This window comes from Barbus barbus (genome assembly GCF_936440315.1).
Source record: "Barbus barbus genome assembly, chromosome: 15".
NCBI lineage: Eukaryota > Metazoa > Chordata > Actinopteri > Cypriniformes > Cyprinidae > Barbus > Barbus barbus.
This window is the reverse complement of record NC_136743.1, coordinates 10,785,347-10,835,952: the sequence shown is the minus strand read 5'-3', so window position 1 is coordinate 10,835,952 and position 50,606 is coordinate 10,785,347. Positions and strand designations below refer to the sequence as shown.

Genomic DNA, 50,606 nt, shown 5'->3' with positions numbered 1-50,606 from the left:
AAATGCAATCACTGCAACACATTACAAATTACAATTAATGAACCCAGGCAGAGTGGTGAGAGAGGGGTGACTATATGGTCCGTGGTAATGGGGAACAGCTGCGGGTGTAATGAGTGTAACAGGTGTGTGTAATGTGACAGGTGTACGTGATGTGGCAGGTGTACATGATGTGGCAGGTGTTCGTGATTACGTGAGGTGAGTCCGGGTGGAAGGGAGATGGTGACCTCTGGTGGCGACAGGGAGAAGCGCAGGGCCCGGACTCGTGACATGACCCCTCCTTTAAGGAATGGCTTCCAGACGTTCCACAAGACCCCCCCAAAAGTCCAGAGGGAGGTGGAACAGGGGGAGGGATGGTGGGCCAGGCCCGTGTAGTGGAAGGGAACCTGGGCCCTGAGGCAGCGCCGGCGGGATGGAGACCCAGGGCAGAACCGGCGGCCACCACCTCGGTGAGTGTGGAGCTGCCACCCTGGAGCGGGCAATGGTGGGCTCCACCGCTTCGGGGGGAACATCAGCGAACACCGCTCTCTCGGGGGCTTCGTGAGCGAACACCGCTCTCTCGGGGGCCTCGTGAGCAAGCACAGCTGTCTCGGGAGCCTCGCGAGCGAACACCGCTCTCTCGGGGGCTTCGTGAGGGAGCACAGCTGTCTCGGAAGGAACGTGAGCGAACACCGCTCTCTCGGGGGCTTCGTGAGCGAACACCATCGCCTCGGGAGGAACGTGAGCGAGCACAGCTGTCTCGGGAGGAACGTGAGCGAGCACAGCCGTCTCGGGAGCCTCGTGAGCGAGCACCGCTCTCTGGAGGGCTTCGTGAGCGAGCACAGCTGTCTCGGGAGGAACGTGGGCGAACACCATCGCCTCAGGAGCTTCGTGAGCGAGCACAGCCGTCTCGGGAGGAACGTGAGCGAGCACAGCTGTCTCGGGAGCCTCGTGAGCGAACACCGCTCTCTCGGGGGCTTCGTGAGCGAGCACAGCTGTCTCGGGAGGAACGTGAGTGAGCACAGCTGTCTCGGGAGGAACGTGAGTGAGCACAGCTGTCTCGGGAGGAACGTGAGCGAGCACAGCTGTCTCGGGAGGAACGTGAGCGAGCACAGCTGTCTCGGGAGCCTCGTGAGTGAGCACAGCTGTCTCGGGAGGAACGTGAGCGAGCACAGCGGTCTCGGGAGGAACGTGAGCGAGCACAGCTGTCTCGGGAGGAACGTGAGCGATCACAGCTGTCTCGGGAGGAACGTGAGCGGTCACCATCGCCTCGGGAGCTTCGTGAGCAAGCACAGCTGTCTCGGGAACCTCGTGAGCAAACACCGCTCTCTCGGGAGGAACGTGGGCGGGCACCATCGCCCCGGGAGCTTCGCGAGCGAGCACTGCCGTCCCGGGAGATATGTGAGCGAGCACAGCTGTCTCGGGAGCCTCGTGAGCGAGCACCGCTCTCTGGAGGGCTTCGTGAGCGAGCACAGCTGTCTCGGGAGGAACGTGGGCGAACACCATCGCCTCGGGAGCTTCGGGAGCGAGCACAGCTGTCTCGGGAGGAACGTGAGCGAGCACAGCTGTCTCGGGAGGAATGTGAGCAGCCAACGCCGCTCGCACCGACATCAGCGAGGGTTCCCGCACGCTGCACATCAGACCAGGACGCTCTGGAAGCGGGCGCGAGGCACTGGGCGCGGCCGTCCCCCGGATCGCCGCCTCAGGAGAACTGTGAACGGGCTCCGCCGCTAACTCCAACCTGAAGGCTGAGCCGCTCACCTGCAGAGCCAGGTTAATGTAGTCCTCCAGCGACTCCCCGGGGTCCCAGTATGGTACCAGGGACTTGAAGGGCTCAGCCAGGCCTCCCCAGAAGAAGACCATGAGGCAGGTCTTCTCCGTCGCCGACTGACGAGCTCCTCTAATGAAGTCCCTGGCATAATCCTCCATGCTCCGGTCTCCCTGGCGGATGTGGAGGCACCTCCCTGCTGGACCCATCTTGGCTGGGTTCATTCTGTCACGGGACGCCGTGAAAAGACGAGGTCAGGGTCCAATTGCAGGTAAGGTTCTTTAATCAAAACAAAAAAGGCCAACACGGCACAAAAAACAAAACAGAAAACGACTGGGATACCAAAACGGCAACGAGGTGCGTGTATCCCAGCCCAGAGCAAACACTCGAAATGCAATCACTGCAACACATTACAAATTACAATTAATGAACCCAGGCAGAGTGGTGAGAGAGGGGTGACTATATGGTCCGTGGTAATGGGGAACAGCTGCGGGTGTAATGAGTGTAACAGGTGTGTGTAATGTGACAGGTGTACGTGATGTGGCAGGTGTACATGATGTGGCAGGTGTTCGTGATTACGTGAGGTGAGTCCGGGTGGAAGGGAGATGGTGACCTCTGGTGGCGACAGGGAGAAGCGCAGGGCCCGGACTCGTGACATAATTAAATTACAGTTACTTATGAAAATGTTAAAGATTACTAAGGGGATTACATTTGATTTTTTTTCTCACACACACACACACACACACACACTCCACATACAGATTTAATTGATTTCTTTCATAAATTGCAGTGCTCTAAAATATGAAACACCAATGTTTCAGGAGTTTATAACATGCCTATTTGATTACTCTTTATTTCGTATATGGGTTTATGTAAATGCTTTTTTTTTTATGTTTTTTTTCAAAGGCTTTGTTAGATTCCAGTGTTTCCTGTCATAGCTATGTAAAGATTTGATTTCAAAAACAGTATCATAGCTATTAAACTATTTATTGTTGTGATTTTAAATATGTATTTATGTATCTCAAAGTAAGTCTGATTTTGTGGTGGCTATGCTTCAAAGGGGATATCGGATGCCCATTTTCCACAAGTTGGTATGATTCAGGGTCTTTTTGAAATGGCCTCAGTGGTCGTGTAAAACAACACCCTTTTTACCTTGTCAAAAACAGCTCCATTCTGTCACGGTCGGTGGTTGTAGTAATCGGCGCCCACACAAAGGATAACAAAAGGTAAATTTAATAGCATCAACACACATCAAACCATTTACAACTTAAGATCCGACAAACACAGAGGGAGAACTGAGGACTTATAAAGGGAGTGGAACAAACGAGGAAACAAGGTAATTAATAGAACACAGGTGATGAATATAACTAATTAACAAAACTGGGTCATGAACTAAAACAGGAAAAACCAAATATGGGCAGAAAGGAAACTAAACAGAAACAGATATATTACAGTATCTCCCCCTCCCGGAAGGTGCGTCCCGCACCGTAACAGTAACATCGGGGAGGGGGGGCGGGCGTCCTGGAGGCTGGAGCAGGACCAGGATAGGACAGGGGAGCCTCCAGGACGGATCAGGAGCCTTGGGAGACCATGGCAGGACTGGAGATTCGGGAGGCCATGGCGGATCTGGAGCCTTGGGAGGCCATGGCAGGACTGGGGATTCGGGAGACCATGGCGGATCCGGAGCCTTGGGAGGCCATGGCAGGACTGGAGATTCGGGAGACCATGGCGGATCCGGAGCCTTGGGAGGCCATGGCAGGCCTGGAGATTCGGGAGGCCATGGTGGATCTGGAGCCTTGGGAGGCCATGGCGGATCTGGAGCCTTGGGAGGCCATGGCAGGACTGGAGATTCGGGAGACCATGGCGGATCCGGAGCCTCGGGCGGTCTTGGCGGATCGGGATCCTCGGACGGCCATGGTGGATCGGGGTCCTCGGGAGGCCATGATGGATCTGGGTCCTTGGGTGGCCTTGGCGGATCGGGGTCCTCGGGCGGCCTTGGCGGATCGGGGTCCTCGGGCGGCCTTGGCGGATCGGAGTCCTCGGGCGGCCTTGGCGGATCGGGGTCCTTGGGCGGCCTTGGCGGATCGGGGTGCTCCGTGGCCTTGGCCCTTGGCCTGGCCACACAGACTGAGACTATATGGCCCCCCCCCAAAATTTCTTTGGGAAAGTTCCCCTCTGGGGGCCACATTGGAGGAGAGGGTTCTTGAGGGCGCTCTGGAGGAACGGACTCTTGGGGGCGCTCTGGAGGGGCGGACTCCTGGGGGCGCTCTGGAGGAGCGGGCACTAGAGGGCGCTCTGGAGGAGCGGGCACTTGAGGGCGCTCTGGAGGAGCGGGCACTTGAGGGCGCTCTGGAGGAGCGGGCACTTGAGGGCGCACGGGAGGCGCGGAGCTGGATAGAACCAGCGGAGACGAAGGAGCGCTGGACGGGACCAGCGTAGATGCAGGAGGGCGCTCTTGCAGCGCGGACTCCTGAGGGCGCTCTTGCAGCGCAGACACTTGAGGGCGCTCTTGCAGCGCAGACACTTGAGGGCGCACGGGAGGCGCGAAGCTGGATAGAACCAGCGGAGACGAAGGAGAGCTGGACGGGACCAGCGGAGACGCAGGAGGGCGCTCTTGCAGCGCGGACTCTTGAGGGCGCTCTTGCAGCGCGGACACTTGAGGGCGCTCTTGCAGCGCGGACACTTGAGGGCGCTCTTGCAGCGCGGACACTTGAGGGCGCTCTTGCAGCGCAGATTCAAAGGGGCGCTCTTGTAGCGCGGACATTAGAGGGCGCTCTGGAGGCGCGGGGCTGGACGGGACCAGCGGGAACTCAGGTGGGCTGGACGGGACCAGCGGGAACTCAGGTGGGCTGGACGGGACCAGCGGGAACTCAGGTGGGCTGGACGGGACCAGCGGGAACTCAGGTGGGCTGGACGGGACCAGCGGGAACTCAGGACGGCTGGACGGGACCAGCGGGAACTCAGGACGGCTGGACGGGACCAGCGGGAACTCAGGACGGCTGGACGGGACCAGCGGGAACTCAGGTGGGCTGGACGGGACCAGCGGGAACTCAGGACGGCTGGACGGGACCAGCGGGAACTCAGGACGGCTGGACGGGACCAGCGGGAACTCAGGACGGCTGGACGGGACCAGCGGGAACTCAGGACGGCTGGACGGGACCAGCGGGAACTCAGGACGGCTGGACGGGACCAGCGGGAACTCAGGTGGGCACTTGCGAGGTGCCGGAATTGGTGGGCTCAGACGAGGAGCAGGCACAGGAAGGCACTGGCGAGGAGCTGGCACTGGAGGGCGCCGGCGAGGAGCAGGTACTGGATGGCACTGGCGAGGAGCAGGCACTGGATGGCACTGGCGAGGAGCAGGCACCGGATGGCGCTGGTGAGGAGCAGGCTCTGGATGGTACTGACGAGGAGCAGGCACTGGAGGGAATGACATGCCCTCAAACTCAATTAAAATCCCCACCGGCACCTGTTTTTCCCCCCTCGGTGGTTCTGGGGAACCGTTATTGGCGGCGGAATCCCTTTTCCCCGCGGACGGCGCAACGTTCATCGCCCCTCGCGGCGGAATCCTCCTCGCCGCGGGCGGAACATTCATCGCCGTGTACGGCGGGATCCTCTTCGTTGCCGACGGCGCAACGTTCATCGCCCCTTGCGGCGGAATCCTCCTCGCCGCGGGCGGAACATTCCTCGCCGTCTCAGGCGGAGCGAATTTCATTGGGGCGGTGGGTAAGGGTGTGCGGCGAATGGCGACCCGTTCTCCCCAAAACGGGTGGCCAGGGTAAGCCGCTACAGGCAGCCCGACATCCCTCGCAGCACGGGCAGGGGCGAGCCGCGAACGGCGGCGTGAACCCCCGCAAACGACGGGCACAAGCTCCAGCATCCTGAGCAGATCTCGTTTTCTTTTGCGGTCGGATCTTCTGTCACGGTCGGTGGTTGTAGTAATCGGCGCCCACACAAAGGATAACAAAAGGTAAATTTAATAGCATCAACACACATCAAACCATTTACAACTTAAGATCCGACAAACACAGAGGGAGAACTGAGGACTTATAAAGGGAGTGGAACAAACGAGGAAACAAGGTAATTAATAGAACACAGGTGATGAATATAACTAATTAACAAAACTGGGTCATGAACTAAAACAGGAAAAACCAAATATGGGCAGAAAGGAAACTAAACAGAAACAGATATATTACACATTCACAGCGACTCATTTCGGTGCATAATAATGAGTTCTGCTCACCCCGCCCCTCTCTTCCATGGAAGAGCAAAGGTGATTAGCAAATAATCATTAAAAAATATATGAGTGTGAAAGTAAGTAAGTGTGAGACTTACTACTTCTGGAGGTGCATCTGGATCATGAACAATGGGTACTGATCCATCCTTGAGTTTTAACTTTTTAACAAAACCTGCCTTGAATTGTCCCTCGTTCAGAAAGCAAAGGAGTAAAATGATTTGTGCACACAAACGAATTTAGGTGTATTCGTTGGCGCATTACCATCAAAATCAAAGGCTAATCCACTGCGTCCTCAGTGGCTCTGATGTTTGGAGAAAATTAGGACTCTTATATTCTCCTACATCTAACAACAAAGCACCTGCATTGCTTACAAGACAATGTTGTCGCTACAGCTTCTCAAGCACGTAGAAAATGACGTACAACTGGCTGAGGGCGGAAATATGCTAATACGGGACAGCAGGGCCGGCGCCAAGGGGGGGGCACTCGTGGGCCGTGCCCCCCCAAACGAGTTACTGTGCCCCACCACTTTCCATCCTGCTTCCTCCTTGCTGAACGCGATCGATTTTGAAAGCGAAAGTACAGCGCACATAACATAGATCCTCCCTTCCACAACCAACCCAATTATAATATATATAATATTCCCATATAAATAAAATACCTGTTTGCAATTTCATTTACACCGTCATTGTTAGTTGTATTATCAAATTTGTGTTTTTCTTTTCATATGTCTTATGTTGTCTAAGGATACATTTTGTTGCTTTACTTGAAATGATCAACTTTGTGACACTGTTGTATGCACTGTTGAGGTCATGAGTGTTGACATTGCACAGAGCCTTTTTCAATAGATTAAACTTAAGAAATCAGCTTAGAATTACTTTAATTGCACGTTGTAGGATTAATAAAGTTGTTAAACTTAAACTTATTTACTTGTTCCATAGTCTTATCATTCATATCTTGTTTTCCATTCATATAAAAACCATGTTACTTGTACCTTTCAGAACCCAAACAAACATTTCATGGACTGGAGTCCTTCCAATGCTGTCCGGTAATTAGATCAATATCCGCTGTACACGCTGATGTCGGAAATGCCTGTAAAGTGCAGCGGCAGAAATCCCATTAAGGCATGACGTTCAAACTAATAAGGGGCATGTCCTTTATCTCCGAATAGCCTCCACCCCACGTGTTCTGAGTAAAAGTAGTACAGCCATAAAAAGCTGGCAAAACTAAAGAACATCCTTTTTCCATGTGAGCTAGAAGGACAAATTGACAGCATTTTAATGTATTTGACTCACTCTTCTGAACTGCTCCTCTCCCTTATATGGTATAATTATTGTTTTGTTTTTTTTTATCTAGAGGAGTATCTTATATAAGTCGGAGCTTTAATGTTTTTTCTGTCAAGCCCACTTTAGAGTTTAGAGCTATTACAACAAATTTGGAGGAAATTGTGACAAATTGTGCTCTATTAAAATTATATGAACTGTCATAACGCAGTAATACATTTTTTCAAGATTCTCTAGTTTTGCTATATAGGTATTACATACTAATAACTCTTTAAACTGATTACATGCATCTGGTTTGATTAAATAAACTATGTTTTAGGTTATGTTTAATATCACTTTAAACTATTTAAAACTAATTGGAGCTGTGGTCTAGTGGTTAGTGAATAGGTTCCAGATGTTCAGCTGCTCATATAGATTTGAGCCAGCGACATATTCCCTACGCATTCTTCCCCATAGCCATGTCATACTTTAATTATTCTTGCAGTGTAACCTTTTTTTTTTTTTTTAAATAAACTCTTTTAAACTCGTTTTGAAACTGACCCCCACTCTGACCTTGGCCTCTTATTCTAGGATTAGTGCTTCACCATCTTTCCACAGCCAATGGCCTCCAGACTCTGACTAGGTAATTTTAATACCCTTATTCCTTTTAATCGCCTCTGACTGCGCCATTATGTAGGCAGTGGTTTGGATCTATACTTGATTGCTTAATCTGTTGTTAGAAAAGGTTTACACAGAAAGGCTCTCGCAACGCTTCCTGCCCACACAGGTCTTAGCATGGATGAGAACCGGAGCAGCTCAAGGCCGGCATCTTCCCAATACCATTCCCCTCCGGTGAGCCCCTTGAGAAACATGGTGGAATATTTCAAGAAACTTATCAAGAATTCAATATCTCCAAAGTTTCGTTTATGGGTAAAGAACTACTGCAAAAGGAATGGCTTGCTCACCTTATCAGTGTTAGCAGTGATGTCGGGTTGTGCGGTGGGATTCACGTTAAGAAGCTTGAACTTGTCAACACAGGTAATGTGGAACATAAAGCTTCAAATTTGGTATTGAAAAATCTGTTTTGATTGCCAACATCAGCAGTGGAATGACTAATTTTGAATAGATTTTTTGGGACAAAAAAATGCATTTGTTTTTTCTCATTAGAACAGAGAGGTTAAAAGGTTGCTCAAATTTAAATTGTGTGTGGCTTATAAAAATGAATGAGTTATTCAAAACAAGACAAACTCTATTGGCATGTTGATTTGCTCAGACAATTATTTAGACTCATCACTAAATACTGAAAAAGCTGAGTTTACAGTAATGCACTTACAATGAAAATCTATAGCATAAAGCAGTGCACCAGGACAAATACACACTGGAGCCACAAAACCATTATTCATGTCTAGTATGATAAAATAAAAATCACTTATCAACATGGTGTGTGCAATATTATGTCCAATTTTTCACAATATATCAATAGTAAAAAAAAATACTATAAAAACTGTTTACATAAAATATATAAAATACATCAGAAATTCAAAACCAGAAGTCTAATTGTCAAGAAAAGTAGTGCAGTTGCTGACGATATATAAAACAATGTAACAACATTTTGTTAAGAAGAATTTATATAAGGGCTTAGTAAGTCAACTGACGTAAGTCTCCAGGGATTTTACAGAAATAGTAAATATCGAAAGTAATTCTAGTAGAGTTTAAATGTTTTACAAATCACTAAAAGCCATGTTTTTTCTTTTCCTTCAGGCAAAAATCTACTTTTCTTTTCCTGGAGAACTTCTAATGAGAATGCTGAAAATGTTGATTCTTCCTCTCATCACATCCAGGTAAATACACACCATGTCATTGCTTTTTAGTTCTTCACTTTCATTCAAGATTTCAGCATTCCTGAGACCAAATATATGGGCTGTATTTGACATTTTTGAAAGAAAAACAAAAACAAACCAACAAAACACCAACAACAACGTCTTTCATTAGGAAAAAAAAGGTTCCATCATGATAAATGCTTCCAAGTTTTAAACCTTTTCAATGAATAGTTTGTTATAGAAGGTAAATAGTCTAAAATTTAAAAAACAAAAAACACTATAGGTGAGAGTTACTTGAAACATTTTACAAATTATGGAGATGAATTGCAGTCAGCCTCTATTAAAATTAAAAATAAATGTGTCTGCAATGCATTTAGGGCAGGCAGTTATATGTGAGATATTTGATGTGATATTTATATTAATTTTATGATTGAAATGCCAACACTTTCCTTACAGTTTAATGTCTGGCTTGTCTGCAATGGACACCAAGGCCAGTGGACGTCTGGGCCTCCTTACCATCACATACTACCTGTGGACTACCTTCATTGCTGTAATTGTAGGGATTATTCTGGTACTGATCATTCATCCTGGAACCGGCACTGAAAAAGAGGGACATAAAGCCTCAGGAGGGCCAGTGATGACATCTGCTGATGCCCTGCTTGACTTGATCAGGTAACTTCACAATAATAACAGAACCTGCCTCTCGGTTTTTGGCAGAAACAGTATAAGGGGGAGGAGACAGACCACTAGTAAAAATATAAACAGGATATGGTTGCTGTAGGAAAGGAAGTCCCGCCCTTCAGTTAAAACAGTCAATCAGCTTATTGGTATAAGTTGCGGCTTTGTTACTCAAAAAAATGCTGGGTTAAAGGGTTACTCCACCCCAAAATGACAATTTTGTCATTAATCACTTACCCCCATGTCGTTCCAAATCCATAAAAGCTTCGTTTGTCTTCGGAACATAATTTAAGATATTTTAAATGAAAACCGGGAGCCTCGTGACTGTTCCATTGACTGCCAAGTAATTACCACTGTCAAAGGCACAGAAAAGTATGAAAAGCATCGTCAGGATAATCCATCTGCCATCAGTGGTTCAATCTGAATTTTATGAAGCGACAATACTTTTTGTATGCAGAGAAAATAAAAATAACGACTTTTTCCCAACAACTCGTCTTCTCCATTGATATACGTCTATGGTCTTCTGGACTTGGTTGAAGTGTGGTGTTTGAAAAGAATTTAGAAAAAATGTTAAAAAACGTTCCTTTCCGCCTCACTAAGGACAAAGAGTATAGAAGCCCAAGAGGTGAAACTCTATAGAACGCTCCATAGCAACAGTTGCGCCCATGACATGACTGTGCCGCCGCCATTTTGGACTGAAAACTACACAAAAACACCGTAGAATAATAGGAGCCAGTCGCGCTTGACCAACTTACAATAACACATTTAAAGTATATATATATATATATATCATACTATTAAGATTATAGATAGGTCCCCTCCCCTAATTGACTAAACTGCTTCATACTGCTTACTGTTTGCCAAGTAAAAAGATGAAATTACTGCAAACCCTTTACTTACTCATATCTATGTTCTATCTTACATTTTCCTTGTTAAATATCAGCTGCTTTGTTTAAAAAAACGTACATTAAAGCTGAAATACAGCCTGAACGATGACAACAATAACGTAGCTACAATCAGTAGACTAGTGTTTATTTTACAGACTTTGCTTTTTTTTTTTTTTTTTTACAAAACCTTTTGCTCTCTAGAAACCAGTTTCAGTTGAAAATATGTGTTGAAAATAAGTGTTAACATTATAAACACTAAATTAATACCATCATATGAAATTAAATTAATGACAGAAAGAATTGGACAATAAATATATAACAGGAATAACATCTTGACAGTAAAGTGTTTTTGTAGTATTATCTTATACTGTCCCTTAAAGGAAGACAAAAAAAAAAAAAGTTTTGATGTTAAAAAAACACTAGACTAAAAACAGTTAAAAATAGCAGGAGGTGCATAAGATAGCGGTACGTCCCACTTCAAAACACAATATACACTTTTGTGAATAATTACCTGTCAGGGTCTTTGAGAAAATGATAAAAGGCATGTTTTTACTGTCACACTGATAGTTTTTACAGTGGATTGCCCAACATTGTGTTCTTTTATTCCACTTTGACCTCTCTTTCGTTGTTATTCTGTCTATTTCTGTATATTTGTAACGTTGTCCAGTTGGAATTTTCACCCCAAAATGGCGGCCGCGCTACCCAGGGGCTGTTACCCAAAAACCATCAGAGTTTCGCCTCTTGGTCTTCTATACTCTTTGCTAAGGACGACTAATGATGAAAGTTTTGTCCTTTTCTGCTTAAACAGAGTATGGTTGAAGCGTGGTGTTGGACAAACTGTCTTTGCCATTATCATTATTTCTTTAAAGTCAATGTGAAACCAAAATAGATAATGCCTTAATTTCGTTCCTTATGTTTTATACTTGATCTTATTGAGATTCATGCTTGTTTTCTTAATGTTAAATCAGAATGTAACAACTTGCACATCCTTGCTCATGTCTTCCTTTCCAACCACACTTAGGCAGAAAATATAGTGTTAAAGACAAACAGCTGTTTAGACATTGCTTCAGCAAACTAGTATTAACAATGTGGTATACAATCAGTTCCCCTTGGATAAAAAATTAAGTTCTGCCCTGCATTATTTCTCAGTGAATATCCTGTTTCACTACGTTAAATGTTTTATGTCATTCAAAAAAAAAAAAACTGTAAGCAATTAATTTCAATTTTATTGATCAATCTGTCTTGAACTTACATAACCACTTTCGAGCAGCAGTCAAGGCTTAAGCTTCCCTTTTGCTCTATCTATCCTGTCACTGGACAGAAGGATTGGAATTAGGTATATTTAGAAAGCCACCCAAGAGGATGTGAATGACATGGCTTTTCCCAAGTGCGAAAGATGCTCCTGAGCTCCGAACCAGATTTAATTGGATTGTAGTACAGTAGAATTGGTACTTTATAAATACAGCATTAGCCGATAGCCTCTGTCCTCCAAGTCTTCGGGCTGAGATAAATCACACTAGCTTTGTGACAGCCTTGTACAATACTCAAATCAAGTGATTCTAAAACAAACAACGTGTAATTTTTGGCATGCGTTGGCCTCAGAAAACAGTCTAATAGTATATACTCAGGACGACTAACCTTTTTACTAAAAGGTCCATGATTGTGAGTAGTTTTAAATCTGTGGCCTTATGTATGACAGATTTTGTGTGTTTTTCCAACAGGAACATGATTCCATCCAATCTGATTGAAGCCACATTTCAGCAGGTGAGAGAAACACACAAAGAACAGGAATTAATCATCTACAGTGTTTTGTAACTAATCCTTGTTCATCTGTGCTCTTCTGTTTCAGTATAAAACAGAGCTTGTGCCCAATTTTAAAAACAGCGCAAAATCATCACAAGCCAACTTTGTGTACATCATGCCAGATTATGAAAATCCCAAGATGGGTCACCCAGTGTTTCTTGAACTCACTCCTCCTCCTGAAATCCAATACAAGATTGTACCAGGGAAAAGCAATGGGATGAACGTGCTAGGAATCGTCATTTTCTCTGCCACCATGGGTGTGTATAGAAGAGAACTGTCTTATATTGCATTATGACCCTGCTGAAAAATCATCTTGGAACAGATTATGCTGGTCACTGTTGATTTGGGTTTGTGGTCAAGGAGTTCACCAATAAAACTAGTTGTTTATAGCTGGTTAAACTACTTTACAAATGCTTAATGGAAACACCAGTACCAGCATCCCATGTTGAGGAGCGTCAAAAATATTGTACAAAATACAAAGGTTGAACAGATTTATTGTACAATTTAGATCACCATGAAAGTTTTTGTAACTCATTTTCTGAAACATGATATTTAACAAGAACGTGGAGTGGGGCTTAATCCATTGCATCAGGAATTGATTGGATTGGAAGTGGTGTTTTATGAAAGAGGGATTGAAAAATAAGACGTACCTGTGATTTCTATATATAAAAAGACTCTAAATACCGTTCAAAACGTTAAAAAAAAAGTTTGAAGGTCGCTGAAATAGATAATGGATTACCATTTATGTTGCAGCGAGCTGAAAGGGTGTTCATGGAGTGAATACATATGCCTTGCTCAACAAGGGTGTGTATATTTTTTTTAAAAAAAGCATTTATTTGATTTTAAAAATGTAAATATTAAAATTTCAAACAGCTGTTTTCTATTTTAATATATTTTAAATTGAAATGTATTCCTGTGATGCAAATCTGAATTTTCAGCAGCCGATTCTCCAGTCTTCAGTGTCACATGATCCTTCAGAGAGAATATTCTAATATGCCAACTTGCTTCTTAAAAGCATACTATTATTGTTAAAAACAGCTGTGCCACGTAACATTTTTATATAAACCACACATATATTTTTTCAGGATTCTTTGATGAATAGAACGTTTTAAAAGCATGTATTTGAAACAGAAACTTTAGTAACATAAATCTTTACTGAAACTTTTGATTACTTTTTAAGTCCTTGCTAAATAAAAGTACCAATAAACAAAATTAATTTAAAAAAACTTACTTGGCTTTTCTTTTTTTTTTTGACTCCCCAGGTCTTCTGCTTGGTAGAATGGGATCCAGAGGTTCACCCCTTGTAAATGTGTGTCTTTGTGTCAATGAATGTGTTATGAAGATCATCAATGCTGCTATGTGGTGAGTAGAGATTTGTCATTTCAACTGTGACAGTTCACTATTAGACATACTGCATAACTACAAAGACAGTCATCACATGTTTTGTCATGCAAACCTGTGAAAGAAGCATGTGTCTGCCAATAAAGCAGAATCCCAGACCAAAACAAATGAAGAGCCAGCTGTCCCTTTAATACACACTAAAATACGTCAATGTAACAGTTTAAAAGCAGCTCTAAGCCTTCTCGTTCTACTAAATGAGGTTGGCACTGGATGAGAGTCAGGCCAGCTGAAGCTGAAAGCTGATTTAGTCAGTCAGTAATACATTTAAAACTCAGTCAAGTGCTGACACCTACAATAAGTAAATTACAAATATATAGTTTTAACACTCCTATCTCTTTGTACAGGTACTTCCCATTTGGAATCGTATTTCTGGTTGCTGGGAAGATCCTGGACATGCATGATCCTGCAGTCCTTGCGGAGAAGCTTGGGATGTACTTCATAACGGTTCTGGCGGGACTGTTCGTCCATGGTGTGATTTTGCTGCCGCTGTTCTTCTTCCTGTTCACTAAGAAAAACCCCTTTAGCTATATCCGCGGCCTCCTCCAGGCTCTGGTTATCGCTTTAGCAACTTCATCCAGGTAAGGAAGCCAGTTTGAACAGCCTTTCAGCTCGCTGAAACATAAACAAATGTTAATCCATGATCTATTTCAGGGAGTAGTTCCACTAAATCACATTCAATTGAATAATTAAAGTGTTTTTTTGTGGTGTACCAAGGGATTATGAATCTTAACATTTCTATTCGTACAATTTGAAATAAGCATCTAATGGTTTTGTGCATTATAAAGTTATTTGTATATTTAAATAACCCTTCTCTTTCCAGTTCAGCAACTTTGCCCATTACAATGAAGTGCTTACTGGAAAACTGCCACGTGGATCGAAAAATCGCTCGATTTGTACTTCCTGTGGGTGCTACTATCAATATGGATGGCACAGCGTTATATGAAGCAGTGGCAGCCATCTTCATTGCCCAGGTCAATGAGTACGAGCTTGACTTCGGACAACTTGTTACTATAAGGTAAAGTATTTCAGTTACATTCGGAATAAAATATATTACTGGTGAAAAGTTTGGAAAAAATTTAATTTTTATGTTTTTTGAAAAGTCTTTATTTATTTGATTGCTTTATTTATTTGATTTTTTTAAAACTGGAAGACGGTCATTTTGTGAAATATTATTACAATTTAAAAGAACTGTTTTCTATTTTAATATATATTAAATAGTAAAGTTTTCCTATGATGGCAAAGCTGAATTTTCAGCAGTCATTTCTCCAGTCACATGATCCTTCAGAAATCATTCTGATGTTAAAATTTAAAGGGATAGTTCACCCCAAAATGAAAATTCTGTCATTAATTACTCGCCCTCATGTCGTTCCAAACCCATAAGAACTTTGTTCATCATCTGAACACAAACTAGACAGCAACACCACGTTTAAGGCCCAGAAAGCAATAGTAAGGTCATTGTTAAAATAGTCCTGCTGATGCAGGAGCTTCCGTTCTGACATAGAACATCCATCTCTCTTAGTTCGTCATCTACATATTCTGGTTCGAAGAGTAAGGCTGGGCAAAAAATTGCAAGTCATCCTCTCTTGTCTGCTTGTAAACAAGGCACAGTGCATCTGGGTTCTATGTCAGAACACATGTCATGGTACTCTCAGGAACGCATGGCGAAGACTGACACGGAAGATAAGAAATTATTTTTGTTTTCTCGCAAAAAAGTATTCTCAAAGCATATTTATGGTTCACTGATGTCATAAACTATTTTAATGATGTCCTTACTACCTTTCTGGGCCTTAAAAGTAGTAGTATTTCCATTCCGGTCTATGCAGTGTCCGAAAGCTCTCGGATTTCATCAAAAATATCTTAATTTGTGTTCCGAAGATGAACAAAGGTTTTATGGATTGGAACGACATGAGGGATTAATTAAGAGAGTAATGACAGAATTTTCATTTTTGTGTGAACTAACCCTTAAATACTTTTATTCGCACATTAGACACATTAAATTGATTCGAATTTAAAACTGCTCTTTTAAACTGTCCTTTAATCAAAGAATCAATTCCACAAAAAAATCATTATTGTTAAGCAGCATTATAATACTTTGAGCACCAACTCAGTGTATCAGAATGATTTCTGAAGGATCATGTGACACCGAAGACTGGAGTAATGGCTGCTGAAAATTCAGTTTTGCCATCACAGGAATAAATTACATTTTAAAATATACAAAAGAGAAAACATAAACTGTTATTTTAAACTTACTTTGACCACTAGTGTAGTGACAAAACTGCATGTACCAATGAAAGCTGCATGTTACTTGACTTTGACCATCAATTCTCAGTATCACAGCTACAGCAGCAAGTATTGGAGCAGCTGGAATCCCTCAGGCTGGTCTTGTTACCATGGTTATCGTTCTTACCTCAGTGGGTTTGCCTCCAGATGACATCTCACTTATTGTAGCTATCGACTGGATCCTGTAAGTACAATACAATTAAATACAGCATATACACCACAAAAAAAGTAACTCAATGAAAGTTGATCTCATGCATCTATTTTCATCAGGGACCGATTTCGAACAATGATCAATGTGCTTGGAGATGCATTAGCGGCAGGAATCATGGCTCATTTGTGCAGAAAGGACTTCCAGAAAGACATCCCATCCTCAAGCAACACAGAGAGAGTAAGATATATCCACCATGTGCTCATTCACATATTTATATTCCTAATTAGGAAATAAGCAATATTGTACAGGTGTGTTGCTTACCAGTAACAATAATAAGCCCTGGTCAAAAGTATCATATTTTTACAGCTGCATAATGTCTGTATTTTGTGTCTTGCAGCGAGATACCGTGATATCATTTGGAAACCAAAGCGTGCAGAGCTTTCCCACATCTGAGGTTCCACTTCTGGCAAACAGGGACTATATCTTAGAGGTTGTCGGCGATCAGGTGATTGAGAGGCCAACTGCCAGTTATAACCTCTGCCAAGTCTAACTTTGGCAAACAATACAAAGCAGGAGCAGAAGTTGCCTTGACTTCACAAAAACCTTGCCCCTTTTCCTCCCCTTTGTTCCACATTTGTGCCATTGTCTTTTTACATCACAGATGTTACGGTTACCCAAATTCTCGCCTTTGGTGAACATTTGGTTGCTTTTGACACCTTAACTTAGGGGTTTTGTAAATTATAAAATCTTTTTTTTAAATGTTCATCTTCTAGAATTGCCTTAAAATGCAGTAGTTAATGACAGACCACAATAATAAAACCACATCCAAAAGGGAAACATTACACAACTAGTAAGTCGACTGGAGCTCCAGATATGGATCATCAGTTGCCTTGTCATACAGTGTAAGGTGACGACAAAATATGACTTGTAATGACTGTAAGAACAGATGGTGTAACGCTTCATTGTTCATAGTGCACAATTCCACGGTTCAATCCATCTGGGATGACAATTTGATTATGAATGGATAAGTCACTGTACATTGTAATTACCAATTGCTTATTTTCTTAATAAAAAATGAAAAATTAACACGGTGTTATTATTCATACTGTAAAAGAACAGGAAGTACTAGTTACTGGTTTTTAATTTAAGCCTAAAATGTGTAGTAAAGCTTAAGATGGAAAATCTTTTGAAAAATAAAAATAAAAAATGGAATTGACATCAGTTCACCAATACCAAGACACAAATTTCGAGATTTGCAGTGATGCCCGATATTTTATTTCACATCTACATGTTAGACAGTAGCTCATAACATGTTCATTGTAGAATCAAAAAGGATTTCATTAAAAAAAATTAAGACACTCATCAATAACACATAAAACCGTACACAGTAAGCTAAATAAATAAGTTCCACCATTCAGTAATTTTCCAGTATTTCCTACATAAATTAAGGCTTAAAACAAGCAAGCATCCAGTAAATTCTACTTGATATTTTTTACAACTGGCATCTCTGTTGACTAGCTGGGCGATCTTTGAAACATCAGGATATGAAAAAAGATGGACAGGGAAAAGGTTGCTATAATTACTACTAATTATTACGAAATCACTTTTAAATATTGCACATATGCCAAAACGTGCATAAAAAGAGAATACCAAGGTTAAGTGTTTCATATCAAGGATGTGTAACCAACAGTGGCTGTAAAGCTGCTAATAGGTTCACATGAACCATAAAGTAACAGATGACACTGGTTGATCCAAGTATAGTAAACTGCTGCTTATTACAAACCTGACGAGATAGAATATAGTGCGTCACTGTACAAAAACAGACAATTAGGATAAATGCAAGTCACCAATAATATAAATATATGCACGCACACAAAATACCAACCTTAAGTCTTGTAGTAGAGGGAGCATAAGAACTGTCTGTGCTGAACATGATCAAAAAATCTTATACGAGGCATCTTGGAAAATTCATGGGTTTGTCTAACTACAGGAGAACCTATGTGGGGTTTTACTAGCTGCTATCTGGAAGTCCTCAGGGGGAGTCAACACTGAAGGGCATGACTGTACAACTTCAAGACTGAGTGAGCCTGCTGTCCTGTTTCTAGCTTCACCATTGCTCACTGGTGAGCTCTACAGATGAAAACCTCTTGAACAAGTTGAATATGAACCACTAAGGAAGGCTAAATAAACCGCAAACCAGTGGCCAAATCGAAGTCAACCGCTGTCAGATAGCCAAGTTGTAGATTTACGATTTGGTCCGATGCCTGAAATATGAATACTAAAAGCCCTCAAAATACTCAAATCATAAAATGTGGTTATCTAGTATTTCTCTTGAGGTCTTTGTGGACTAAAAACTCAGTTGACCGCATCTGTAAATATGGATATGGTCTTGTGTTAACAAACTGCACAGCACCTATAAATGGATAAATTAAAGAATTGATTAAAAGATAAAATAAAGAAACAAAACAAAAAGTTGAGCAAAACAAAATAAAATTTAATGATTGTAAATGCCATGTGAAACAAAACGAAAGATTTCAAAAGGAACACAAAAGCAAAAAAGAAAATAACAAAACACAAAAATATCACAAGGCAGTCTTAAAAAGCATATGCATTAGTACTGGATATCTATTTTCAAATAACCAAACTAAACTTGAAGTATGTTTTAGCCTAGAGAAACAAAATGAAAGAAAATTCAAACCATAAACATAGGATGCTGATGCTCAAATGTGATTACATTTTTACATAAATACGCAGTACCTAGTATTCAGATATCCAAATCGTCTTGGAATATGCTTAGGGATGTGCAACCTGCACCTCTGCTGGGGGAAACTAAACCTTCCATTCATGTCTTTGGTCCTTAGTTATCAGTCTATTCAGAGGGTCCCTCACAAAAAATTAACAAGTCAGTTAAAGATTTCCCCTCAGTGGACACTCTGCTTTCTTTACCATTACCTCTTTTTCTCAATGGATCACTCACCATGCTGCATTTAAAACTCAGATCTTAATAAACAAACGGTTGTGAGATGGATCGTGACATTCCTGCCAAACCAAAAAGTGCTACATTATTGAGGGCAAAGAGGGAAAATGACATCAAATTAAGGCATCATATATACTGAAGAGCTATGTAGGATGTAGATAATGACTAAAGACAAAAATCTGAGTTTTAAATCCAGCTTCTGGTGAATGAGGTGTCCGACCACATATGGCACATAGCGACAATATCAGGCTAACATCAGAGACACAAATTTGTATCAAATGCGAAATTGGTCAAATATTGGGATAAACCGGAACGCCTAAAACACTTGCATTTGAAGCATCCAACAGCTTGAATCTTAAAAGAAACTGTCAAACAAATGACTAAACGAGACTTAGAAACATGAACATTTGCAGACTTGATTACACTAAAAATAATAGTTTTTCTTTTTCAAAACTGCGCCAATTTCTCTGGCTTCAGACAACATCTCTCTCCTTCATTTTCCAGGCAACCCTGCTTTCTACTTGTGCGACTTGCTCGTTTTGAACGACACTTGTAAAATCTTGTCCCCGAGGCGGTAGCCGTTGAGGCTGGCGATAGCCATGGCTGCCTCTTCATAGTTTGGCATGGTAACAAACCCAAATCCTTTGCACTTGTTGGTGTTGAAGTCACGGATCACTTTGACATTTGTGACAGCACCGAAGGGCCCGAACATCTGCCACAGAATGCCCTCATCTGCATCCTGGCCCAGGTTGTAGACGAAAATACACCAGCCTGACGAGGAGTTTCCAGGCATGTTAACACCAGACATGCCACTCATGTGGTCCACACTCATTGGAGAGAACCTGAGGGCAGGAAATCACATCTTTTAGTTCATCAGATATGCACACAATGTTTTATTAACTGAAAGAATCTTCATTTTTGGGTGAGAGATCAGTTTAGGACCGATGTGGTCACCAAGAAAATAGATAAACACAACAGCTGACTTTATTCACCTGAATCTCTGGGCCTGGTGGTGGACGGGCCCCCCGAAGCGGCGAGGCTGCGTATGGTAAATCGGTGGAATAATTTGTGAGTTTTTCACTTGGTTGGGACTGGCAGCAAACTTTACAGTGATTGGCTCAGCAGCACCTGGCGGCTTCTGCCCGTTCAAGTCCTTAATAGCATCCTCTGCCTCTGCTCTTTTGTCAAATCGAATGAAAGCCACACCACGAGAGAGTCCTGCAATAAGGATAAACTGTCAGCATTCAAACGCATACCAGGACAATCCAGGTGCGAAAGACAACTACGCTCATTTACCAACCTGACGCTTGATCGACGAGAACACGGGAGTTGATTATTTTGCCATAACGTGCAAACATTTCTTCGATGTCCTTCTGCGTCATTGTTTTAGGCAGCCCACTGATGTAAAGATTGGCATCCTTTATGGTGTCAGAGCTTGGCCTGGCATATGACACCTGTCAGGAAGAGCAAAGTTAAAAGATCAGATCTTGAAGAAATACCTCCCCTGAAGGGGAATCATTTAAAATAAAATTAAAAAAATAAAATTTAGAAACGTTTGCTTTTTTTCCCTCCAAAATTTGAGTTTTTAAATTGTGCTTTTTTTATATACAAGGAAAATCCCCAAATTGTTGGAAAAAAAGATTTTCCCCATGTTTTTTCCTTAAATATTAAATAAAATTTTATAGAAATAGAAAAATTAGAAAATATTCTATACAATTCAAACAGCATTTAAGCAACCTGTAAAAACCATAGATAATAAAATTGATGAATCTAAATATTGAAAAGCCAGATATGGCCACAACCAAGACGCATCAGGTCTGAGCATTTCTACAATTTAATTTGTTCTCGCTGCCTTGGTCTCAAAACCGGCGGTCTGAGGCAATGACACATTTAACTTTGCACAGGAGCACCTTTTGTCACATTACCTTGATAGTTTTAGACTGTAGTCTCAGTCCATTGAGAGTACTGATTGCTCTTTCTGCATCACTAGGGTTAAGATAGTTAACAAATCCGTACCCTAAACTGTGGCCTAGAGAAAAAAAAAAGGAAAACAATAAAACAAAACAAAACAAAAAAAAAGTTGAAACGTTCCAAATACAAAGGAAAAAAACATCCTAGTATCAATTGTTAAACTTCTGGGGAAAAAATTAATGCCACCAAACAAATAAATCCGCATTGACTTACATATACGTGGGAAAGGCCTGAGAAAGGAAACTAAAAGCAAATAACTGAAATGAAGGCTACATAATTGTAAAGAAACAATTAAGTACATCTGAAGTCACAAATCTTTAAAGAACTTTTTAGTAACATCACGGCTACAGGCAAACCCCACAAATAAATGCACTGCATCCCTAAACCAACCGAGACAAAACATTTTTCTCAGATCTTCCTCTCAACATTATTCTTTGTCTGATTTGAAAACAGTCAGCCAAGTGCTAATAAATACTTGCCTGCTACTTTGTCCCGAATAAGTTTAGCAGACTCCACCTCCCCAATGCTACTAAAGAGACTCCGCAGCTCATCTTGGCTCATATTCTGAGGCAAGTAGTTGATGATGAGATTTGTTTTGGAATCTTTAAGCTCATCGGCCATGTGATCTTCGTAACCGTTCGACATGTCATAGACCTCCTGGAAATAAAAACACGTTTCTGTGAAGGTTATACACAAAAGCAGATATCAACATTTAATTGGGCTATTTAAATGTAAACTCATTGAGTACTCATTTAAACCTGGGAAAATGTGGTAAATAGTTTTACTCATTACTTGCTGTCGATACCTGACAGTTTTCTGCATAATATTTTGTAAAGAGCCTCAAAATTAGGCCTAAATCTTGCTTATCAATTACTACAGCTGGCCAGTGATAGAATGAAAAATAAGCAATTAAATTAAAAATAGATTACATGAACGTTCCATTACCTAAAAGCTACATTTTATTGCCTTTTTATATAAAAATAAACAGACAAACAAACAAATCTAATTTGGCTAAACTGGTTAATTTAATAATGGGTTTATATTTTTTCAAAGGGAATAAATAATGCAACTACAAGCATCTGCAAGAGTTTCATCTTACAAATGCCATCAGTGATTACAAAGAAAACAGATATTTGATTAATTTACATCAATTAATTCCACATTCCCACTCTTCATGACACAAATGAACAAAAACCGCATGCCTTTCGACAAAAAGCAGAAAAAGTAACAACCATATTTCAATATCTTCAACCAGAAACAAGAACAACGTTACCTTTCAGAGCATTTTCTACCCGTGTCTTATTCATATGTAACAACAAAAGTTACAATCTGCCTTTAATCAGTTTGTTAACTGTGAGTGATAAGAATATAAAAACTAAAACAAATGTGACCAAAAACACCAATACAACTGTCAACAGGACTCAATGTACTGCTGTTATTTTACATGCTATGATCAACACTGCCGCCAATGGAGTCTAGCTGAAACTGCACGTGACCAATTTATTTGCAACAAAAAATAAAATAAGGTAGTGTACATTAAAAAAAAGGGTTTCAGATGTCTAACAGCACCTCATCAAGGCATTTTTTCGGAAGATAAAGAAAATGATCACTCTGGTGACCCGTGATTATTCTGATATCGGACAGAGTGTCCCATTCATGTTAGAAGAGAGGTCTTATTGTATATTCCACACGGGTAGCCAGTCAACTTTCAAGGCTGAAACAAACAAGCATTATTACTGACCCTCCTACAACCCAACACTGGAGGTTTTGATAAAGTGGTCTGAATCGCTCAGACAATTCAGGTCGCTCTACTTCCATCATGAGCTAGTCCCTACAAGCATGTTTAAACTTGCAGCATTTGCCAGGTCAAATACCTTCGACTGACTTTATGCAACACCAAAAAGATGTCTAATGCATCTAGTTAAAAGCCTACCTCAGATTAAACCTTATGTATGACTTGCTTATCACACAGGCTACAGCACTACATGGACAAAAACAGCCTACAAGCACTAAACACAACTGACTCCAGCTTACAGATTCAGTATAACGTAAATAAATGGTTTAAAATCCACATTCAGTCCCTGTTGGACGCAAATTCTACTCACTTTTAAGTATCTAACGTGTCCCCTTCTGATTGCCATGAAGAGCAGTCACAGATCCCGACTCTGAAGATACCAAAAACAAAATAAGGTAATAAAAATACACGCTGACGAGAAGGGGTGGTAGGGAAGGCAAGGTTTGGGGATTCAGAGTAAAATAAATAAAAGAAAATAAAAGAAGGGCAAAAAGATAAGATGAGCCACCTTCTGATATAACCTGTGGAAAAAGAATAACAACCATCGGCCATTAAGAGTGGTGTAGTTTCAGCGTGTATTTTTAGCACCTCACTTTGAGCCTGTCCTGCCTTCACAAAATCTCCATGTTGATATTACATACATGGTGTACTTGATATTTTATTTTTGAATGCAAGTCTTTAGTTTTGTTTTCATAAATGGACTGCACTATTCATAAAAGCACCGTTCACCCAAATATGAAAAAGTCTTCACTTTTAATTCTCTTTTTAAACAAATCAACAGGTCATAAAATCTACAAAATTATGTGAAACTATTTTTGCCTGCACAAATAATAATAACAATAATAAAAAAAGTACAAAATGGCCGATTAGCTTTAATCCTAAACTATGACACACGGTTACCTGTAAAAATTATTTGGTGCAATAATTACAACTAATTGACGGCACAGATGTCGAAGAACATTGTTTAGGGGACAGTACCGTATAATTTCCCACATTTCTTTCATTCACGGCAAAATATTAGCATTTAGGCAGCATATAGGGCGGTTAAATTTATACTTATCAAAATGTACGACTGCCATAAATACTGACTACACTGTTCATACTTTGGTAGGCTGTTGGGAAGAACTGAATAAAAGACATTTTTAATTCTGCCTAGTCGTGGGGCGTGAAATGTACAACTACCCCGCTGCAGGACATCGCTCTTCCGGTCATGCTTGCCTGGATTAACGTTACCTCGCCATTGTTACGGTTTCGTATCTTAGCTACAGAACAACAACCTCGCGGCATTACACAGCAAGCTTGTAAAGAATCATCGATTCAAAAATAGGTCTCAGAATAAAATGGCACACAACACGAGGCCTCGTTCACCACACACCGTCCCCATATTTTCACGATGACTCCCTCTGTAAATCCCATGCAACTCTCGAGTTCAAACTCGAGCAGGCTGCGCTAAGGGGCCTAACACAAATAAAGCCAGGCCTCGAACGCAGAATGGATTTATAAGCGTTGCTAAATCCTAAAAAACAAGATCAATATAACAAAATCAAACGTTTAAATGTGTATCTGGCGCCTTACCAACTTCAACGTCTCTCCGATTCTGCAGCAGAACGAACGCACGCGGAGCTTTAGCAAAACGTGGCTTTTTGGCGCTGCGCTCTCGTGACACAAAAAACACGCCACTAGGTGAATAGCGGAGGAAGCGGAAGTCTTAACCGCGCCCACTTTCATAATCCATTCAGATTCAGATCAACAGTCATTAATATTAAAATCAGACATTTTATTTGTATTGCATCCGTTTTATTGTGCAAAGTAAAACGCCCTTGCTGTGCGTGCATATAAAATACTCATAGGAGAACAGGAAGAGACATTAAGTTAACAATAATATATCCAAGTAATTAACAGTGAAATATTATACGTTTGAAAAAAAAATGTGCAAGCATTCAGAAAAAAAGTCCCAATAATTTAGTTCCATAAGTGTCTTTTTATTCTTGGTCCAGGACTCGATACTCTTGTGGGGGTTGATGCCTCATTAGCTGTGCCACTATAATCCAAGACATTACCTGAAGGCAGAAAGGTCAAAGATGACATTATAAATCTTGTAAAAGATCAGGGCATAAATGAATTATAATTCAAGTCACAGAGCTCACCAGTAAAAAGAGAACCACTAAAGATGTTATACTGATGACCTGCACTGAAAGTAGTAATTTCTCCTCAAGTTTAACTTGACAACCCTAGAATAGAAAAAAACAATGTGGAATCTTGCTCTAAACACTGGGATACAAACCTAATTTAAACAAATTAACCTTAATTTAGCAGTGGTGAAACCTTTTTACAGAAAAATTCCAGTTTTCCATTTTTAAGATCAACTGTATGTGTTTTTTAAGATCAAACATATGTGTTTGTATTAATATAGAAATTGCACAATTGTCAAGACATTTGTTTTTTGTTGTTGTTTTTACACACTGAGGTACAAGATTAAATTATTTTTCTGTCGTTATTTAATATAGCTAAAATTGCATTTAACCCATAATACTCCTTTTATGTCGCAGTGACAGATCTTTTTATCCATATTGTGACATATATCCATATGTAAAATATTGTTAAATTTTTTACTACATTTCTCATCACCTAAAAAGAAGAATTATACATGAAAGAATCGTTCACAGTGACATACATAAAATGAATTTAGAAAATATACGGGGTGAATTTTCATTTCATGCCAACTGTAATGAATGGTATAGCCTTCTGTAAAATCAAGCAAGAATTATATCTAATAAATATGGTAGCTCAAATGTAATCTGTACCTCATGATATAGCAGCTGGGGTGAGTCTAAAGTCCCATTGCAGGAGTGAAAGTTTTTGTTGCAGCAGCTCAGAGGAACTTCGTATTTCCCACTATGATTAAACCAGGGTGTTTCCAACCAGTCTGTGTAGTTCATAACACCACAACACCACAACTGCAACAAAAAAAGTGTAACAATCTGATTTTGCCAAACACATAAAAATCCTAGAGATTTCTGTTCAAATACCTCACGCTGGAGGGCATTCACTGCTTTGGTATCAGGATCTTGGCTATTACCACTGTAGTTCTGAAACACATCTTTAAGGGGAGCCAAGTCTGCATCAAGCTAAAAAAATAAATAAAAGATGTTTAATGTCAAACCATTTCAATGTAACACACTTTACCTGCATATAGCCAAATAACTAAATTTCAGTTACCTTCCCTTTATTATTATATGCCAAAACAGCAGTAGTGCCCACAATGCACCACACAATAATGAGAAGATACACAAACTGAAAGACAAGAAATATACAAATATGAAACCACAGTCCATTAAATTATTATTTTAGTTCAAAATAATTTTTCCATCTTACCAATCCGTGTCCACATGAAGGTTTTTTGTTGGACACCGAACAGCCAATGCATCCACTGATTAAGAGGATGACTCCTCCAGCAACAGCCAGCTTTGCAGGGAGAATTATATAAAGGCTGCTAAAAAACACACCGTAAACTCTGTATTTATGGAGAAAGAATGAACCACCCAGACCTGTAATTCCAGCCAGCTGTAAAAAGTGGAGAATAAAGGAGTTAAAAACTAGAGGAACCAAAACAGTGCATTGCTTGTCATGTGCCGTATGTGTCAGCAGTCATGTCATTGTTACTGAAAAACTAAGGCTAGTTGTCTTTACATTATTAAAATTTCTCAGGGACATTTATGAAAAACAACTTGTCCACGGTTCAACACTTAATTTAAACTCTACTTCAATCATAGCTGACTCTTTCCAGAATGCATGTTTGCTAGAGTGATTTAAGTGTGTTCACTTGTTTACCGAACTACAGCAGCTATTACAAAAATATGCTGATATTGGAATTTAGTTTATAGAATTCTCAAAAGCTAATATAACGTTCTTATGTTGTAAACAAACACAAAGCACCTTTTAAGAGAAAAGAAAACATGCAATTATATAAGTCTTTGTAACAAATGCATTAGTATTATGACAAACGAAAAAAATGCATGATGATGGCAAGACTCACCAACAAAAGCAGAGAAGCAATCTTTAGCCAAATTCTGAAACCTCTTATAGCCAACATGGCTCTGGTTTAATCGATCCGCCTGATCGCGAGATCATCTATAAACAGATACTTGAATCGCGGTTCAATCAAAGTCTCTCGGTCCAACTTCAACAGTGGCAAACATTGATATGAAAGCTGACTTCATGGGTTTAAATCGAAACCATACAAAACGGCGGAAGTGACCGTATTAACGAGCAAGTAGGGGGCACTGTACAAAACAAATAAACTAGCCTATTAAAACGATGTTTGAAGGGCAATGTAATTGACTTAAATGTATGTATTAGATAGATAGATAGATAGATAGATAGATAGATAGATAGATAGATAGATAGATAGATAGATAGATAGATAGATAGATAGATAGATAGATAGATAGATAGATAGATAGATAGATAGATAGATAGATTTATTTATTTATTTGTTTGTTTGTTTAGGACACATTATTAATACGTTTCAAAGCGCATAAAAAGAAAAGTGGTAACAAAGACGATTATATAAGAATTATTATTGAAAGGGAACGCAATTGCTATATTTGCAGCATATCGTTATAAAATGTTATATCTGTGTTGCAATCTGATAAATGCTATGAAAAAAAAAAAAAAAACAACATCAAAGCTGTTTTTATTGGACGTCATTATTTTGCGACAAGTTGCATTTTGTCATTGAGAAGCAAGATGGCGTCAGCATCAGAGGAACATCAGGGTGCTCCAGACAGCGAACTGGACGAATTATTAGACAGTAAGGTTTGAAGATGGCTTAAATATGAAATTATCCACAGTTATAATGTGCAAATGTTTTATCTCTTTAATAATGTTACTGTTTAGTGAGCTAGCGTTTCGGAAGTGATGCAGTTGATGCTACGCTATTGGTCTGGTGCTTACGCTGGTCTCAGTGATTGAAGTTTTAGCAACGTAGAAACATTAGATGTGCATCAGTTAATTGACTTAGAGATAGTCACTCTGTCTTTTTTATAGTCACTAGTCACATAAAAACTCACAAGTTATGCCCAACCAGGTTTTGTATCTAGATGGAGCTTATAATCGATGCTGCCTGTATTTGTATTGGACCACTAGCTAGTTTTGCTATTCATACCGTGTGATTGGATGAAATCAGTCACATGATAATATACCATCAAAACGGATATAGATATACCCTTGGTACTCCAATGTTAGTGTTTCCTCAACTGCAGGTGCTCTTGATGATTTTGACAAGACCAGTGTGCCTCCTGCGGCGCCTGAGGCCCCCACTGCCCCTGGTCCAAGAACGACGAGTAATGAGAAGGTAATACACACATTTTCATTATGAAATCAAGCCAATAAAATGAGCAGTATATCAGAATTTTTCTAGGCATTCTTCCAATTCTGCAGTGAGTTGGTCCCATCATTGCTGCTGCCTGATGTGTTTGTTTTCTGTTCTTTTCACTCTCAGCCTCCTCTGTTGGAGGACAGTAAGTTCTTCGAGTCTCTCTTTGATGGTGAGATGGCCAATCAAGCACATGAGGAGTGGGAGAAAGCCATGGCTGAGTTAGCGCAAGAAGAACCTGAGCTTCTACAGCATTTTCATAAGCTGTCTGAGGCAGCAGGTAAAGTAGGTGAGTTATCTGAAATGGAGCACTTTATAAATGTTGGATGAAGATATGCAAGTTTAGTTATTAGCCCGCTTTCCAATTGTTTTGACTCTACTTTTTTAATTCAGGTACAGATGTAGCTTCACAACAAGAGTTCACCTCCTGTCTTAAGGAGACCCTTAGTGGTTTGGCGAAAAATGCAGACAACCTCCAGGTAAACCCATTCGGAATTTCTGCTATTGGAATATAATTAAAAAATCATTTTGATGTTTTGATTTTGAAAAGCATCCTTCTCCATCTTTACTGTTACATTTTATTAATTTAATGCATCCTTGTTGAATAGAAGAATAAAAAAATCCTACTGACCCCAAACATTTAAAAGGTAATGTTTGACAGAAGATTCATAATTTAACTCTAAATGCAGAATGCAGGAGTAGCTGGAGATGATCTGGTAAAGACCTTGGAGAACCTGGGATTAAATGAAAATGGAGAAGGAGGAGATGATGGCAATATTCTCCCAATTATGCAGTCCATCATGCAGAACCTTTTATCCAAAGAAGTTCTATACCCTTCTCTTAAAGAGATTACAGAGAAGGTGAGTTGTTTACTGCACCTGCATAGCTGTCTTAATGACTGTCCTACTGTTCTGGTCCCAGTGAAGCTGGTAAATGCCTGCTATTAATTAAACATTTGCTTTCAGAAAATCTTGCAGCACATTCCATTTAATATTGAGGAAAAAATTTACTAATATAATGCAATTTGCATTTAGTACCCTGAATGGTTGGAGAGCAACAAGCAATCCCTTCCCACAGACCAGTTCATGCGGTATGAGCAACAGTACAAAATAATGGGAGAAATATGCAGCCAATTTGAGAAAGATGGAGACAAAGACAGCACGTTTGAAAACATTCTGGAACTCATGCAGAAGGTAGAATGCATGTATTTTTAAAATTAGTGCACTTATTATTATATATATAATATATAATTTAGGGCATTTTTTTCATCCTCCTTACTGTTAATGTGCCGATTTTTATTTTTTGTAATGAATTAAAAATGCATGAATTAAAGGGGTCATATGACTTTGCTAAAAAGAACATTATTTTTGTGTATTTGGTATAATGCAATGTTTATGCGGTTTAAGGTTCAAAAAACACACTATTTTCCACATACTGTACACTATTGTTGCTCCTCTATGCCCCGCCTTTCTGAAACGTGACGATTTTTAAAAAAAGCTCATCGTTCTGAAAAGCTAGGCGTGCTCTGATTGGCCAGCTATCCGGTGCGTTGTGATTGGCCGAAAGCTCAAGCGTGAGACGAAAATGTTACGACCCCTTACCGACACAAAAACAATAAAACCCACTATAAACGAGGCATTTGTTGCATCAAGTGGGGATATGATTACTGATCATAATGACTTGTACTGTCTTTTTATGTAAACATTACCAGGGGCCCTTTGTTAAGGCTTTACATTTTTATTGCAATGTTGTAATTAGCAATTCATTTAATTTTATCTTTGATTTCTTATGTGACACAACATTAATTAAAGTTTCTTAGAGATCAAGTTATCTGCCTCTCCTGCGCTCCATCAAGCCACTCCCATAATAGCTGTCAGTCACCACTCAAATTAATGCACGACTCAGATTAAGTGTATAGCATGTGCAATACAATTATAAAGTAATTATTTCATCACTAATAAGTCTTTCAATGAGTATAACTGGCTGTGTCTATAGTATTACAACTTTTTTCTAATAATTTTTTAAATTATTATTATTTTAAATTATTGTCCCTGGACCAGTAGGGTACTCTTGTAATAAAGTAGCGGTGGCTGGGACATATTTTAAGTATCGATTCTGCTTAAAAAGATGCAATCTAATCCTGTTTACATTAAATAAACCTGCTCCCGAGCAGGTTTAAGCTTACGGACCTGTTGCTATGACAGCAAGTTCGGGATGAGCTTCAAAGAACCAAATGATCCAAGATCAAGAGAAATCATCAACAATCAAATCCAACTGAGTTAGCGACATACGAAGAACGGGCCACAGCTCTGCATTTGTTATCGGAGAAACTACAAGCACTACTCTACACAGCTCAAAACTCGCGTTTGAATCGTCAGTGGCAAATTCTTTAAATAAGAAAACTTACAGGCTGTGAATCGGAAGCGTCAGACTGTCTTTGCAAAGTTGGAATTGCCCCACTTTAGAGAAACAGCCTTTGTGCAAGCCAGCATTGTAGGCTACTCTTCCAGGTTCAGGAAATAGTCCTCCGTAAAATGCGCTGCACACACTCAAATATTTGAGTTGAACTGTTCTGGAACAGTGTTGTAAATACACTGATTTCTAGTTGTGTCCTCTTTTGGAAGATCAAACAAAGTACTGTTGCTTTCACAACGAAACACAGCGTATCCAGGACATGGCGCCGGCGGCAGCAACAACACTACAGCGAGTTCCGCCTTCTTTCATTGCGTATATATTTGGGCTGTTTTTTGCAAATCTTCCCACATCGTGACGTAGACGTGGGGGCGTGTTTGAATGAGCCGTTTTAGGGGGGCGTGGCAGAGTCTTTTGAGACTTCTGGTTTTGAGACTTTAGTCTTTGCAACTTCAGGGATCTTATCTATGCACAAACTGCTCGTAACACTCCAAAGAGAAAGGAAAACTTGAAATCGCATCATATGACCCCTTTAAAAACTTGCATCCTTTTTACTTAAAACACATAATAATATTACTTAATATAACCTTTCAGTAATAGTACTATAAATATTTTTGTTCATGGAAATAATGTCTTGCCCCTCAGCTGCAAGACTTGGGTCAACCTCCAAAAGAGCTTGCTGGAGAGGCAGTGAGTTTTTACCTTTCTTTCTTTCTTTCTCCTTTAAATAAAAGCTATGTTATATTTATATCATCAATCAATCTCTTGTTTTTTTTTAGCCTCCTGGCTTGAATTTTGACCCAGAATCTCTGCACCTTCCTGGAGTGCAAGGGGTCCCAGGACCAGAGCAGTGCTCAATCATGTGATCTCAATGAGGTCAAATTAATGTTCGTTTGAAAACAATACAATTTGGAGCTAATTATCTGAACCTGAGTTTGACACAGTTGATCATGCTCCCCTTTTAATGGAGTTTGCTTTTGTGTCTGCACTGAAACTGTGAACGTTCACAACATTCATTTTACTTGTAGTTCTTGTCCACAGAATTTCTATTCATATTAATCTGTTCACTGTCCTCACTGTAGAGCAGCTCTTAGTGTTTTGAGTGAAGATTGATATCTGTGTGCTGACAGCTTGGTAAAAATCAAAGTTTTCTGAGTTTTGTAAAGGTTTTTCACTTTTACTTCAAAGCACATTTGACAGGTATTGCGGTGGATTGTGTTTTGAGTAAGTAGAGACAACTGGACAGGAAAGGGATTTACAGATTGATTGGTTTAATTATATTTTTAAATCGCAGAAGAATGGTCAGGGTCAACAAATAGCTTCCATCAGATTGATGAAATTATTTTAATATACAATGTAATGTCCATTTATTCTTACACTATATCATGTATGCTATTTCTGTGATTTGACAACTAATCTGTGACCAAAATGCTTCTCTCAGATTCAGGATTTTCAAAAACTAACTGCAGACACTTAAGATGCAGGCTGATAATATATCCATAAAATCATTCTTTGACCCATAGACTGCATTTGTAACTGAGTAGAATAATTCTCTCTCCCTGTGTCTTCTAACGGTTACTATATATATATATATCTCTGCATATAGAGCAGGTGGAAGTGTTACCATGTAAATTTATATAATTCCCATCATTCCTATGGTGGTGCCTCTTTGTGATGTGTTATTTTCACAATAGTCCTAATTAGCCTGGAATATTGAAAAAAATTTAAGAATGTTGTTTCGTAGTTTAAAATTAATACTCTGTATTAACATTTAAAGAACATGTTAAATCCCAGGATACCTCAAAATAGGTTAAAGTTTGCAGTCATTGCTTTTGAGGGGATGTTTACATGGTTCTTTTGTGCAAACAGGTTTGAGTGCACAAGGATCAAATGTGGAGTTGGTTATCAGTTTGCTTTCTTGACACGTAGCATTGGCTATATCTTGGTATGTTGTTATGTGGCCGATATAAAGATTACGAGAAGGATAGGATGGCCGTGCAGATGAGCTGGACAAAAATATGTAAAGGTTACAACACTCAGGGGTTGCTCAAACACCCAAGCACTTAAATAAGATCATCAATATTCTTTGTCCTGTAAAATGTTCCCTTAAATGTACAGTTCATTGGTCTTATCATACCTCTGTGTAAGAAAGAACTGCAATTCTCAAAAATCTAAATAAATGTTATAAACTTGCAATGTTTTATTCTTTACCTGACCAATTTTATTTCTGTTACATATCAAATTAAATTAACACTACACATAATTGCCTGCATTTTTTTTATTAATGTGATTTTTTTTTTTCTTTAACCATTTAATTTTTTAACCATTTTACAATATTTTATGGCTATAACACTTTCTTTTAAAATCACAAATAAGTGAAGAGACTTCTACCTCTTGTGATGTGTTTGTGGCCCTTTTATATATGATTTATAGGTAATTTCTCAGTTGTGTTTTGAATATTATGCTACATTTTTGTGCACCAAGCAATATATCATAAAATAATTAGATATTTATAGCATGTTTATGTATTTTAATGCAATTAATCAATGTCTTAATGATTAGGTAAACATTCAAATGTTGTATTATTGTGATATCAAATTATGAACAAGTTCTCTATGAAAACTGTAAATGCTGCGACAGTAGCAACATACAGAATTGTAAAAAGATTTTATCTCTAGATTTACTATCTGAAAATCTATCACAAAACAAATAATAAATATTAATAAAGTACTAAAGAAACAAGGAACAAATTATTATTTACCTCTATACTCAGTATTCTTGATTATTATTTCCCGTTTATTTAAAATGGTCTTCTAAACGACTGACTGAGGGAAAAAATGCGTTTTCATCTTTATATATATATATATATATATATACAGCCATCTACCAGGAAATTTTATAGCATTTCATGCTTCCTTCTGCTGACAAGCTTTATGGAGATGCTGATTTCATTTTCCAGCAGGACTTGGCACCTGCCCACACTGCCAAAGGTACCAAAAGCTGGTTCAATGACCATGGTGTTACTGTGCTTGATTGGCCAGCAAACTCGCCTGACCTGAACCCCATAGAATCTATGGGGTATTGTCAAGAGGAAGATGAGAGACACCAGACCCAACAATGCAGATGACCTGAAGGCCGCTATCAAAGCAACCTGGGTTTCCATACCACCTCAGCAGTACCACAGGCTGATTGCCTCCATGCCACGCCGAATTGATGCAGTAATTAAAGCAAAAGGAGCCCCTACCAAGTATTGAGTGCATATATAGTAAATGAACATACTTTCCAGAAGGCCAACAATTCACTAAAAATGTTTTTTTTTATTGTTCTTATGAAGTATTCTAATTTGTTGAGATAGTGAATTGGTGGGTTTTTGTTAAATGTGAGCCTAAATCATCACAATTAAAACAACCAAAGACTTAAACTACTTTAGTCTGTGTGCACTGAATTTATTTACTACACGAGTTTCACAATTGGAGTTGAATTACTGAAATAAATTAACTTCTCCATGACATTCTAATTTATTGAGATGCACCTTTATTTTTATATATATATATATATATTTATTTATTTTTTTTTTTTTTTTGAATACTTGAAAAAGAACAATAACAATTGTTAACATTGTTAACTCACAATAACATAACAATCCAGGGTCTCTCAGTCCAAAGGAAGCGCCAAGTCCCTCAGCAAAGCCAGCGTTCTCATTGCTTTTAAATTCCTAGAGAACTCAATTGAATCAAAATACATTTTCAGTTTAATTTTGAATCTTAAAAAAGAGGTTTGCTTTTAGAAAATTGACATTTATGAATATGATATTTAGCTAAAAGGAAAATAAGGTTTATAAAATAAGCATCACTTTTTTTTCCACATTCATGAAAGTCAAAAATGACATTTCTATAAGTAAACTCAAAATTAGGATTCACATAGCATTTGAGTCACGAAGTCACGAATGTCACACCAAAATGATGTTGTGTAAGAGCAACTCCAGAATAAATGTAAAGAAGCTTCATTGTTTTCTAAACAGAAAGAACAGTTGATATTAATATCATTCTTAAGTCTTTTAAGAGAGCACTTATCCGGGGAAACTCTATGAATCAACTCAAATGCAATGTCTCTCATTTTGTTAGTAATTAAATATTTGTGAGGTAATGACCAAACTTTCTTCCAGGGAATATCACTTACTAAACCATTCCAATAAGAGATTACATAAGGCACAGAAACAGACTCCGTCTGAAACAAAACTCTCATTTTCTTATTGTTTTTGACTTGGATGACGAAAGGCACTGTTTTCCAACAAAGATCCACAGAGTGACATGAGATTGGGAAAGAAAGACCTCTAAAAAGCTTGAACTCCATGTGGCATATATATATATTTTTGTGTGTGTTTTCGGCTTTAGCGGATGACGAAGGCATGACTTGGACTTGCGATGTTGGCATTTGAATCATCAAACTTTATTTGCCGGCGCACGGAAACAGTGGATGGGGTAGACGTGTCAGCTACGGAAGTGGCGCTGCAGAATCAAACACGCAAAATCTCTTCCTTAACGGGGGATGGTTTTAGGATTTACACTCACGTAAACTAAGCTATATCTTCATACATTACGCATTCGTGTTCGGTTATTATTGTCAGTGAAAATGTTGACCAAATTTGAGACAAAGTCGGCTCGAGTGAAAGGTAAGATATCTGCTCTGGCTAGCTTCCCTTGACTGCTGTATAATATAATTATTATGGCCGCTTTTATATAAATCAGCCATATGATTTTAATCTTTTCTTAATGTCTGTAGAATATAATGTAGTATTTTTTTAGTAAGGATTGAGTTTTTATATATATATATATATATATATATGTTGTATGTCATTCGGCGTTAGCACAACGCTATTATTTGTTAGCAATCCAGTTGCAGTAAATATTCTCTACTCCGAAGTTTCCTATTTTGGTTTCATTGAGAACATGCGAATGAAATTAACCTGACCAGATTATAATTATCAGTAAAGTTTGAATGATAATAATAATCTGTTTAAGTTAATGTCATCATTATTATGTTCTCATAACACCATCGTATTGACTGTCTTCAAATTAATAAACACCTGAATTGATTGTAATGTGTTTTTCTATAGGGCTGAGTTTCCACCCGAAACGGCCCTGGATTCTGGCTAGTTTGCACAACGGCGTCATCCAGCTGTGGGACTATCGCATGTGCACCCTCATCGATAAGTTTGACGAGCATGATGGTATGAAACAGCTGATCAACGATGTCAGTCTCTTGTGGTTTTCTTCTGAGCCCTCATTATACTGTGGATTCATTTAGGTCCCGTCAGAGGTATTGACTTCCATAAGCAGCAGCCACTGTTTGTGTCAGGAGGCGATGACTACAAGATCAAGGTTTGCTTGCTTCGTTTTCAATACTGAGGTTTATTAAATTTGTCACCTGGCTTCTGCTACTATATTGTTGCGTCCAAATCATTTATTTGTTGTAATGATCATTAAAAAATGTTTTATTATTTTTTGTCTTTGAACAATAGTTGATGAACTTGAGATAACATTTAGTTTAGTGAATAAAGTAACAAATGGTTTGCTCGTTTATGCTTGCGTATCAACTAATGGGACATTATTGTAAAGTTTTTTTTTTTTTGCTTTGCTGACATTTATTTGATTATTAGGTGTGGAACTACAAGCTGCGTCGGTGTCTTTTCACTCTTCTTGGACATCTTGACTACATTCGTACAACATTCTTTCACCATGTGAGCCCTGTCAACTTTGTGATGATCTTTCATAATTCTTTTCATGATGTTTTTTAATAAATGAGTCTAACTTCTCATTATCATTTTCAGGAGTATCCCTGGATCCTGAGTGCCTCAGATGACCAAACCATTCGCATTTGGAACTGGCAGTCCAGAACATGTGTCTGGTGAGTCTTTATGTAGGTTGTGAACCAGTGGAAGGTTTATTATTATCATTATTATTTAAGAAAATCATAGGTTGTTGAAGCATATTTTGGAGCCAGTACTGATGATTTAACATTTGCAAATAAAAAAACATTTCTTGCACATGTAATTTACATGTTTTTTTTTTTGTTACTTGTTAATATTTCATATCTTCTCTTAAATAAATTACTTGAAAATGCTCAAATTGTTTGTCAAAGCATTTTTTTCTGACCTGACCAACAATATCATTACATTAGCTTAATGAAACTGAGTATATGTTCTCTGTGCTGTTTCTTCTCTGTAGTGTGCTGACGGGGCATAATCACTATGTGATGTGCGCTCAGTTCCATCCATCTGAGGACCTGGTGGTGTCGGCTAGCTTGGATCAGACTGTGCGCGTGTGGGATATTTCCGGTGAGGAGGCTTGGGACAGGATTGAGTAGATTTGGGAAGGCTGGGGAGGTGGGAATGGAGAGAGAGAGAATGGTGGAAGTAAGAGGCTGCCTAATGGCATTCTCTTCCTCATTTCCTCTCTCTATAGTGTGTACAGAACAAAACTCTGTGGGCTCAAAGCAAAAATGCCCCTCACACTCATGCTGTAAGCATCAAGCATTCGTCTAGTGATTTGGTACTTTTGGTTATTCTTTGGAAGATTAGTTAGTGATGTTTAAATGGAACAGCAAGTCATTAAGCACTTAAAAATAAAGATTTACCATATGGTCACCTGCTCGAAAAGTCCTATTTAAGAAATGGTGAATGTTAGAGGCATTTTTGAGATTCTGCATGTTTTAATGAAATTGTCAATGTCTGTCCTTTGCTTTCATTGCTGAACTTCTTTCTTGCTCATTAACCTTTTAAACTGCTGCTGTCTGCACTGACTGACAAATAACTCATTCATTAAAGCTTACACTGAACAGATAGTTTCTCTCTACCTTTCTCCCCTTCACATGGAATGAATACAATGCTGCATGGATAATATGCAATTCTTATGTAATTGTATGATAATAAAAACAAAAAATTCTTTATGCATCTAAATTTAATTATAAACATTTCTTTGTAACATCTTTTGGTTGAAATTTCATCAAAACTATAAGCATTTTCATGAACAGGAACAATTGGGATCCCTAATCCCTGGTTCATTTGTGAAACTCATAGAAGTATGCAAACATTTTAACTTTTTCCTCATATCCTGCATGATGGCATTTGTCATCCATAGATAATATTGATTAAATAGTTGATCTATCTATCTGAATGCAACTTTTCGATCAGTAACATGAACATAGATTGTCATTTAATTGTTAAATGACTCTTAACACCACTTGAATGCATGATGGAATCCCATCTATTTATGCATTACAATATGCAATAACAAATGCATAACTTAACTGGAGTCCTTCTCACTCATTTAACATCCAGTGCCCCTCCAGAGAACATTTTGACACGCTCCACCCCATCAATCCACCATTCGGTTCCATCCCTGCTCACTTCCTCTACAGCTCCTTTGCCCCTCTGGAAACATCCACATCTGTACATTGGTTTCTAGTGCAGCTTTTGTTGGACTTTTATTCATTTAGCGGATATCTGGAGTGCTGAGATCTCAGACAGACATTCTGTTCTCCTCTCTTTTTCTCTGCGTCTTGACCCGAGTTAAGCTTATTAGCTCTCTGTCATTGATTTACATGTGCTTTATCCAATCTCAAATAATTTTGATCTCTCTGTGATCATAATTTAACTTTGTTGAGTTTTGATTGATTGTTGTCTCTGTTCTTAATCTGGTGGTTAAGTTTACTTCCTTAACTCCGGTTTAGACCTAATGGAGGATGCTTGTTGTGTTTGTGTTCTCGAGCACCAGCAAATGTTTAGCAGCCCAACAAAAGTTTTGTTTGCTGTCAGATATCAAAAATGTGTTTTTGAGTAGCATCTTTAATGTTGTTCCTATCTCTTCCCTCCCCGGTATGTGGGTGTTCCTGTGTAATCTTTAAACGGTCCCCTGTGTGTGTCGGACTGTAAATGTTGCTTCTAGGTCTTAGGAAGAAGAACTTGTCTCCTGGTGCTGTGGACGCAGAGGTGCGTGGCATCTCTGGTGTCGACCTGTTTGGGGCCTCTGATGCAGTAGTGAAGCACGTTCTGGAGGTAAGAATGTGGTTGTAATGGCATAGAAAAACCTGGACCCGATCTTTGTGTTATAAAGTGCAGTTGGGGTTGAATGAATGAAGTTGATTGTTGGTTTGAATGAAAGTTTGTGTTCTCTTGCTCTGGTCTCAGGGTCACGATCGAGGCGTAAACTGGGCAGCCTTCCATCCCAGCATGCCTCTCATTGTGTCAGGAGCAGATGACCGCCAGGTCAAGATCTGGAGGATGAACGGTATGTGTTCTCATGGAAAAATGTCTGTCACAATGTCTTCTGATTTGAAAAAAATTTACATTTGAAAATGTAAAATATTTAATCCTGTTTCAAAACCTAGTGAACTACTTTGCTGTCTACTACCTATACAGGCAGTTGTTTTAAACTCTCGAAACTCATACTTTGAGTTTATGACTAAAAGTCACAAATTATACATTAGTTCTTTTTTTTTTTAAATTTGGAAATGATCCCTTCCTCTAGAGTCAAAAGCATGGGAGCTGGACACCTGTCGAGGGCACTACAACAATGTGTCCTGTGCGGTGTTCCACCCTCGTCAGGAGCTCATCCTGTCCAACTCTGAGGACAAGAGCATCCGTGTGTGGGACATGTCCAAGAGGACAGGCGTCCAGACCTTTCGCAGAGATCACGACCGTTTCTGGGTGCTGGGGGCCCACCCCAACCTCAACCTGTTTGCTGCTGGTAGATTACTAGTAATAATTAGTCCAGCAAGTGGTTTTGGTTATGAAATGAGATGCATTAAAGTGTAATTTTGTTCCTTTCTAGGCCATGACAGTGGGATGCTGGTGTTCAAACTGGAAAGGGAACGTCCAGCTTATGCCGTGTATGGTAACATGCTGTACTATGTAAAAGATCGCTTCCTGCGTCAGCTTGACTTCAACAGCAGCAAGGATACGGCTGTCATGCAGCTGCGCAGGTGTGTGGATTTTTAGTGTCCTTTAAGTCTAAAAACACTAAATGGGCATCTACAAAAGTGCAGTTTAACTTTTCAGTTGAACTGTTTCTTTTATATTGACAGTGGATCCAAATTCCCAGTGTTCAGCATGTCCTACAATCCTGCAGAAAATGCTGTGCTGTTGTGCACTGTGAGTATTATAGACTCTTATGAGTCTGTTTAGTCAAATCAAGGTTCATTTGTGTATTTAATTTCTTTCTGTTTCAGAGAGCTACTAACCTGGAAAACAGCACATATGATCTGTACTCCATTCCCAGAGAGAGTGACTCCCAGAATCCTGATGGTAACATTTTTTCTCTTTAGAAGTCCTTAATATTATGTGCAAAATGTAATTGTTCAGTTTTTCTACACGTTTTCAGCTCCTGAGGGAAAGCGTTCCTCTGGTCTGACCGCGGTTTGGGTGGCCAGGAACCGGTTTGCTGTACTCGACCGCATGCACTCAGTAAGTGAATCAAGCAACATCTATTTGATAGAAAATAGTGCTGCAGTGATTATACATTTTTTGGCCAACCTGGAAGTTGGCATCACGCTGGTTTCATTGACAAAAATCCAATAGGTTATTACTTGGCTTTTGGATTAATGCAGAAAATAAGCACAGTGACCAACCAATTTATATGAAATTTTGTGCATAATGATAATCTTCTCAAATTAACACTGCTTTTATGCAAATTGAAGCCTAATTTAGGTGTTTAATGCTTCGAACAACTTCTGTAGTCCCATGTAGCCACTTGTTAGCAAGCACCTTTTTTAACCACAAAAAGCTTTTAAAAAGTCATCACTGATGTATTTCATGTCAGAATTAAATAATTAAAATATCTTGATCTTGTGTTAACTACAGACCTTATTTAAAGCATTTAACTAAAAAAAAAAATTCAAAAATCCCATTGACTTCAGGAAGATGGACCCGGAAGTGCTAAATTGTTTCTGGGTTTTGGTCTACTAAAATGTCATCCCTGCTGCACATTTTATTGTTGAATAAAGGACTTATGACCATGTACCCAAACAAACCTTGACGTTCATCCTCACTCTTATCCACCACAGCTTCTGATAAAGAACCTGAAGAATGAGATTGTGAAAAAGGTCCAGGTACCAAGCTGTGAGGAGATCTTCTACGCTGGAACTGGATCTCTGCTGCTGCGTGATGCTGAAGGAGTCACGCTGTTTGACGTGCAGCAGAAGCGCTCCCTCGCTACGGTCAAAATTGCTAAAGTCAAATATGTGGTGTGGAGCTCTGATGCCAACCATGTGGCCCTGCTGGCCAAACACGGTACTGAAAACTCTCTAATTGGATGTGTAGGCTTTAACATACTGACTTTGCAGTCACAAATCTCCGCTCTTAAGGGTTATTCAGGTGTTTTTGCCTTGTTTCAAATAGAAAATCTCATGTTTCTATTTCTTTTGATTTATCATATTTTCACACATATCTGACCCTCTCCTCTGGCTTTTTCAGCCATCATGATCTGCAACAAGAAGTTAGAGAGCCTGTGTAACATCCATGAGAACATCAGAGTGAAGAGTGGCGCCTGGGCCGAGAATGAAGTCTTCATCTACACCACCTCAAACCACATCAAATATGCTCTCACCTCTGGGTACTGAACCCACAGCCTCACACGCAACTATTTCATTAAGAAGACCCTAATGTTTTGTTAATAATTAATCTTTAAATTATAATTTTTTTCACAGCGATCATGGTATAATCCGTACATTGGATCTGCCCATCTATGTGACAAGAGTCAGAGGCAACAGTGTATACTGCCTGGATCGTGAGTGCAGGCCACGAGTGCTCAACATCGACCCCACAGAGTACCGTTTTAAACTGGCTCTGGTCAATCGCAAATATGAGGAGGTTAGTGTGTATTTTCAACGTTGAGATTTGTACCTTCTGTATATTTTTGTTTATTTATTTATATGAATAATTGAATAATTTTAATATTTTTCCAATATTTTTATATTAATTGTATGCTAATTTTATATTATTATTATAATTTTTTTTGGAGTGCCACATATAAAATATTCTTATAACCTGAAAGATATCCCTGAAACAGGTCAGGAGAGTGCTTACCTTTTTCTTTATCCATTTATTTATTTACAATAGGTAACTTTCTCTGTCAATCGTTTTATACATTCTGATTTTCCTTTAATAGCCATTATTTTAGTGTTCTTTAAATACTATTATAGAATTTATTTTTATTTTGAAATGGCTTTTTTTGGTTTTCTTGTTCACTTTAATTAATTTTATATGCTTTTGTCATTTTTATTTTTTTATTTCTATTTTGCTTCATTTTTATATATTACTTTCAGCTTTTAAATTAGTTTTCATTAATTGAAATAGCAGTTTTTGTGTTAGTTAACAATAGCAACACTATTAATGACCTTTTTTCCCCCCCCACCCTCAGGTTCTTCATATGGTGCGTAACGCTAAACTAGTAGGCCAGTCCATCATTGCCTACCTGCAGAAGAAGGGCTACCCAGAGGTTGCGCTACACTTCGTCAAAGATGAGAAGACTCGTTTCAGCCTGGCTCTGGAGTGTGGAAACATTGAGGTATACAGAACTAACATTTATGGAGGATCAACACTTTTGTCTGAACAGGTGTTCATTCTTGATTTGTTTGTTCCTGCAGGTGGCGTTAGAGGCTGCAAAAGCCCTTGATGAACGTAGCTGCTGGGAGCGTCTCGGCGAGGCAGCGCTTCTGCAGGGCCATCACCAGGTTGTGGAGATGTGCTACCAGAGAACCAAGAACTTCGACAAACTCACCTTCCTGTACCTCATCACTGGCAACTTGGCCAAACTCAGGAAGATGATGAAGATAGGTGAGTGGCGAGGAAAAATCATGAATACACTACCATTCACAAGTTTGTGATTGGTAGGATTTTTAAATGTTTTTGAAAGAGGTCTCGTTTATTTATCAAGGCTGCATTTATTTGATTACAAATACAGTAAAACGGCAATATTGTGAAATGGTATTATATTTTAAAGTAATTGTTTTTATTATTAACAATGTTTAAAATAATGTTGCTGCTTAATAGTCTTGTGGTTATCGAATCTACCCCAAACTTCTGAATGGTAGCATATTGGTTTTCTTAAGAATAACTAATTCTTATGGATTGATTGACTGTTTCGTGTTACAGCTGAGATAAGAAAGGACATGAGTGGACACTATCAGGGCGCTCTTTACCTGGGTGACGTCAGTGAGCGTGTGCGAATCCTGAAGAACTGTGGACAGAGTGAGTGATGTCACTTTTATTTTGTTCACATTATTGTTTTAATGAGATTTATTTAAAGAAAATTACATCTGTATCACATTCTCAGAGTCTCTGGCTTACCTGACTGCTGCTACTCATGGGATGGATGAGGAGGCTGAAGCCCTGAAGGAGACCTTTGACCTAGAAAAAGAAATGGTGTGTTATATTTTCATTGCTAACAGAGATGCACTAATTTGTAGATGGATGATTGAGCGATAGGTTCCATCCATGTGCAGGTGCCAGAAGTGGACCCCAATGCCCAGCTTTTGCAGCCGCCACCTCCCATCAACCCCTTGGACACCAACTGGCCTCTGCTCACCGTCTCCAAGGGCTTCTTTGAGGGAGTCATTGCTGCCAAAGGTGAGGTTTTGTGATAAATGTATTTGGGCTAACCAGGATTAATGTCATGTTGAAGAATATGTATTTTTGTGTTTGTTTGAATAGGACGTGCTGGCCAGATGGTTGCTGACATGGACATGGATACTCCAGGAGGAGAAGCCTGGGGAGAAGATGCAGAACTTCATTTGGATGAAGGTATTTACTATAATAAAACTATTTTTGAAGGAGGAAACCAAACCAAACGATCGAATCACGTATGCTCTCTCATTCCAGATGGATTTATGGATGCTCAAGAGGGATTGGGAGATGAGGGAGCTATTGGGAAAGAGGAAGGAGGAGGCTGGGATGTTGAGGAAGATCTGGACCTCCCGCCAGAACTGGTAAGTCTGGTGTAGAACTGAAATAAAAATCACTACGTTTGTGAATGGATTTATACAGAATCCCAAGTAACCTCGTATCTTGTTTTCTTTTTTTTAACCATTAGGATGTACCTTCTGTTGGCGGAGGTGGCGCAGAGGGCGACGGTTTCTTTGTGCCACCCACCAAGGGCACAAGCCCCACACAGATGTGGTGTAACAACTCTCAGCTGGTGGTGGATCACTTATTGGCTGGATCTTTTGAGACTGCAATGAGGGTAAAGGGATCTCACAAAACTATAGATTAGGGCTAAATTATTACATGTGAAAAAAAAAAATCTAACTGCTATTTAGTTTTTTTGTTGTTGTTGCCCCCCCCCCCCTTTCTGCTAAAATTTGCAATTGTAATATTATTAATAATATTACTATTTCACTGTTGTAATGTTTTACTTCAGATATCCTGACATTTTTATTTTAAGTTAAAAGGTTTTTTTGGCAGGAAGGAAAAGTCTAAACTAAATTTAAATGTAGCTGATGTTTCTTTGCTGTCTGTTTTTCGTTCCCTTTTTTTTTTTTTTTTTTTTTTTACAGTTGCTGCATGACCAGGTTGGTGTGGTTCAGTTTGGACCCTATAAGCAACTGTTCATGCAAACTCTGTCCCGTGGGCGTACCTGTTACCTGGGCCTGCCGTCACTGCCCTGCTTGCACAGTTACCCCCAGAGGAACTGGAAGGACAGCGGGGCTAAAGGGGGTATGCCAGCGGTGGGCTTGCGTCTCTCTGATCTAATTTCACGTCTGCAGCAGTGTTATCAGCTGACCACAGCGGGCCGCTTTGAAGAAGCTGTTGATCGTTTCAGGGCCATTCTCCTCTCCGTACCACTGCTTGTGGTCGACAACAAACAAGAGATTGCGGAGGTGTGTTTTCATGCAGGATGAGTGGTATGTTGTTTTATATAGGTGTTAAGTACTAAACATTGTTTTTACTTTCAATCAGGCTCAACAGCTTATCACTATCTGTAAAGAGTACATTATTGGCCTCACCATGGAGACAGAGAGGAAGAAACTTCCCAAAGACACTCTCGATCAACAAAAGAGACTTTGTGAGGTACATGCATTTTATATATATATATATGTATGTATATGTGTATATATATTATATTTTTTAAAACGAACATTAATATATATTAATATTTCTGTGTGTTTCAGATGGCAGCATATTTCACACATTGCAGTCTGCAACCTGTCCACATGGTGTTGGTGTTGAGAACAGCACTCAATCTTTTCTTCAAACTGCGTAACTTCAAAACAGCAGCGGGTTTTGCTCGCCGTCTTCTTGAGTTGGGTCCCAAACCAGAAGTGGCACAACAGGTAAATGGATAAATGTCGTAATTTTTTACACAAGTATCCCCTAACTTATGGCTATTCAGTCAAACAGTTTTCACATTAAAAATTTAGATAAAAGTTGTGTTAGTATTTAAAAAAAAAACAACTTTAATGGATCTTGTCAGCATACTGTGTATGTGTAAAAAAAAAATAATTGTAAAAAAATGTATGTAATTAAAATAAAAAGTACTATTAATTTAACATTTAAAATAAAAAGCTTATTTTTAATGCTTGTTAATTTTTTATATTAAAATGATTTAATTTAATATTAAATATCTAATATTGGCCAATTTTAAGCCATCTTGCAGCCCACTTGGAAGTATCCAAAGGCCCCCTAATAGGTCCTGGCCCCTATTTTGTTTTGTTTTTCTCCTTGTGTGTACATTTTCATTAAAAACCTGTTGTTGTCTTTACTTTTTCAGACACGAAAGATTCTTGCAGCATGTGAGAAGAGCCTGACAGATGCTCACCAACTGAACTACGACCCTCACAATCCCTTTGACATCTGCGCAGCTTCTTACACTCCCCTATACCGTGGGCGGCCTGTGGAGAAATGTCCCCTGTCTGGAGCCTGCTACTGCCCCAAATACAAAGGAGAGGTCTGCAGGGTCACACAGGTTAGTTGTAAGACCTTGTAATGTCCATATTTAATTAGTGCTAGTTTATTGAAGATAGAAAGTCCAATATTGTTATTGTAACAAAGTAATTCTGCTTTTCCCCTTGTTCAATCTGATCATGCAGTGCTATAAAGTGAAGGATCGATTTCATTGGCTGTTTCTCTCCTGTTTCCTAGGTAACTGAGATTGGTAAAGATGTGATCGGATTGCGTGTCAGCCCACTGCAGTTCCGTTGAACACGCATTATATAAACATGGATGAAAACAGATATGCTTCTCTCTCACATACACTTTTCCTTTATAAGATGAAGTATTAAACTTTAAGATCAGAAAATTCTAGAAAAATACCTTGTTACATGACTAATCTCCCTGTGACTGTGCTTTCTATTATTATATAGGTCTCTACAGTATGTATGCTTGTTTCATTAATCTGAATAATTAAGTGTACATCTGTGACATCAGTGCAAACCAACTTTCCTGTGAAAATCTTTAAATGTTGAAATAAAATTCTGGTAAACAAATGCTTCGTTTTTTTCTTCTCCATGCAAGGTTTTTTTGTTTAATACTATAACAATGTTTTAAAAAACTAAATCCATTACTTGAAATAAAAATCTTTTTTAAATCTTTCATTCCAGCTAGTTGCATGTTCAATGTTTCTCATTTTCATTTAGTTTAAGTGCTAAAATAACAAACTAAAAACAAACTGTATATTGAAATGTTAACACAAGGTACTGAAATACTTTTATTTCTAGATATTTTTAAACATTAAGGAGTACATGTGAATTGAAAATACGTACACGTTTTGTTAATTTTTTTATTTTTATTTCCTCTATGACCACAAGGAGGTGCTAAATGTTCAACAGTCAGTGAATTAAGCCAACCGAGTTCACATGGTTTTGGTTAGTGCTCGAATTTATTTTCTAATCAATTGGAAACTTGTGCTTTCAATTCTGTACAAAAATTCCCAAAGAAAGTGGATTACATTTCTGGTTTGCAAACATGTAATAAGTCCAAGACTCAATGGCCATTTAATTAAATAAGAATGTTAATAAACCAAGGAGTATTTTTATTAAAAGTACTAGTATACTACTTCTGTAGTCCACAGTTTGTTCAACGCAAAACATCTCAACACTGGAAACAGGATTTTCCAGTCATTCAAAGGTCACATCCCTGCTGTCTGCTTAAGATCATCCGACTCACATCGATGTTGTTGTTGGTAAAAACCTCTTTTCCGTGGTCGATGGTGGCAGCAGGCAGGGATCGGGTGCGACCCAGAATCCAAGCAAAATCTACGTGGAACAGTCTCAAGACATCAGTGCATGAATACACCAGCGCTGAGTTCTCATAGTCGGTGGACAATATCCAGTACGGAGTGTAGGGCAAAACTGGCAAATCAATTAGATAAAAAACACAAAATATAATTTAGACAAACATGTTTCCTATTAATTCTGAATTAGAAATATCATTACTTATGGCAACAGCAAAGCATTTGAAAAAATAAAATTAGATACGTACCATAAGAGAAACTGATTCCAAGCTTTGCTGGATTTCTTTTATCTTCCACCACAGCTGTCCCATCAATTGTTTTTAACTCTCCTTTTCTAGTTAAAATAAAGTTTACAGTTTAACTATTACCTCTGATATAAAAGTCTAAGGAATTATAGAAAACTGTGATTTAGATGGTGGTACCCACAGAATTTCAGAGCTCACAACATGAGCCGTTCCATCCAGCTTGAGAGTGAAGTTAGTCTCAATGCATCTCCCCCGCTCAAACTGTGCTGGAAGTTTAGCAATCTCAAACCACCTGCCCATAAACTACATTAGGAGACAGACAAGCAAACAACGAGAACATTTAAGAGCAGAATAGAAGAATAGCATAAGCTGTGGCAGAGTATGTTACCTTCTTTAGGTTGAAGGCAGGTTGTGTAGCAGGCTCTGAGCACGGCCCCCAGTGAGGCACCTGGGCATTTATGATGGGCAGAAAGAGGGCCAAAACAACCAGTAAGGCCTTCATTGTACTTGTTTGGCCCTTTGCCAAAAGAAAAGAAAATTAGAATAGTTATGCAGCAGCATACATTCTAAGATGCACATTCACTACCATTGAAAATCTGAGTTCAGTAAGATTTTTAAAAGTGTTTTGTCTCTAATGCTCACCAAGGTTGCATTTATTTGATCCAATACAGTAAAAACAGTAATATTGTGAAATAGTATAACAAGATAAAATGATCTATTTCAATATATTTTAAAATGTATCATTTATTTCTGCGATGCCAAGACTGAATTTTCAACAGTTATGCAATATTTTTGTGCAAAGTGGTATTTTTTCAGCATTATTTGATAAGTATAAAGTTAGAAACCTTTTAGAAACCTAACCAAACAAACCTTTTGATACATTATATATGTCCGTACTGTAATTTTCGATCAATTTAATGCTCCCTTGCTGAATGAAAAAATTGAACAGTAGTTTACAGTATACATATTTAGTTTCTTGTGAAACAACCATTTTATAGAGGACAGTTGTACCAAAACAAATTAAACAAACCCTTACCTCTTAAAAGTCGTGCTGAATATGAGATGGACTGGACTGGACTATTTATTTAAATCATTCTCCTCTGGGATCATGTGACTGCAGAAGATACGTGTCATGAAGGAGTCTTTGTGAGACCAGAGTTTATTCCCAACATGAAGTAAGTGATTAAGCTAATAGAATTTTCTATTGTTCCTCAGTGGCAAGATCCTATCTGTTATCTGTTACCCTCCCACATGTGTGTTTTCCCAAAAGTATATAAGGACTATATCCTCACGTGTAGAGTGTTTTGCATGTTGCAGGTGTTTGTGACAAGCTAAACAACACTTCTGGGATAAGAATATGAAGAATGTGACTCGACCTCCAGCTGAGGAAATAACGTTGTGGACCCCTTTCGTAACAAAAGGGTGAATGGAAGAAAATTGTATAACATCTAGGCCTATATATGTGTTAGGAGAAGAACTTAAAACTTCAACAACAAAAAAAAAACGTTACATGCCATGTTAATAATTTAGCAGAATCTTTTATTTATTTATTTTATTCGTGTATTTAATTGGTAACAACCTAAAGCATTATTTTTCAAAGTTTTGAACCTCAACCTTCCTGGCAGACTTAAAATGTCCAGATGTATGGACAATTAGAGTGTATCTTCAAAAAGCCGCCAAAAACAACGAATGTGACAAAACCTAAAAATATTTTAGAAGCAAATGTATGCACTTATGAAAATAAAGTTCTCTTGAAAGCAAAGCACTTTGTCACAAACAAACATCAAAAATCTCTATTGAAATTTGAGAGATACAAGAGCATCTTGGATAAAAACTGAAAACCTTGATACAGTTAGCCAGAGATGTGCACAGATTTAGAGGTGGTGCTGTAAAATTCAATTATAAATGTGACATTACTACACTTGATATCAGTGTCTTTAGCCTTCTTCAGACTATGTTGCTAAGGTGACAGATAGGAAACTTAGATTGTCACATTCACTAAAGCTTTTGTGCAGAGGTCCTGGGGATCCACTGTCCTGCAAAGTTTATTTTCCAACCTGCTTCAGCACACACACCTACCAGTGTATTTTCATGCAGTTATGAGGACCTTGATTGGCTGCTTCAAGTGCGTTTAATTAGGGTTGTAGCTAAACTCTGCAGGACAGTGGAACCCCCAAGAACAGAGCTGAACACCTCTGCATTAGTGTGTCCTGTTCTGTGACAATTTTTTCCTTATGACAAAATGCATTGTACAATCCTATAAAATAAGTCAAATACTTGGTTATTAACATGCACATATATCCTCTAGGAAACTTTTGAATGTCTTTTATAACTTTTCAAGAATGTGGAAATCACTCAGCCACCTTCTTGAAGTGAAGTGACATACTGCCAAGTATGGTGACCCATACTCGGAATTCGTGCTCTGCATTTAACCCATCCAACGTGCACACACACAGCAGTGAATACACACACACCGTGAACACACACCCGGAGCAGTGGGCAGCCATTTATGCTGCGGCGCCCGGGGAGCAGTTGGGGGTTCGGTGCCATGCTCAAGGGCACCTCAGTCGTGGTATTGAGGGAGGAGAGAGCGCTGTACATTCACTCCCCACCACCTATAAGCCCTGCCGGCCCGAGACTCGAACCCGCAGCCTTTGTATTACAAGTCCGACTCTCTAACCATTAGGCCACGACTTCCCCTTTATTTTTCAATAAGGTTCAAAGTGTATTTAACCTTCAGCATCTTGTTGAGCAGATGCCCAGGTTCCCCAAACCTGTTAGTGAGTTAGTGATATAACGAACAGATGTAAAAACTTTGATCCTACTAGGGGAAACGTTTTCTTGTAAATGTTTCTTAATCTTTATATTATTATTTTTCATTATCAGAAACAAATGTATAATTAATAATTGAATTAATAAAAATTAATTATCTGCATTTTTCTGCAAAAAGAATTGTGTTGCATTATTTCTCATCATTTTGCCCTTTTGTAGTACATGGGCAGATGGAATGAGATCATGAAGATTCCAGCCCCGTTCCAGTTAGGAGAGTGTTGCCAGGCCACTTATACTCTCAGTGACGGTATTGTCCTGGTTCGAAATGATGAGCTTCTGTAAGTACTGATGAACAATTACTACAATATAGGAGGAAATACTAAAATAAAATAAAAAATCACAATATATTTGTTCACATTTAATTCATATTCATGTTCAAAATACTTTTCACACTATATTAGTAAATAAAAAACTGATCTGCTAATATTCAGAATATTTAAAATAGCTATGCACTATAAAATAACTAATATAATTTCACTGAACAGTGCTAATGGCACTATCAACTTCATTGAGG

The 50,606-nt window shown here is 39.2% G+C and overlaps 6 protein-coding genes across 11 annotated transcripts; 3 read left to right on the top strand and 3 right to left on the bottom strand.

Moving 5' to 3' along the window:
- Window positions 1-7,978: 7,978 nt before the first annotated feature.
- On the top strand, window positions 7,979-17,323 carry LOC306881841 (excitatory amino acid transporter 5-like). Its single transcript, XM_079436166.1, has 11 exons — window positions 7,979-8,275; window positions 8,999-9,078; window positions 9,514-9,729; window positions 12,344-12,386; window positions 12,472-12,682; window positions 13,688-13,787; window positions 14,171-14,404; window positions 14,647-14,841; window positions 16,156-16,290; window positions 16,377-16,494; window positions 16,655-17,323. Exons 1-11 carry the CDS (start codon window positions 8,033-8,035, stop codon window positions 16,805-16,807), a joined length of 1,728 nt encoding a protein of 575 aa, XP_079292292.1. The 5' UTR covers window positions 7,979-8,032; the 3' UTR covers window positions 16,808-17,323.
- A 181-nt stretch (window positions 17,324-17,504) lies between these two features.
- Window positions 17,505-24,701, bottom strand: LOC306881855 (ELAV-like protein 1). 6 transcript variants are annotated; one of them, XM_079436186.1, is made up of 7 exons: window positions 24,576-24,689; window positions 23,311-23,370; window positions 21,685-21,862; window positions 21,160-21,263; window positions 20,535-20,688; window positions 20,227-20,452; window positions 17,505-20,076 (listed from the first exon to the last, which is right to left on the bottom strand). In XM_079436186.1, the coding sequence occupies exons 2-7, from the start codon at window positions 23,344-23,346 to the stop codon at window positions 19,752-19,754; spliced, it is 1,023 nt and encodes a 340-aa protein (XP_079292312.1). In that variant the 5' UTR covers window positions 23,347-23,370; window positions 24,576-24,689; the 3' UTR covers window positions 17,505-19,751. The 6 variants fall into 6 exon arrangements, with proteins under 6 accessions (XP_079292312.1, XP_079292313.1, XP_079292314.1 ...); XM_079436187.1 differs by having other exon boundaries at window positions 23,311-23,521; window positions 24,576-24,685; XM_079436188.1 differs by lacking the exon at window positions 23,311-23,370 and having other exon boundaries at window positions 24,576-24,675.
- A 57-nt stretch (window positions 24,702-24,758) lies between these two features.
- LOC306881866 (tetraspanin-3-like) lies at window positions 24,759-27,303 on the bottom strand. Its single transcript, XM_079436202.1, has 7 exons — window positions 27,037-27,303; window positions 26,376-26,564; window positions 26,220-26,294; window positions 26,030-26,128; window positions 25,805-25,957; window positions 25,148-25,231; window positions 24,759-25,060 (listed from the first exon to the last, which is right to left on the bottom strand). The coding sequence occupies exons 1-7, from the start codon at window positions 27,091-27,093 to the stop codon at window positions 24,983-24,985; spliced, it is 735 nt and encodes a 244-aa protein (XP_079292328.1). The 5' UTR covers window positions 27,094-27,303; the 3' UTR covers window positions 24,759-24,982.
- A 436-nt stretch (window positions 27,304-27,739) lies between these two features.
- On the top strand, window positions 27,740-33,050 carry pex19 (peroxisomal biogenesis factor 19). The gene is made up of 8 exons (XM_079436198.1): window positions 27,740-27,813; window positions 28,265-28,356; window positions 28,504-28,666; window positions 28,771-28,856; window positions 29,067-29,237; window positions 29,412-29,570; window positions 31,435-31,479; window positions 31,569-33,050. The coding sequence occupies exons 1-8, from the start codon at window positions 27,750-27,752 to the stop codon at window positions 31,653-31,655; spliced, it is 867 nt and encodes a 288-aa protein (XP_079292324.1). The 5' UTR covers window positions 27,740-27,749; the 3' UTR covers window positions 31,656-33,050.
- Window positions 33,051-35,250: 2,200 nt separating this feature from the next.
- LOC306881829 (coatomer subunit alpha) lies at window positions 35,251-46,381 on the top strand. Its single transcript, XM_079436142.1, has 29 exons — window positions 35,251-35,461; window positions 35,906-36,019; window positions 36,097-36,170; window positions 36,449-36,529; window positions 36,620-36,696; window positions 37,017-37,126; window positions 38,736-38,845; window positions 38,978-39,077; window positions 39,318-39,536; window positions 39,621-39,771; window positions 39,874-39,940; window positions 40,018-40,093; window positions 40,170-40,252; window positions 40,852-41,077; window positions 41,261-41,399; window positions 41,494-41,656; window positions 42,207-42,353; window positions 42,433-42,622; window positions 42,941-43,036; window positions 43,122-43,210; window positions 43,291-43,414; window positions 43,499-43,588; window positions 43,667-43,773; window positions 43,878-44,027; window positions 44,341-44,664; window positions 44,744-44,854; window positions 44,956-45,117; window positions 45,555-45,749; window positions 45,926-46,381. The coding sequence occupies exons 1-29, from the start codon at window positions 35,422-35,424 to the stop codon at window positions 45,983-45,985; spliced, it is 3,675 nt and encodes a 1,224-aa protein (XP_079292268.1). The 5' UTR covers window positions 35,251-35,421; the 3' UTR covers window positions 45,986-46,381.
- Window positions 46,382-46,479: 98 nt separating this feature from the next.
- Window positions 46,480-48,319, bottom strand: LOC306881871 (apolipoprotein D-like). The gene is made up of 5 exons (XM_079436207.1): window positions 48,297-48,319; window positions 47,649-47,777; window positions 47,442-47,563; window positions 47,264-47,349; window positions 46,480-47,133 (listed from the first exon to the last, which is right to left on the bottom strand). The coding sequence occupies exons 2-5, from the start codon at window positions 47,760-47,762 to the stop codon at window positions 46,904-46,906; spliced, it is 552 nt and encodes a 183-aa protein (XP_079292333.1). The 5' UTR covers window positions 47,763-47,777; window positions 48,297-48,319; the 3' UTR covers window positions 46,480-46,903.
- Between the last annotated feature and the right edge of the window lie 2,287 nt (window positions 48,320-50,606).

Excerpts from the sequence above, each read along its gene's own strand:
- LOC306881841 (XM_079436166.1), top strand. The coding sequence starts at position 8,033 with ATGGATGAGAACCGGAGCAGCTCAAGGCCGGCATCTTCCCAATACCAT. Across the intron at positions 9,079-9,513 it reads CTTCCTCTCATCACATCCAG|TTTAATGTCTGGCTTGTCTG; the intron begins GTAAATACACAC and ends CTTTCCTTACAG. Across the intron at positions 16,291-16,376 it reads GTAGCTATCGACTGGATCCT|GGACCGATTTCGAACAATGA; the intron begins GTAAGTACAATA and ends TATTTTCATCAG.
- LOC306881855 (XM_079436186.1), bottom strand. The coding sequence starts at position 23,346 with ATGGCAATCAGAAGGGGACACGTTAGATACTTAAAA. Across the intron at positions 21,863-23,310 it reads GACACGTTAGATACTTAAAA|GAGGTCTATGACATGTCGAA; the intron begins GTGAGTAGAATT and ends TTTTATTTCCAG. Across the intron at positions 20,689-21,159 it reads TACAGTCTAAAACTATCAAG|GTGTCATATGCCAGGCCAAG; the intron begins GTAATGTGACAA and ends TCTTCCTGACAG.
- LOC306881871 (XM_079436207.1), bottom strand. The coding sequence starts at position 47,762 with ATGAAGGCCTTACTGGTTGTTTTGGCCCTCTTTCTGCCCATCATAAAT. Across the intron at positions 47,564-47,648 it reads CTGCCTTCAACCTAAAGAAG|TTTATGGGCAGGTGGTTTGA; the intron begins GTAACATACTCT and ends CTCCTAATGTAG. Across the intron at positions 47,350-47,441 it reads GTTGTGAGCTCTGAAATTCT|AAAAGGAGAGTTAAAAACAA; the intron begins GTGGGTACCACC and ends TATTTTAACTAG.
- LOC306881866 (XM_079436202.1), bottom strand. The coding sequence starts at position 27,093 with ATGTTGGCTATAAGAGGTTTCAGAATTTGGCTAAAGATTGCTTCTCTG. Across the intron at positions 26,129-26,219 it reads CATATAATAATAAAGGGAAG|CTTGATGCAGACTTGGCTCC; the intron begins GTAACTGAAATT and ends TTATTTTTTTAG. Across the intron at positions 25,958-26,029 it reads TGAATGCCCTCCAGCGTGAG|TTGTGGTGTTGTGGTGTTAT; the intron begins GTATTTGAACAG and ends TTTTTGTTGCAG.
- LOC306881829 (XM_079436142.1), top strand. The coding sequence starts at position 35,422 with ATGTTGACCAAATTTGAGACAAAGTCGGCTCGAGTGAAAG. Across the intron at positions 39,941-40,017 it reads ATGCTGTGCTGTTGTGCACT|AGAGCTACTAACCTGGAAAA; the intron begins GTGAGTATTATA and ends TTTCTGTTTCAG. Across the intron at positions 42,623-42,940 it reads CAGGAAGATGATGAAGATAG|CTGAGATAAGAAAGGACATG; the intron begins GTGAGTGGCGAG and ends TTCGTGTTACAG.
- pex19 (XM_079436198.1), top strand. The coding sequence starts at position 27,750 with ATGGCGTCAGCATCAGAGGAACATCAGGGTGCTCCAGACAGCGAACTG. Across the intron at positions 28,667-28,770 it reads TGAGGCAGCAGGTAAAGTAG|GTACAGATGTAGCTTCACAA; the intron begins GTGAGTTATCTG and ends TTTTTAATTCAG. Across the intron at positions 31,480-31,568 it reads AAGAGCTTGCTGGAGAGGCA|CCTCCTGGCTTGAATTTTGA; the intron begins GTGAGTTTTTAC and ends GTTTTTTTTTAG.